The following is a 60,948-nucleotide window of genomic DNA, read 5'->3' as shown; positions in this document are numbered from 1 at the left end:
GAACATATATGTTTCGTTATTTTTTATTACGAACATATCTGTTATTGATTATGAACGCAAATGACATATAGAGTGATAATTTATATTTTGAACTATTATATTAATGATTATATATTATGAACATTCTAAACAATTATTTTGAACATATAATGTGATGATTATGAACATATGTTGTGATGATTATGATTGAAAATTCTGATTATTTGTTATTATTTGTTACATTTTAGTGAGTACAGATTGTATTCGTGGAAGGTAAAGAATCTGAATTAGTGAAGAAACAAGTAAGAAGTGATGAAGAAGCATATGAATTATTATGAACATATGCTGTGATGATTATGAAAATTCTGATTATTTGGTATATTTTAGTGAGTACAAATTAATTGAATTTGTAGAAGACAAAGACTCTGAATTAGTGAAGAAACAAGTAAAAAGTGATGAAGAAGTATATGATATGTACAATGAATTTGCCCTTAAGTTGGAGAATTTCCGATGTATATGATCCCAATTTTATGGTTGTATGATAAAAGTTCATTTTTAATATACTAAATGGTCATTTCTTTTTTTTTTTTTTTTTTTTGACATGTTCATTTTTTATCACTGAATGTTCATTTTTTTACGTGTTCATTTTTATTACTTAATATTCTTTTTTTTTTTTTTTAATTTTATGTGTTCATTTTTAAGGTCGTGGTCTAGCAAATTTATGATTATATGATAATCAGATTCATTTTTAATAAATGATCATTTCCTTATAACATGTTCACTTTTTAGTATTAAATGTTCATTTTTTTAACGTGTTCATTTTTTGTTATTAAATGTTCATTTTTTTTCATGTTCATATTTTTTAATTAAATGTTCATTTTTATTTGGGCCGCGCGTTTTGGGCCTCACTTGTTGTAGCTATCTTGGCTGCACTAGAGTGCAGCCAAGACCAATTGAAATTTAAGGACCTAGCTAGACCCTAAAATATGGATCGGGTCCAACCAAGTCTGGGTTGAGTCCAGGACCTATTGCCATCCGGAGGCGAAGCCACGAGGGGGGGTGGTGGAGGCCAGACCCCCGTGGCCCAAACACCAGCCCTTTTATCTTTCATTGCTAGCCCCCTTTAAAATTAGGTCAAATAATAAATGTTTCTTATATTAATACAAAGAAAAGTATAGAGCGTAACTTGTGATGGTTGCAATACCAGGAGACCCAAGGTGAAATCTTGATACATGTATTTTTTTTTTTTTTTTTTTTGGTTAGTTTTGCACATGTTTTTTTCCCTGTGATTACTACTTGTTTAGTACGTACCTCATACTAATCTTTCTCTTATTAGCTCTCATATATTTTCTTATTTCATTTAATTAATTTTGCGCATTTACTATTTTATTCCAATCTTTTATTCATTTTTCTTGATTTTACTTTTGAATTAGTTATCATTATATTATAAAAATTAAATTTAACTATTGGTAACTTTAATATTACCTCCTTTTCTTATTATTTGCAACAAAAGGGGTATCATTGTGAAATATAAAAATTTCATTTGGAACACGTAATAAGAAATGGATTTAGTAATAATTATTAAAAGTTAAAATAAAAATATGATCAGATAAAGGTTATTGTATTAGCGCACAAATAATAAATTAACAATGAAAAAAACATACAAAATATTATATGAAGTACTATTTTATTTGTATAAGTTTCGGGCTCCTTGAGTTTCAATTCCTGGCTTCGCCCCTGCTGCCATCCCTACACCTGCATGGTGCACCCGGAAGACGGAAAGAACATACGATTGTTTGATAAAGAACATACCGTGTTTGACAAAGAACATACCGTGTTTGACAAAGAACATACCCATATATGTTTGATAATATATATATATTCTTTTATACTTATATTCTTTAACATATGTTAATTAAACATATTTTTTGGGTTTCAATAATATAAATTATGTTCTTTGAATTTGGCTCGTATGTTCATTGAGGTAATGAGTGACACACAATTTTTTTTTTCCAATCATATATCAATTTTTTTTTGTTTTATTATCGTAAATTCTTTGAGTTTGATAAATGTGTTACGTATGAATTATATGTTCTTTACATTATAACTTATGTTCTTTTAAACTATGTTATTTTGAATTTTTAAATTTAATTTGAAAATAAATCTTGAATTTTATTAGTTGAAAATATTTTAGAGAGAGAAAACTAAATTATTACGGAAAGTTGAATTTTTGGAGAGAGAGAAAACTATATTTGGGGAAATGATATCTTTAGTAAAGATTTTTTTCCGTTAATGTGTACTTTTTCATAAAATTTTAATAAAGTTTGTATCACGTTCTTTTTGTAAGGTTTTTATGTTCTTTGATAATACATGTTCATTGTTAAACACAAACAAGTTCTTTTTCAAAAACCTGCATTTTCTTTTTTAAAAACCTGCATGTTCTTTTTCGAACATCCAAACGTTCTTTCCGCCTTTTTTCTTAAAAGAGTGTACCATGAGCATGGTGCACCCGGGTGCACGGATCATGCATTAGATCGTTGAAAAGATCTTGCCCTATGGTACATCTCTCGCACTCATCGCTGGAATATACAACCTTTTCGGAGAGACGGCCTAACGATTTGTTGTAGCCGCGAATTGACAAGAATAATCTCAACTTTGCTCGATTCGCCCAAAATAATTCCAGCTTTCGATTATTTTTTAATAATCCCAACTTTAATATGAATTTGCTTAAAATGGTCCCAACCGGTTGTAAAACTTGTTATAACAAGTCACCTGACACGTGTCATGACGTGATTAGTCAAATATATAAAAAAAAATTTAAAAAATTAACTAGAAAGTAAAAAAAAAAAAAAAAAAAAAAATTAAATTTAATATAAAAAAAACCTGCTCTAGCCTAGCACGGAAGCACCGTACCACCGCCTCCACCACCTGACCCCCACCTCGACAGCCGGCGCCTAGTTGGCAGATACCGCCGGCGCGTTTCCAATTCACCGCCTACCCTGATCATCTCACCAACCATCTCCCCTTCCCACGAACAACCCCTCTCCAAATTCCCCTACCCTGATCCACCACCGTCCTTGCATTTCCTCCACCCCGATACACCATCCTCCCAAACTCCCTCACCCCGACACGCCACCATCTTCCCCAAATCCTCTCACCCCAACGCGCCACCATCTTTTACATATACAAGATGCAAGGTATGAGCTAAAATGTAAAAATTAACAAAAGGGAAAACCCAGAAAATCAAATGGGATGTCGAGAAGAGAAGAGGGGTAGGGTCAGATTCGTCGGCGGGGGAGGGGGGAAATAAACCGGCAGGACGGGCAGTATCCAGGCAGGGAGTGGGCCATCTAGGCGCTAGCGGCAGTTGAGGGTGGGATTAGGCAGGCTGGCGCATGGTGGTAGCAACGGCTGGGTTGGTGTTTTCAATTTTTCCTTTTTTTAATAATATTTTTAAAGTTAATTAGTTACATAATTAAACCAATAATATAATTATAAATTAATTTGTAGCCAATCATGTGATGATACATGTAAATATCATTTTTTTTTTTTAAAAAAAAAAACCTGTTCAACAGGTTATCGTTCAACCAGGACCATTGGAAGCAAATTCATATTAAAGTTGGGATTATTAAAAAGTAATCGAAAATTGAGATTATTTTGGGCGAATCGAACAAAGTTGGGATTATTCCAGGCAGTTTTTACTAAAATATATGTAATATTAGTTTACTGTATATGGAGAATTATTATAGTTAAGAATTCAAATGGAAAGAAGATATTTTTTATTATTATAAAATAATTTCATTTAAGAATTCCGAGGAAAAAAAGGAAACTAAAATGGGCGGGATAATTTTTAATTAAGAGATGACATGTGTTATTCCTGATTTTGCTTTTAGTATATAGTTATTGATTAAAAAATATGCAAAATTGGTCTCAACAACACGATCTTTTACAAGGTGCATGTAGCAGCATGTACTTTGAGCCTTTGACTAGTAGTCGTAAGCTCGTAACATCACCAACTTCTTTACCGGATGCACAAAATATCATAACTGAAACCTAGGACCGGAGATTTTGTTGAAGACACGAAATCTTTAACATTTTATTAACTTTTGCAAACTTTGACATCATACTTAGGGCCTGTTCACATTTACTTAATTTCAATTCAGTTTAGTTCAGCTCCAATCAGTTTAGTTCTGTTCAGTTAAGTTCAACTCAGCTCCAAATTTCCCTCTCTCATAAAATATTCATTTTAGTTCAGTTCAGTTCAGCTCCAATCAGTTCAATTCATTTCAGTAAATGTGAACAGGCCCTTAGTCCTTAAGGTCCAATTATCTTAACTGAGACATTTTCATAGTACGGAATTTGATGCAAATAGAGAGAAATTTTTTGCTAAATTTATCTCAAAATTGACCTATATTTATTAAAATGATCACCAGAACCTTGTCTGATCATTTTACCCGCATGCAAATCAAGGCACACAATCCAAGATGATTTTATATAATAATAAAATATTATGTATACTAACTTCAACAAAATCTCTAATGCCGAGTTTCATTTATGATATTTTATGCACCTGAAGAAAAAGTTTGTGTTGTTATAGTGTTTATAAATTTCAGTCAAAGTTCTTGCTACTATATGTATCTTGTTAAGGGTTTCGTGTCATTAAGACTAATTTTCCCAAACAAAAAAAAAAAAAAGCTTCAAAAGCCCAGCCAAAATTCACTCATAAGGCCCGAAAACCCTGAATGTTTCGAGCTAGTTACTTTAGCACAATGCCTCATTTGGATTTGGCCGAATTTAAATTCTAGCCCAAACATTTAACCTGGTCCAATTACTTGGCCTGAAAAACGCAGAATAAATATCGGCCCAGCCCAACCCAATCTTTGATGAATTCTAGAATAATCAAGCATTAGTTAAAAATTATGAAATTCCTTTATCCTTAGAATTAAATGGACAAGCATGCATTAGGCCCACTAATGATCTCATTTTCCTTTAACATGGTGTCAACAAACCTCAAATTAAAGATAAAAGTAATTTATCCCCCAATTTAAAATACAGAATTTAGATTACACCAATTTTATAACCCTAATGTAGATTTAAAACCACTATTCCCTCAAAAACAAAATTTGATTTTTCGTTACAATTAAAAGAATAAAAACTATTTACAGTACATAAAGAACGTGAATTATTTGCGGTTTCAATTTGCCTAATATATAGCAAATTTATATAACTGATTTAGTATGGCAGTAAATATAAAGCTTATAATTTAGGGGTTTCAATTTGGGGTAAATATGTGGAATTTGAACATGCATAAATTCATTTATGATTTAATTTGCTTATGTTACACCAAATTTATTTGCAATTCTCTCCAAATTTTGTTCTTACTCTTCCATTTGAAATTAAGGTTCTTAATTGGGAGTATATTATAAAAATCGTTGAATGTGGACCTCATACACTGAAAATAGATGCCATTAGCAAACAAAAAGTGTTACAGTAGCAAATTAAAAACAAAGTAACGTAGTTGCTAACAAAGTTTAAAGTATAATAAAATTAAAGTAAATTGTTGAGAAAAAAAATAAATTACTTAATTCAAGTAAAAGTAATAATGTCATAATGATAAAAGGTGTCTACTCCATATTTTAGATCATGTTACAGTCTTACATATAAATGAAAAGAACTTCAAGAAACAAAGATTAGTAACTTGAGTTTTTCATCAATGAACTTGAATTGGTTGTATTAATTGTTAACAATTATGAATGGATAAATTTACAACATGACAACATGAGGGTTGTCTGCCTTGTCTTAGTCTCATTGAATTGTATATTAACTCCGTATATTTGTTTTTTGAACGGGTAATAACGGAAGTTAAGGTGTCAATTACACGTACATAATCATGAACAAAAAAAATGCATTAATATAGTTAGGTAAGTAATTAATTTAGTATGCAAATCTCTCTTAGCTTGTTTTAACTGGTTCTTGCTCCACGTTCTTGTCTTATTTTCTCCTACACACATGTAGTGACAGATATTCTCAATAAGTCAATTGTATGTTGTGGACCATATTTTAGTACTTCCTACGTATTTTTTTAAGTAGTCAATATTAATTTACATGTTTGTCAATCATTAACATATTCAATCATCTAAAAGTAAAATTCCGAGAAGTTTATATAGATATATTTTTTGGTGTTTAGAGAGCCACAAGGGCGAGGTGAGAATCAATTTCAGGATGGATCTTCTAGAATCGGAAGGGAAACTCTAACCACTTGAGCTATTTCTCACTCTCAGAAGTTTATATATATTGAATGCATTTATTGAGACTAATATAAAAAGGTTCTTATGTGATCACTATATATTTTTCCTTGCATTTTAATGAACAAAGTTGGTCAAAACTCAAAAATGTGAATGTAGATAATGTAAAACTTACAAATATATTTATGGAACAACTTGAAAATGGATTGATTAAAGTACAATTTATAGCGCAATCAATTCAAACTTCCACCAGCCCATTTGTCTGATGAGCTTGTCAATTTAAATCATCATTTTAGCAAAATTATGATCTTCAATGTAAGAAAACTTGATTGTAAGTGTAGTGTTTGATGTATTTTACTCCCTTCGTTTCTGTATTATTGACAAAATTAAACTTGATACACATGTCAATGTACGGATTTGGTCTTAAATTTTATATTATTACCTTCATGATAAAATTTGGTTTTTATACGTTACTTAAAAACGATGGTAAAGTTAGTATATGAATAGTGAAAAAAAAGTGAATTGAAGTTTGTCAATTATTTAAGAATGGAGGGAGTATTTTAATAGAATTTATGTTTGTAAAAATTAAATTTATTTGAATTGAACTTTAATTTCAGAAATAATAATTATCTTAGCTTATTTTGTTTGAAATGAGAAGAAAATATTTGAATAGAGTGGAGCCTAATTGTTCAACTTTTAGTTTTCAATTTGCATTTTGACAACATTTTTGTAGGCCTTCCAAAGTTCTAGACAACTCTTTCAGCTAGCTTAGGACAACTTTTACCGGCCCTTTTTGAAACTTTTTACATCAAATTATAAATAAGTAGAAATAGGAGTTTGATGGCTGTAATTTTCTATACATGAAAACAAATTTACGTTATATAAGTATTATAATTTCGTTTTCAAAATGTAACTGATCCTAAAAATCATCTATCTATCTTTCTTAGAGTTAGAAAGCTAAGGCATGAATAACTATGGTCATTGATGAGGATGCCCAATTGCATAGCCGCCCAAGAGCTTTATTTGGAGGGTCTCTAAAGAATATAGGTATATACTTTCATAGTTAAATTCCATATGAATCAAACAAAATTAAACTAGCTAATTAATAATATCACCATAATTGGAGTAATTTTTCTAAGAAAATCGCGCATGCCTGTTATAATATTTTTAAGCTCCAATTAGCATAGGGCCATCCCCTAAGCCTTGGGAAAACATGCACATGATGTGTAATTGTTCAACTTTGATTTTTCAATTTGCACTATTCACATATACCTTATCTTGATCTTGACAACATTGTAGTATAGTAGGCACTATTCAACTTTGATTTTTCAATTTGCATAACCGTCGAGAGCTTTATTTGGATAGTCTCCAAAGAATAGAGGTCTATACTTTTATAGTTAATTTCCATATGAATCAAACAAACTAATTAATTATATCACTCTAGTTAGAGTAGTTTTTAAGGAAATCGCGCATGGTTTACTATTTTGAAGCTCCAATTACTTTTATAGTTAAAATCCATATGAATCAAACAAACTTATTATAATATCACCATAATTGGAGTAACTTTAAGGAAATCGCGCATGATTTACTATTTTGAAGCTCCAATTAGCATAGGGCGGCCGTTGTCCCCTTGGCCTAAGGAGAACATGCACATGATGTGTATTTGTTTCACATGCAAACTTCTTGGTACATTCCTCTTTACATTCTGTGGAACATGTTGATAAGAATTGAAGAATGTTGAATCACTTTCATCCCAAATTATTGAACAACTTATTTGTTGTATATGCACAAACATATATGCATGAAAAGTATTAGTGAAAATACTATCTTGTCATTGAACTGTCATTATTTGTCACCTTCTTGGGCCGACTCTAACTAATCACGTAATTAATCCCTCTATAGTTGTTACACTGTCATAAAGTAATATAACTACTCATTTAATTACAACCTTATTGACGTAAATTATGATTACTTAAAATAATAAGATAACACATGTTAGTTAGTGTAATTTATGAATAGTTACTTAAAATGCAATACTTTATTAGGTCTTAATCATACTGTGCTAGATCAATTCAAACATCACTCTATATATATAGTTCATGTTCCTGTGCTAATTACAACCACAAAATTTGGAGCTTCTTAAGATTACTAATTAGGAAGTTTGGAGAAAAATATAAGAAAATGGGTGTTTCTAGTAAAATGATGGTGATGATATTCCTAGGAGTATTAGGGTTTATAGGCCTTGCTGAGGCACAATTGAAGCTTGGTTACTATGCTCAAAGTTGCCCGAAAGCCGAGGCAATTGTGCAAGATTATGTGCATCAACACATCCCACATGCTCAGTCTATGGCTGCTCCTCTTCTTCGAATGCAATTTCATGATTGCTTCGTTAGGGTTAGTCATAATCTTCTATAACTTGCTTGTTTTAATGTTCTTATTATTTGTGTTCTTACTAATTTTACTTAATAATGTACTAGTATGTCTTACTATGTGGTTCTTATTTACACATTTTTTTTTTTTTTTTTATTATGATATACAGGGTTGTGATGGATCAGTGCTCTTGAATAAAACCGAAGTTGGAAACAATGATACTGAAAAGACCGCGAACCCAAATTTGACACTAAGAGGCTTTGGCTTCATTGATAGTGTTAAGAGCATACTCGAGGAAGAATGTCCCGGTGTTGTGTCTTGTGCAGATATCATTGCTTTGGTTGCTAGAGATTCTGTTTGGACCATTGTAAGTGTAGACATTTAACAATTGCAATAATATACAAGTATATATGTATGATATAATGATATATACTCTCTTTGTTCGAATTTAATTTTTCACCTTGTTTTATATATCAAGGACTAACATTTTTATTTTCGTACGTGTTATGTGTACCCTTTCTGAAACAATTGTACTCCATGCATAGTCCATATCAACTTTGCTAAGTATGTTTGTGAATATTGTAGGGAGGTCCATGGTGGCCGGTAACAACTGGTCGACGAGACGGACGGATTTCAAACGCCAGTGAAGCACTGCAAGATATCCCACCACCATTTAGCAACTTCAGCTCACTCCAGACCAGTTTTGCTAGCAAGGGTCTTGATTTGAAAGACTTGGTCTTGCTTTCTGGTAAGCGTTACTATCAATCTATCATCTTAAACTTTGTCGTAGCTTAGCCTTTGGCTCATAATTTTTAACTTGGAAAATTTTGGCCCACTTTTACAATATAACGTGCAATTAATCACAGAACAAGTCAAGATAGGTTGAAACTGAATTTTCAAAGACTAAATCGCATATACGTTACAGTTATAGTGTGTATCACGATAACTCTATAACAACTGCTAAATCCAATATTATGAATCTTTAGTACTCCTTATAATATATTGATTCAACTATTTAACGGCTATGACTTAACAAGTATCACGAATTGTTCAAATTTAAAGAGTGTTGACAAAAAATAACTTTGAAATAAAAGTCGTCTATCTAAAAGTATACAGTCGGTTTAGAAGATGTAAAATAAATTATGGAAAATGTTTTAATTATTTTTTAAATAATAAAAATTTGAAAATTAAAATATTGCTTTTTTATGCTCGCTCCATATTCCATAATGAATAAATGCACACTTAATTATATGTACGGAACTTATTTTTGAAAAAACTACGCTACGTAACATATTTGCAGGTGCTCACACCATAGGGATAGCACACTGCTCATCATTCAACGAGCGATTGTACAACTTTAGCGGACGAGGGTACGGCCAAGACCCATCACTCGACAGTGAGTACGCGGCAAACCTAAAGGCAAGAAAATGCACAACACCAAGTGACAACACTAGCATCGCTGAAATGGACCCTGGAAGTCACAGGACATTCGACTTGAGCTACTACAAACTTCTCTTAAAAAGGCGAGGCCTATTCCAATCTGACGCCGCCCTCACGAAATCGCTTACGACACTATCGTACGTGAAGGAGCTAGTTAATGGTCCATTGGAGGCTTTCTTTGCTGAGTTTGGTCAAGCCATGGTTAAAATGGGTGAGGTTCAAGTACTCACTGGGTCAGCTGGTGAAATAAGAAAACATTGTGCTTTTGTTAATTAGTGCTAAACAATCTTGTACATCGTACAATTATTGGTTTTTATTAATTATTTGGTTAATTTATATTATTTAAATTGTCGTAAGAATTGTTTAGAGTGGGAGTTATTATGTCATTCCTGTCGGAATAATTGAGGGAGCAGTTGTGCTCTTTCTTATGGTTTCTATGTCAATTTTACAATAGTTTATGGTGATGATTTGGAATTATTAATAAAATGTGAATTACGATTTTGTTTGTGTTAAATTGTTGTGAGTTATATATGTGGTATTTATTTAGTTGAAACAAATTTATTTTGACAGTTGTCAATGTATAACATTTACGGTTAATGGTGCAATTATTAATACTTTATATGTTGATGTATTGAAAATATATATTATGACGAGTTTATAAGATCATACATGAATGACTATTGATGTTTGAAAATCATTATAAATAGCTAATGTTAAATATGTGAATAGGGTAAAACCGTACAAAATCAAAGTGTTACAAAATACAATTACTACATAAATAAAATTGTAGGAAGTACTTGTTAACTTGTATTCTTTGTGATGCTTGTCTTGGAGAAAGCTTAGCTACCTAAGAGCTTATACTCCGTATCTTTTTTTCTTTCAATTTTTTTTTTTTTTTTACTTTTTTTTTTTATTTAGTTGTCATGTTATTAGAGTATAAATTATCCAATGAGATAGATAATTACCCATATATCCAACTTGACTACTTGTGAGATATAAAACAAGGTCTTCATTTGAAGGGCTCCAATCAAAATTAATGAAAAAGGGTAAGTTGGGACTGATAGTTGTTGGACAAAGTAAACCAAGTTGTGTTAGGTAGTTGTGGTCTTGCGTAATCCATTCTCAACTTGAACTCCAACCTTTTTTTTTTTTTTTTTTTTTTTTTTTTATAAATAGTATCCGTTGACTAATTGTGTAAGACTTTTTCTCTAATTTTGGGGCCTTATAATTACCTTCTTGAGTTGGGTATGGTTTGGGCCTTTGGGGTGGAATGCAAGCTACACTAAGGCCCAGGGAAAATTTAGCTCGATCCAGCATAGCGTTGGGGGCACGGAGGGAGTATTGTAAAAAACACAAAGCTTGGGCCCCTTTTACAATAGTTTGACACGAGCCCAACATACACAACTATTTTTTGGTCGTTTCAAGCATGACTAGCTTGAGCACAAGGCTCACTAGCACATGTAACCGATGATGTGGAAGTAGCTAGCATCCCACGTGAACGACCTAAGTTAGACAAGGCCTTCATCCTATATTTGGTTTAAGTTGATCTTATACTTTGATTTAACTAAAAATCAATTCAGGCATGGAATCTATGGTATTAGTCTAGTACTTCATACTCAGTCTGTTGTAGTTAATAATTTTGTTCATTAAGCCCATGTCTAATAAGTGTAACAACAAAATAAAAAATAACATCATGAGTTTAGTATACTTACATTAGCACAATCTATGGCAAATGCATGATCTAGTTTGTTATTATTTATGTATGTAACGTTCCACACGAATAAAACATCACCATCTTCTACAATCACCTTTCAATGTCAAATTAATAACTGTAGATTTAGTCATTTAGATTAATAAAGTTAAAAATTCATCACTCAAATTCTCACAAATTTCCATTTTCCTCGTTCTGTTAGTTTTTGTTTTCAAGGAAATAAAGGAGCCATTTACACCATTAACATACATTTTTCACAAAAACTTATTTTCTCGGATATATTTTAAATAGCCTAATTAATTCTCTTCTAAAAGTCATTATAAATTCGAACAAGAGCACAAAAATTGACAGGAATTAGGGTTATTCATGGACTTATAGTCATACCCATATAATAACCGTGTTGCTTCTAAAAACTAAAAAAATAGTGGTAACTACTTTTTAGTGGTTTCTGTAAACAGAAAACTAGAAATAAAAAACGTGTTCATTTAATAAGGGTGCATTCGTGGCCGCCTTTGCTCAATTTAGGTCAGACCTTGATGCTGCCTATCACAAGCATGCACGTATTTGCTTTAGTCCATCCCCTATCTATAAAAAGGGCTGATCGGATCAATAATGCAAAACCAAATCTCCAAAAGATAAGTAAAGATGATGTTGAAAAAGAGTGTAAGTTTTATATTCATGGTTACCTTTGTTATGGTTTTAGCAACCACACCTCAAACCACCTCGGCTGCTCGCTCCCTTAGTCCCGTATCAAGCATTATGCTTAATGAGATCAGTGTCGACAACGCCACTCCTCAATCCTGCCGAGACGTAGATGATCACTGCGACTTCATTCACTGGTGTTGCGGAAGATGTAATTGTGATATTTTTGTTACTTGGAGATGTCAAGTTCCTCAGGATCCACAGGAACATTGTTGAACCATGTGTAACGTCACATTATTAGTTCAACTTACACTATTAAATAATCTTCGGTCTATAATTAAGTGGTAATATCTATTGTGTTGATTTTAAATTTGAATAAAGTTTAATTAAGTTATAGTTGTATGCTTCAAAGTAAAGATGACATCAAGTCAGACAATTCAGTATACAAAATTTATATATATATATATATATATATATATATATATATATATATATATATATATATATATATATATATATATATATATATATATATTGAACATCGATTTTTCTTGAACATCAATTACTTTGTCAAACAATAATCTCTTCCTTGTTAGCTAGAAGAATCCTCCTTTTTTTTTCAATTTCTAACAATCCTCCTTTTTTTGATCTATACTATTTAATCTTTATTTATGTATCCATATGAAAATGATCACCTATTAATACAAAAATGAACATATATATTTTTTGTTACGAATTGGGTTTTTAACATGTTTTCCCTAAGATTTGATACAACATTCTTGGGATCTATGATTTACGATAAATTTTGTTAATAAAAATTGTTGAGGTGATTGTTTCACAAAGGCGTTTTTTCTTGAACATCAATTACTTTGTCAAACAATAATCTCTTCCTTGTTAGCTAGAAGAATCCTCCTTTTTTTTCAATTTCTAACAATCCTCCTTTTTTTGATCTATACTATTTAATCTTTATTTATGTATCCATATGAAAATGATCACCTATTAATACAAAAATGAACATATATATTTTTTGTTACGAATTGGGTTTTTAACATCTTTTCCCTAAGATTTGATACAACATTCTTGGGATCTATGATTTACGATAAATTTTGTTAATAAAAATTGTTGAGGTGATTGTTTCACAAAGGCGTTTTTTATGTTAGTGTTGATCATTTAATATGACATGGTTATGAACATTTAATGATATGGAAATGAACATATAATATTAAATTAAAAGAGATAGTATATAAGAAATGATTAAGTGTGAGATTAATGTCAAGAATAGAGAGAATAGTGTTTCGTATGTTCTATTAGACTATGCACAATTGTATATATACAACCAAAAGAGAGTAGGGCTCGTAAAATCGGCCCTAAGCTATACAACCTAAAATAGGCTTAACAATTAATTTTTACTGAACTGATTTTCTATTATAATTCTTTTTTAAGAAAACTGAATTTTACTGAACTGAACTTATTTTTACTGAACTGAACTTAATTTTACTGAACTGAACTTATTTTTCCTAAACTGAAATTATTTTTACTTAATATTATTTTTGTAAGGTGAAAAGAACAGGGCCTAAGTGTAATAACAAAATAAAAATTAACATCATGAGTTTAGAATACTTACATTAGCACAATCTTTGGCAAATGCATGATCTGTTAGTTTGTTATTATTCATGTATGTAACTTTCCACACGAATAAAACATCACCATCTTCTACAATCCCTTTTAATGTCAAATTAATTACTGTAGGTTTAGTCATTTAGATTAATAAAGTTATAAATTCATCACTTAAATTCTCACAAATTTCCATTTTCCTCGTTCTATTAATTTTTTTTTTTCAAGGAAATAAAGGAGCCATTTACACCATTAACATACATTTTCCACGAAAACTTATTTTCTCGGATATATTTTAAAGAGCCTAATTAATTCTCTTCTAAAAGTCATTATAAATTCGAACAAGGGCACAAAAATTGACATGAGATGGGTTATTCATGGACTTATAGTCATATACCCATATAATAAGCGTGTTGCTTCTAAAAACTAAAAACAATAGTGGTAACTACTTTTTAGCTTTTAGTGGTTTTTGTAAACAGAAAACTAGAAACAAAAAACGTGTTCATTTAATAAGGGCGCATTTACCTATCACAAGCATGCACGTATTTGCTTTAGTCCATCCACTACCTATAAAAAGGGCTCGCTGATCAATAATGCAAAACCAAATCTCCAAAAGATAAGTAAAGATGATGTTGAAAAAGAGTTCAAGTCTTATACTCATGGTCAGTGGCGGATCTAGCGGGGGTTCAGGGGGTTCAGTTGAACCCCGTTAGATCCGGAAAAAAAATTAAAAGTTATTAAAAAAAAAAAACCTATAAATAAAATATCTTAAACAAATGTTTACTATGTTAGGCGCTAGCTCAGTTGGTTTAGTGACTCTCAATTATACCACAGATCGCGGGTTCGAAACCCAGGACGCGCAACTTTATTTATTTTTTTTCTTTTTTCTTTTCTCCCTTTTTTTCCCTGTAACTTTCGTTCTTTGTTCTATTCAATTGTTCCCTTTCTTTTCTCAATTCTCATACACTGCTGCTTGCTAAAACCCTAACTTTCTTCTCCATTTTTTCTCACTTCTCAAATCTCAAGCCGCCGCACAGAGCCACCGAGGCACGTCACGCGACCACGCCTGTCGCCACTGCTCACCGACGAGGCCACGAGGGTCGAGGAGGCGACGCCGACGATCTACTCGAGGTAACATTCTCTCACTTACTCCCTGTTTTTTCTTTTCAATTTCTGTTTTTGAGTTTTAATTTTGAGTTTTGAGTTTCTTAATTATTAATATCATAATATGTTGATTAATTTGCAGTAGATGTAGTACTAATTAATTTGCAGTAATGCAGTAGATGTAGTACTAATTAATTTGCAGTAGATGTAGTACTGATTAATTTTGAGTTTTGATCTATGAATTATGAATTAATTTGCAGTAGATGTAGTACTAATTAATTGTTTTTTAAATTATTGTAGTGTGACCATGAAAAGTTTGGAGCATTTTTGGAATATGAAAACTCGAAGAATGCTTTTGTAATTTGCATTTTTTTTTTATGTAATGTATTTTGACATTTAATTGATGTTATGTATTGTTGTATCGGATCATTTTATTTTGCAATTTTATTGAAATTTGGACTTATTTTGTTGTTTACTTGTGTATTGATATTTATTTGAACATTCTATTTTATACTTGTACACCCGATTTATATCCGTGCATTTGGATATCGGGTGTTTGATAAAGTTCGAACCCCCTAGGTCCAATTCTTGGATCCGCCACTGCTCATGGTTACCTTTGTTATGGTTTTAGCAACCACACCCCAAACCACCTCGGCTGCTCGCTCCCTTAGTCCTGTATCAAGCATTATGCTGAATGAGATTAGTGTCGACAACGCTACTCCTCAATCCTGCCGAGACGTAGATGATCACTGCAACTTCACTCACTGGTGTTGCGGAAGATGTAATTGCGATTTTTTTGTTACTTGGAGATGTCAAGTTCCTCCAGATCCACAGGAACATTGTTGAACCATGTCTAACGTCACATTATTAATTTAACTTACACTGTTAAATAATCTTCCGTCTATAATTAAATAACATCATCTATTGTGTTGTTTTTAAATTTGAATAATGTTCAATTAAATTACAGTTGTATGCTTTAAAGTAAAGATGACACTTAGTCAGAAATTTTTATGCTACGAAGTACATAGTAAATATGATTACATATATATTGCATTTGTTAATTGTTATCACTCACAAAAACATTAAAGAATAAGGTGTGCAACTATTAAGCATTTTTTAAGTAACACCAATAGTGTGCATATTAAACTCTGCCAAATAAATGTTAGCTGAACCTTTATAATTTTATAATTTATACAGTACATAATTATGTACAATATTAATAATAATATACTCGGAATATTGTTTGCAATCAAAAATAGAAACATCAAACATTCAAACACATTTTAAGGACATTCTTATGGGAAGAAACTCAGAAATTCCAAAATATACAAATATATATAATCAATGAAGAGCTCAACCAAAGCTCTGATTATTACTCAAAGTTATTTGAGGTAGACATCAGAAACATGATGCCGATTGAAAAAAGATAACAAAATGTCGCGTTCATCACTATCGCAAAGTCTGATTTCAGCAGCTGCTGATGCCTTATTAGGATGATTGCGAAGCATGTCACATATACCCTTTTGAATCACCTTGGTCATATTTTCCTTTGATGTTGAACAAGAAACATCATCCTTTGATACCGTTGTTTTTTTGGCATTCATACTTTGAGGCGTAATAAGGAGCATTGATTCCAATACTGGGGCTCTTAGCAAGAAATATTCTGCAAGTTCAATATCTGAACTAGTTCCTCTGAAGTTGCACAATGTAACAGTCCTCAGATTGTTATAAATACAGTCCACAGGTTTGATATAAGGCTTTCGGAACTCCCAGATAAAGTTTTCCTCCTCTGAAACAGTCGAAAGCTACAAAATCGGACCAAATAAGTACTGATACAGCAGATATTATACAGGTGTTAAAAAATATGCAGGGGAGTATCGAAAAATTTAGGCCTTACTTCTATGGTAATCTTTTGTAAAAAAGGGCAACTGCAGTGCTTAAAAAAGCAGTAGACATCAGAGTTGAACAGTCCGAATAATGGGCTGTTAACAAGCTGTAGCTCCTGTAAATTTCTGAATGTCACCTGAAAGTCTTTGATCAAACTCGGCTGCAGATGAACAGGTACTAATTAAATCGAGTTAGGCTAGAATCTAGCAGTGTGTAACGTGTTAGCTGTTTGTATTAGTCTAGCCCAAAATAACGAGGCGATATATGTTAATAAACGAATAAAGAATCAAATGGCAAGGAGTCTAACTGTACCACAAGGTGTCCAAAGTATAAGCTGAGAGATCTGACATGTGCAAGGTCTGACAAAATCTTCATAAACAAATAGAAAACTCTACCAAACTCATCGCCTCGAGTCCCTATAAATACCTCCTCCAAATTCACCATGTCTTCCACTCTACAAGCATCCAAGTGGCCTGCACTAATCAGCAAGGACCGGATGTTGGGGCCAGAAATCTCAAGAACCGAGGCATTATAACACTCGTAAACTGTCAGTCTTTTCAGACGTGTAGCAGACAGAATCCTGATCGAAGTCAGGGATCCACATTCCTTCAGAACCAGAACTTCAAGCAGTCTGCAGTTACAGAGCAGACTTTCAAGCATACTGTCAGTTACATGGACTTCTTTAAGGCAGAGTGTTTGCAGGCCGCCGAAACCAGCATATTCTTCCGGAAGGCCTAAAATGCATCTGCTCAATTTGACAGTTATCAGTGTTTTGCTGTCAAAAAGAAAGTCTGGCAACTCGAAGACCTCTTTCTTATTAATGACATGGGCTCGCGTCAAGAAGTGGATGGATATATGCCTGCAGAAATCAAAGTCAATCTCTTCAACACCTCTTGAAGTTGCAAATCTAATCCAACTTATAGCTATTGACTTGTGTTCTTCATTTCTCGGGCTGAACAAGAGCTTGAACTTGTCGATTTTCTCAGACTTGTTGATGCAGAGGATCCTATTAAGGTTATCAGCAAACTGATTTGGACTCTGATTTTTGGAAAACTCTTCTCCAAAGTCTAAGTTACTGGCATATTCAAGATGATCAGCAGAAATCTGTCTCCATCTTTTGGAAATCGAAGAAGCCGTGATAACGAATTTGGTTGGGATTAAAGAGAAAATCAGGTGAAGAACAGCATCAGGCAAATCACTGATTAAATCCTTTGCTTTCTCCTCCATTTTGGTGGGTTGTGTTTGACTTTTGAGAGAGCAAAACTCAAATTTACTTGCATTTACTTGGCAATTTTTAATGGTTTTCAACAAAGAGATGGTGCTAATTTATAGCACTTGTATAATTTAAAGCACATTGGATTACAAATTATTTTTCAGGAATCTTACAAAGATTGAGTGATTGTTCATGAAGCTATGATTTCATTAGCTGATGAATGATGAATAATATAGAAATTGTTAGGAAAATGTCATGGATTAAGATTATATAATCTGACCAAAAGTTGATTTATTAAAGACAAGGACAAATCTCCATAATTAAAGATGTTTAATGTCAACTAGGCAGGGGGAAGATGAGCTACTCAATAAACTAGCAATATTTTGTCCCATCAAAACAACCTAAAGATAGAGATATCAGATATGTAGGCCAAATGTTTGGTTTGGGACCTTGTGGAGTTGAGGGCTTATAAAAGAAAGAGAACATGCCTTAGGCATGGCTGTGGCCCTATGGGTCCGTGCCATAAATTTATTGATGGAACGGGCCCCAATAGTTGTGGCATATATCATACACTCTACGGCTAGTACTGTACGTCACCTTAAGTGTTTGTCACTTATCTTAAATCTAATACAAAGTACGCACTGCCTATGCAAGACCAATAATGAAGCATCTACATTCCATGTCAAAGTTTACAAACATGGCTTAGGACTCAAGACATAGCCTAAGAGATGAACCTGGTGTCATGTCGTGTTAGGACAATCCACTCAATATTTAAAAAGTGCACATTATTTTATTCACATCACATTTTTTTTTTTTTTAAGTGTTTATTTGGTGCATCTACTTTTGCATTAGTTGCCCTATACACAAAGGTCTCCTACACTTTTTTTTTCTTCGTACTCTATTTCAACAATTCTTTGAAGTAAATCCAGATCTTACATCAAAAATCTAATGATAAATCTATCAAAATATTCTGTGATCAAATTCTTGCCCAAATTGTTCTTCAAGATCTTGACCTATTGTGGAATGACAACATATGGAGTATAACAGATGAGACTATAGAATACCATTTCTAATTATGACTTATTTAAAAGATTATAAAAGTCCTTTCATCTTACATACCATAATATATAGTCCATGAAAATCTAGTAAACCTTAGTGCAAGATCACAAATATAGTATGAACTGCAACACCTCATGAAAATGACCTTGTCCAAAATTTCGCCGATTATCGTGCAACTTATTTTAATTTTTGAGGCCAATTATATCCAACCAACAACCTTTATTGGCTACCAACAGTTACCTTATTTCTTTATTTATATTTTTATTGTTGACTCTATTTCTTTTTCTTTTTAACTAGTAAATAAATAAATGGAGTAAGCTGAATGAACTTAAATAATAAAATGTCAACAGTTCTTCCCAAAAAAAAAATTAAAAACTATTACGCCGTTGCCGGGGATCGAACCTGGGTCACCCGCGTGACAGGCGGGAATACTTACCACTATACTACAACGACTTGTGATGTTTGTAAATTAGGTCTCAGTTTATAGTAATCAAAATCACTACAATTTTTTGCTTTTTATAAGTAAGACCTTGTCCATAAATACATATGAAGGCTTATATATTTTTTTTATTAGCAAGGTTGATTGTTTGTTAGCACGTTTTTTCCCAGGTTGACTTTTAATAGTCATAATGAAGTAGAAAAGGCTTTGAGGTCTGACATAAATATCTGTTTACAGGAGTTAAAAGTTTGGGTTACAAAATGAACGATAACAAGTTATAGGATAGGGCAAAGAGAAACTAGCTATTACCTCTTCCTGTTTAAATTACTTGACATGTTTCCTTTATAAATCGAGGAATCGGAATCCTATCTCTTGTGAGTTGACCACCGTCAGTGATTATTCACTTTAAAGTGGGAGAAGTCGTGATTAGTTGTAAAGAGTGTCAAATGTCAAAGTGTGTAATTTGACACAGGAAATATCTCAATAGTACTAAAAAATAACTTTGCTGTTGCCGGGGATCGAACCGGGTCACCTGCATGACAGGCGGGAATACTTACCACTATACTACAACGACTTTGGTAGACTTTGGTAGTAAGTAATTTTGTTCATTAAGCCCATGCCTAATAACAAAATTAAATAATAACATGATTTTAGAATAATTAGATTTTTTTTTAAAAAAAAAGAAAAGATACAAGAAGTTAGGCTAGTCTTCTCTTAAGACTGTAACTCAACCTATATGAAGTAATTAAAAAAATAAAATTTACCATCTAAAAAAGGATCAATATCTTGGTGCGTTTGCATGAAATGACCTAAAGAAGCAACATAAGTTGCTGCTCTATTGCCCTCTCTATAGATATGCCTGGACTCAACGGAAAAGAAGAGACGAAGGAGCTCCTAATATATTCCAGCAGTAACTGAATCTTCCACGGGCATTGAGCTTTACCCTGCAAAATATTAATTATAAGTAATTATCCCCTTCAATAAAAATATGAGGAAAACTGTGAGACCGGGCAAGAAGAAGGCCATTGCGAAGGGCAGTAGCCTCAGCAATAAGAGGCGTACTTGTGCCAATATTATAAGACTGGCTACAAATATGATTACCAAAGTGGTCTCTGATAACCACACCTGCAGCACCTGAGCCACCACGCACTGAGCCATCAAAATTTATCTTAACAACACCATGATGAGGAGGAGACCAGGAAATCCGAATGGTCTGAGGATTAGCATAAGAAGGAGAAGGAGCTAACTGATTATCCATAGAATCCAAACAAGAGCGCAACTTCCATTCGTGAAAGATTTTTTGGGCACGGGATAGCCATAGAAGAGAAATTCATGTTCCGAAAAACAATTGAGTTTCTAGTTTTCCAAATACTCCACATAGAAGTAATAACTTTAATCACAGAAAAAGTAAAATTCCCACGTAAAATCCTGAAAAGATGATAAAAATCATTATCAAGAGGAACATGGCCTAACCAATTAGTAGTAGGGTTGGTTAATGTCGTACATAAACTAATAGGTCGAAATTGACTAGCCTTAGTCGGATTATCAATTTTCGGAATAAGAGAAATGAGCGTGTGATTAAGTTGGCGTAGCATAATACCATTATAAAAGAACCCCCGTATAGCTTTGCAAACATCAATTCCTATGATAGGCCAGTAATGTTGCAAAAATTCGAGTCCAAACCCATCAGAACCAGGAGCTTTATAAGAGCACATATCAAAGAAAGCATCTCTAATTTCATCATCAGAAAAAGGGTTGGTTAATGCATCATTATTTGAGAGAGAGATAACAGGGTGAACCCATGGTATAAACATAGGTCTTGAGTAATTATAATCTGATTTAAAACGTTTGGAAAATTCATCAAAAAACAGTTGAGTAATTTCTGCAGGAGAATCAACCCAAACATCTACATCATCCTTTTTTAATTAAAAGATTTGAGATCGGTATTTTCAATATTTCATCGTGTCATGGAAATATCGAGAATTTCTATCTCCTTGAGTTAACCAAGATTTACGAGCTAGTTTTCCCCAATATTTCTTGCCAAACAACAGTAATTTTTCCCTTTGCTTTAGGAGACGCAGTAAATGCTGTTTAATGTGCACATTAAAGGGAAAAGCCAGTAGCTGTTCCTCTACATTCTTTAGTTTTTCCTTATTAGTGGCCAATTTTGACTGGATATTACCATATTTTTTAAAAAGGACATTTTGTGAAAAATACCTTATAAAACAATTTGCGAGAAACTACCTAATAAAAAAAATGTTGTAAGAAACTACCTTATAAAGGGGTAAATGTTGTAAGAGACTATATCATGCCACAAGTCATCATTTTTGCCACGTGTCGTCATAAATTGATAAATGATGTGGGGTCATGTGAATCATCATGTCATATTAAAACTAATCATCAATTTTCCCTCACAAAAAATTAATGTTCATAAATGGTAATTTTTTAATCCTCATTCTTTCGCTTGCTCATCTATACTTTGAAGAAATTTATAATGGTAGATAAAAATTATTTAACAGATAAAACAAACTAATATGAAGTATAAAAGTTAGATTACTGCATATTTCATAATGAATTTTGTTAATGTTCAATAAAATTTATAAAAAAAATGATTTTATTTTTAAATTATAAAACCATCAATAGATTTACCTTTAATTAATTAAAGTTATTTTTTAAAACAATTTACTATAGTTTTTTATATAACAAAAAATGACCCGGGGCATCGCCCGGGCCTTGTTGGAGAATTTAGAGTATTTAGTTGATTATTAATCATGTTATGTTAATTGTAAGTCATTTGGTTAAGGTGTCATGACTAGACAACATATGATTAAGGTAGTAGTATACAACTAATCAAGACAAATGAAGAAAGTGGCTAATTCGTCACTATTATTACAACCGTTACTATTTACGGTTTCAGTTTTGATTTCTCTTGATCTAATTGGGCGTTTACATACGTTATGCATTATAACTTAGTGTATTAATGCATTGTTTAATGCATCTCTTAACATTTGGTGTTTGATGCGTTGTTTTTGTATGTCTTGATACATTGTTCAATGCTTCACTTAAAGCATTGTTTAATGCATGACTTAATGCATTGTTACGTTTATTACGTTTGAAAATACAATGACATACTAAGCTACTATCTTATATATATGAGAAACTCCTCATATGATGAAAAAACGCCGTTGCCGGGGATCGAACCCGGGTCACCCGCGTGACAGGCGGGAATACTTACCACTATACTACAACGACTTGGAATGTTAGTTAACCATGAAAGTTTATTACTATCTAATTTCTAAATTCTTTTTTTTGTTTGAAGCATATATCTGTTTTAAATAAGCAGACTAGCAGAGTTTAGACCTTGTGCACGGCATATTTTTCACTCAATTGCTTATAAAACCTTAGCATTCCGCACTCTTTGGACCTAAGCAATTGGCGATGCACGGGACTATTAGATGAAAGTAGAACTGTAGAAATGGGCATTGCTTGGATTGAGTCACTTCAGTTTACAAATCAAATAGTATGTTGATCTTGATCATCTTGGTTAACCAACTGAAAATAGATAGAGCATGGGTTTGCCATCCTAGATTTACCAGTAAGGTTGATCTAACAATGGATATGTGGACAAACTTTTGCCTAATGTGTTTGGATTCTTCAAGTAGATTTTGCCTAAAACTATGAAGTTGAAATGGGCACTATTTGATTTGCAAACCAAAGTGATATGATTTGACCCGTACAAATCCAACTCAATTACTCGCTCACACCATTTTGTAGCATAATGATACTTCGTACTAATTCAGATACTAGACGTGATAATTATTATTTTTTTTTTTAAAAAAAAACAGCCTTTTAGTCTAAATTATTGGGTTGAAATTTGTTGGCCCAAACTTGCTTGCTCTAAATTAGGCCATTACATAATACTTCGTACTATATAGAGTACTTGACAACTATGGGCCTGTTCACATTTACTTAATTTCAGTTCAGTTCAGCTCCAATCAGTTCAGTTCAGTTCAGCTCCAATCAGTTCAGTTCAGTTTAGCTCCAATCAGTTCAGTTCAGTTCAGTTTCAATCAGTTCAGTTCAGCTCTTAATTTCTCTCTCACATAAAATATTCATTTCAGCTCAATTCAGTTCAGTTCAGTTCAGTTTAGTTCAGTTCAGTTCAGTTCAGCTCAGTTCAGTAAATATGAACATGCCCTATATGCTACGGTACGGTCAAATTACATTTCAAATCAAATCAGGTGAAGTTAGGTTACATTTCAAATATCGCACCCAAAATAATTGGCTAGTGTAATACGAATACAACTACAATGCAAAAGATCAAAGTATAATAGAATTCCTTTCCCCTCAAAAGTTGAAATCTTGATTGAATGAGGCATTCAGGATTCAGGCTTAGCTTTTCTCCTTGGAGGATGAAATTAACCCCCAACATCACGGCTTTATGAAAGCATGCTCCAACTATCTTTTAACTACCTTTAACTGATTACTTGACTCTATTAAGTACGAAGCCATTAACTTTTTACTATTCCGCAAAGATTCCAACTAACTTCCAACGACCTTTCCTTGTATGTAAAGAATTCTTCTTTGACTACTGTCCAAAAATATCTTAAAGTGCCAAATCCCAATTTTAATTTGGATAATCAGATTTTGCCATGTGGAAAGTGGAATTATTGGTTAACCGATATGCTAAGGGATTGTTCACATTTACTGAACTAAGCTGAACTGAACTAAATTGATTGGAGCTGAACTGAATTGAAAACTGTACTGAAATGAATATTTTATGAGAGAGGAAAATTAGGAACTGAACTGAATTGATTGGAGCTAAACTGAACTGAAATGAACTGAACTGAGTGGAGCTAAACTGAACTGAACTAAAATTAAGTAAATATGAACAGACCCTAAATGGACTGTAAAAGACCTTGTAAATTGACAAGAATTCAACTTGAATTACACCCAAGGCTTTAAAATTAGAAGTGTCAAAACCACACCCGATCCAAAAAAACATTTGATTTGGATTTGGACTCGTGTGGACAATAATTTAACATGACTGAATTTCAAAATTAACCCGACCTTATCAGACCCGATCCGATTATCCGAATTGACACCTGAAACTATACGACTTAAAATTGGACGGAATGCATAAAAATTATTCAAATTAAAAATTATATAACAAATATTAATGTGATTTTCAGTCTATACAACATAATAATGGATACGAAATTGCCTTTATTTATAAAATCGGAAGAAACATCACACTGCATGTTACTCCAATTGATGAACCCATCATGAAAAAAACAGAAAGAGAGACTATTTGAATGACAAATTTGCAAACTCTAAATTTTGTTATCTTTCTTTTAATTTGTAGAACATAGAGGGTCTTTTGTTCTTCAATTCTATGATGTACCAAAACTCCTTTTTCTTCTTTAATGCACAATTGCTCTTATTACAGAAAAAAAGAACTTGTAGCATGATCACACATTCATCCAAGTGTTCACTAAATTATTAGATCCGAACTGCTGTGCAGAAAGCAATATCAATATATCATCCCACAAAAAAAACCAACAAAAAACAATCGAGTATGTCAACTGTTTGCTTCTTTTAATTTAATTTTTTTTTCTTTTATAAATTTTAATTTAATATAGTGGGGATTTCTTGAGTCTTGAGATAGATTCTTTCAATGATTTATCCGAGTCTCTCCACTTAAAATGATTATGTTATATAGTACGTATTAATGTATTATTATGAAGGTTTGGGTTCAAATCATCAAATGCAACTCAACCATTTTTGTAACAATAGATTTGTATGCTAGTGATGTGTGCTTTAAATTTTTCTGATGTCATACCAACAAGGCAACAAGTACAAGAGTATTATAGGTGGACATTTTGGTAGATTACGAATAGTTATTAGATTGAACTAACATTGCTATGTGTCTATTGCGCGACTTTATATTACTTGAGATTAAACATTTATAATCCAAAATAATTAAGTTAAGTATAATCTTTATTTGTGAAATTAAAATTAGCTAGACATAGTTTGAAATAGGTATTTTATCCAAAGTCATATTATCATTTGAAAAATTAATTTTCAAGCAGAGTAGTAGAAAAAGAAATATATATCGGTTAACCAACATCTAATTAATTGTTGTTGGCTCACTTTGAGGTTGTTTCTTCTTGGCTTCTTGCCATGTGTATCGAGAAGCTAATCGTGCAACTGATTATGTTGCAGCTATAGGTCATCAAATTTCAGGCTATGTAAACATTGACCCTAATGTAGATGCTAACTTTTCTTATTTTATTTCTTTAGATAAGTTAGGGTACAGTCTTGAGAGAAGACTTACCTAACTTTTGTATTTTTCTAAAAAAAAAAAAAAAAAAAAAAAAAAAAAAAACCATCTAATTAATTAACTTGATAGGTAGAAACTTAGATATTTAGCTCTTCAAATATAAAATTTGCATTAATCTAAGCTAGTTGATCAAGACGGATGCTAAGCTACAAACCTATTCAAGATAATGACATAATGTCAATGTTGACAATAGCATAGGGTGGACTATAAAGGAAATCAAGACCATAGCAAAGAATTTTGATTGGTGTATCGATCAAAAGGGGGTGGACATGAATTATCCATGAATCAAGCTTGAACTCGGATATTAAACAACCGAACTCAAACTCATGAGCTTGCTTATTCAAAAAAATTATGTCCAATTGTTTTTTTTTAAGAAAAGAAAAAATGTGTTTAATATAATACAGGAGAATATTCAACATGATTTGTCCAATTGAATAATAATTATAAGATTGATTAACAATATTATAAAATCCCATTGTAATTCAAAGTAGTTTTTATTGTTAAAACATGTTTTATTGAATTGAATTTAAATTCTTTAAATAATTAAATGTACAAATTCTTAAAATTGATTTTGGATTTTGAGATGGGTTTAAGTTAACATGTTATACTCAACTAATAACCAACACTAGTTAGTAGTTACAGTTCGATTCAGCTTGACTCGTGACCAGCTCTATATAATGTATTTTGAGGAACAACTAACCAACACAAGAAACAACACCGTTACAAATCAACCTACATAGTACATGTCCCAAATCATATGAATTAAGTAAGTTTCTGTTGGAGCGTCGCTTTCGTAGGCTACACGAAGGCGGCGCACGTGTTTTGTTTGGTCCTACCGATGTTTCTTTATACTCTAATTCGATTCGAGGAATTGCTCCAAATCCGGATAATTGGACTACGGAATTATGGTTTGGTGATAATGATGAAGGGGACCCTTTTGATTATCCAGCAGACTCTCATCCTTCGGATTGGGATTCTCTTAGTGATATCATCGACAATTTCTCTACAGGTTCAGTGAATTCGCCACCTCCTCCTCCACCTACGGCTTCAATTCCGGGTTTATTTCCCGGACCCCCGTACACCGGATTCCGCAATTGCAGGGATGAGGTTTGGCGAAGAGATTTGGGTGGTAACCGCTGTATCAGGGAGGACATGGTGATTGATGATGCTCCGGTGCCACCTTCTCCCGGTTTCACACGTGGCAATCATGCAAGGAATCCTCGTCAAGGTTGGAATTTTGTTGCAAATTGGCAGCATCCAACACGTGCAACTGCTGAAAATAATGAAGTGGCTTCACCTCAAGTGACAATACAACCACGTGCTCCTTTTAGGCTGCCCCATCAAATATTTCATGACATCTCTTCTCCTCATCTTTCTAATATGGGTCAGGATGGTGTCATTTCGACAGCTGGGCCATCAAGCTCTTTTTTAAATACCCAAGATCCATATGTGGCTGCCTCTTCCTTTCGTGGGCCAAGTATGAATGGGCTTGAAACTCAGCCCAGTTATCGGGGAGTCTTATTTCAGGATTTGGGTAATTCGAGTATGAACCCAATACCAATTTTCTTGCCCCCTCCTTTAGGCCCATCTGGTCCAAACTATCCAGACCCTTTTGGAGCTGGGCCGAGCAATTGGCTACAGGAAACTTCCAACGCAACTCCAACTCCGCAGCAACAGCAACGCTGCTCTCCATCTCCGTCGCTTGGATCATCCTTCCCGACTGATCCTGCTGGCGACTCGGGTTATTTACAGGACTCTTCTTCTGGTGGCTTTCAATTCTCTCAGTCTCCTTCTTCGGTTGGTAATTCCCCGGAGGTCATTGTAATTGATTCAGATGCAACTTCGACCGATCAAACACCAGAGGTTGATGTTACAGGTTCGCCGTTAGTTTCAGATGAGCCAGTACCCATGGATTGGTCACCTCAATTTGCCCCTTCAAGCCCAGTTGCCTCGGACATTTCTTCACCGCCTTCCGCAATTGCAGCTACCAATCTTGATATTCCTTTGCGTCTTAAGATGTCTCGCGGCAAAGGTAAAATATGGCGATGGGTTACGAACTCTTGTCCATCTAAGAGGTCAGCTTCTCCTCTTGAACCGGATACTCCGCCTTCAATTCCATCTCCGGGGTGTCTAGCTTGTCTCAAAAAATTCAAGAAGCGCAAAGGATCAGCAGAACAGTCACTTTCAGGATCTCCTTCGACCTCTCCTTCAGACCACGGTTCGGTGGCTCACCGTCAAGAGTCACCAAGAGACCCATGAATGTGGGTGCTTGGAACTGTAGGGGTATCGGTACTGCGGACTCCCCTAAAGTTCCATACTTGTCATCTATAGTCCGCTCTTTCTCTGTAGATATTATGTTTCTCATGGAAACTCTAGTTGATGTTGATATTGCTGTAAAAAAGTTAGCTCCCCTAAGGTTTGACGGTTTTTGTGGTGTGGATTCTCAAGGTTTAAGTGGCGGGTTAGTAGTGTTTTGGTTCGCCCCGCTTAGAGTTGTACCTATTATAGTATCTTCTAATGTAATTTTGTGTGAAATATGCTCTCAAAGTGAAGGAATAAAACATATTTTGTTTGTGTACGGTTCGCCTTACCCTTCAAGTCGCTCTTCAGTTTGGGCAAAAATTTCTTGTATTTTACACCAATATCATAATGTGGTCTTGATTGGAGATTTTAACCAAGTTGAATATAATTCTGATAAGGTGGGCGGTTCTGCAAACATACTGGGTCAATCCGAGTTTCAGGACTGGAAATTTGATGCTGGTCTTTTAGACATTCCTTTTTCAGGTCCCACCTTCACTTGGACTAATGGCCACCTTAACGGGCATCCTACTTTTGAACGCCTAGATAAGGCATATGCTTCTTATGATTGGTTAAGTGGTCATCCTGATGCTTCTGTTTTACATCAACCAATCCTTTTTTCTGATCATGCTGCTATTATTCTTCGGGAATGTAAAGCTCCAGAAGGTCGGAAGCCTTATAGAATTGATAATTGGTGTCTTCTATCAAAGGAAGTAGCTAGCATTATAGCTCTGTCCTGGAAGTTGGATTCTCCAGGTTCTCCCATGTTTTCTATTTCTCGAAAATTGGAGAGTTTACGTTCAAAATTGCTTAAGTGGTGTGTTACCCATAGGAAACTTTGGGGTATTAACTGGAAAGATTTGCACGATTCACTCTCTCCGCTGGCTCAGAATTTAGAATCTAAGCTTCACCGGCATCTTTTTCTATCTGTACGGGAAGAGAAAATTAATCATTCTCAAGCAGCTTTCCTCTATTGGAAACAACGTGCTAAGGTAAAATGGGATGTGCTTGGTGACTCTCATTCGCATCTTCTCTTCTCCTATGTTCAATCTCGTCGTAGAAGAAATACAATTCAAGGTTTGCAATCTTCTTCGGATAATTGGACTCATGATCAGGCTCAAATTCGAGGTATCATCTTGGATTACTTTTCTTCTCTTTATAGAAGTAATCAACTTCATATGCAAATTCCAGATTTTGATTGGTCTACCTTGAATTTACCTCGGCTTTCGGATGCTGAAAGGGCATCTCTTATGGTTCCTTTTTCGGCCTTAGAAATTAAAAAAGCCATGTTTAGTATTGACGACTCTAAGTCCCCGGGTCATGATGGCTTTACTTCAGCCTTCTTTAAAACACACTGGTCCGTTGTTGGCTCTTTGGTCATTGATGCTATTCAGTATTTTTTCCTTCATGGTCATATGCTTAAGGAATGGAATCTCACTTTCATTGTTCTCATTCCAAAGGTGGATCAGCCTCAACAACCTTCACCATTTCGACCGATTGGTTTATGCAATGTTCTCTACAAATGCATTGCTAAATGCCTTTCCTCTCGGCTTCGGCAGGTTCTGCCTTCTCTCATCTCCAACTGCCAGAATGATTTTGTCCCCGGCCGTCTAATGACGGATAATGGCCTTCTAGCTCATGAGATTATCACCTTCATGAATCGTCAGAGGGGTCGTTCTATGTCTGCAGCTCTTAAGCTTGATATGAATAAAGCCTATGATCGAGTTAATTGGCACTTCTTATGGCAGGTGCTTCAGCAATTTGGCTTTCCCCCCTATTGGATTCATATCATTCAACAGTGTGTTTCTTCGGTTTCTTATCAGATCCTTGTTAATGGTAATCCTACTAAAGTCTTTAGACCCACCTGTGGTCTTCGTCAGGGGGATCCTCTCTCCTCATATTTGTTCGTTCTGTGCATGGAAATCTTCTCCGCAATGATCATCCACGCAGAGAGGATTAGTCTTTTCAAAGGAGTTAAGGTTTCTCGGCATGCTCCTTCAATTACTCATCTGTTCTTTGCAGATGATTCACTTCTTTTCTTCCAGCCTTCCCCTCAGGCCTGTTCAAACATCCTTGGGGTTGTTCGTCAATTCTGTGATATTTCGGGTCAGATGTTAAATTTGCAAAAATCCTTTGTTCGTTTTAGTTCGAATGTTCCAGATGATTATCGGGATTTTTTAGCCTCTTCCTTAAAGCTGAAAGCTCTTCCTTCTCTCAGTTCCTACTTGGGTCTTCCTGTTGATATGGGGCGCAGTAAATGCAAAGCTTTTCAACCTATTATCGATAAGATTACTTCTCGTTTAACTAGCTTTGCTCCTCTGCATCTTTCCTCGGCAGCTAAGTTGGTGGTGATCAACTCTATATTGATCGCTTCCCTTAACCATGTCATTTCTGTTTTTAAGATTCCATCCTCTGTTACTGATAGAATAAACAACTTGTTAGTCAGATTTTGGTGGAAGATAGATAATCATTCTAGAGGTCTTGCCCTCACTCCATCCAAGGTTTTGTTTACTCCAAAAGGATTAGGTGGTATAGGTATTCGGCATCTAGGATTTTTCAACTCAGCTCTTCTCGCTCGGCAGTCTTGGCGCATTATGCATAATCCGCAGCTTTTAGTTTCTCGTGTTCTTCGAGCTCGTTATCCTTCTCTGCTATTTCCTTCTTCTGAAGGTCGTCTTCCCAATCCATCTTGGGGTTGTCGTAGTATTCTTCATGGGTTCCAAACCTTGAAGAATGGTCTAATTTGGAAAATTGGTAATGGTTCGCAGGTTCGCATTCTTCAGGATTCTTGGGTGCCTGATTCTTCCGTGCACTTTAAGGATTCGCTTGCTGGATCGGTTCAGCCGACTCTGGTGTCCTCTCTTTTGGATCCTGTCTCTAATACTTGGGATCCTTCGTTAATCCATGCTCTTTTTCCCCCTGCTTTAGTTTCCAAAATTTTAAGTCTGGAACGTCCTCCAAAGCTTATGGACGATTTTGTGTATTGGAAATACACTAAAGATGGCGTTTTTTCGACCAAAACGGCATATGCTCAGCTTGTTGCATCGGCAGAGTGGCTCCCCCCTGGGTTTCCTTTGATCCATCCTCTTAACTGGAGTAGAATTTGGGCCCTTCCCATTCTGCCCAAGTGGAAGCTCTTTATTTGGAAACTTTTTCACAATGCTATTCCAACAGCTGCAATTTTAAGCGCTAAGGGTCGTCTAGTTGATCCATTATGTTCTTTCTGCCTTCAGGCTCCGGAATCTGTTGAGCACTTATTTCTTCATTGCGGCTGTACTCGTCAGCTTTGGCTTTGCGGTCCTCTGGGTATTCGAGTTCCAAACTCGTATAGCTCCTTTCATCAGTGGTTCAGTTCTTTACTTTTCACTGTTATTTCTGTTAAGGACTGGGAAGGACTAGATTCTATCTTATCGTTTGCTTGGGCCATTTGGATTCACCGTAATCACATTCGATTTAGACAAATGGAGTTTTCCCCACTGGTGGTGTTTCATATTGCTCAAGATTGGGCTCTTCGTAGTCAGGCTGCTAGGGATTTCTCTCCTTTACACAGCTCCACCCCCCCCCCCCCGGCTTTGGTTTTCATTTACGCTCCTTCTATATTGCGGGTGATTCGACTATCTCTCCTACGGTGTCTGTCATTGTGGATGGTGCTTGGAATTCGGCAGATTATCGAGCTGGTTTAGGTTAGTCTTTTTTTTCCCTCGACACAGCTACTTGTCTGGGAGGTGCAGCCCAGGCCTGTTTTGCTTTATCAGCTTTCCAAGCGGAACTTCAAGCTTGTGTTTTTGGTCTTAAGATGGCTCTTCATCGCGGCTATTTGCGTGTCCTTCTTTGTACTAACTGTATTTCAGTAATTTCCACTATTTCCCGGTCTTCGACGGATATAGCTACCATCTGGATCCAGCAACAACTCTGTGAGATCCTTTCCTCGTTTGAAGTTTGTATTATTCAGAAGGTTACTAGAGACGTGGCTCTTCCTGCTCATCGCTTGGCCACTTCAGCTAGAAAACGACATATAACTAGTCTTTTGTTTTAGGTTTCTATTTGTCAAAAAAAAAAAAAAAAAAAAAAAAAAACCTACATAGTACATACTAAAGGAACGACAAAAAGTGAGATATTATTATTATTGATGCATCGAAAAACTAAATCGAAAAGAACCAAAACGATTGGACCCCACGTTTTAACTCGCTTATAAATCTATAGACTCAGTCACTCTCAAAGTCTCAATTCAATGACTCGTTCACTTTTCGAGCAAGGGCAATTTCGTCATTTCACTTCTCCTAAATAATCCAAACAAAAAACGACGCAAATTATAAATACTTTTCCCATAAAAAAAACGTAGACATATAAACCGAGCAACTTATTATGAAGAGAAGAAAATCATATTTTTCCTAAAATGAGAAATAAATTTTCCAAATTTCTCTGATTACAATCCCTTAAAATATGGCGTCAATTATACAAAAAACGTCGAAAATTGCATTGCTTCCCTTTGATTAAATCCTAAAAAAGCGAGGAATTTTCTCTATCCTTTCTGGGTTTTTTCCTCTGAACTTCAAATTACACTGCTGTCAAAGTTTTAGGTACGAATTTCATGCTATTTTCTATGTTTTTAATTTCTTCTGTTATTAATTTCTTCTGTTATTAATTTTATGAATTAATCGAATTATTTTTGTGTTCAATTCATGTACATTGTTATCAAAAACTTTTTTTCCAAGAAAGATTATTTTTGTATGTGCATGTAATTATAAATTCCCCTGTTTTTTCTTTGTGAAATTTAATAATTTTATTTAATTTTATGTTTTCTTAGGAATGGAGGAATTGAATAAAATTCTGTACATAGTGGTAGTCGATAATGATGAAAATAATAAGAAAAATAATGGTAAGAAGAAGGATTCTTTTCATTATACGCGTTCACTTCTTCAAAGCACCCTACAACTTATGGGATGTAAACCTCGTCACGCCAACAAGGTAAACTTTTTAATTATTTTTAATAGAGTATAAAACATATTCGTGGGCCTCGACCACCAGCTTAAGCTTTTGGTTGGTTGAGTGGGTCTTTTTAACAATTTTGTTATTGTTTTTATGTTGTATGTTTGAAATTTTCTTCATTACAATTTGTAATCTTTTAATGTAATGATGTTAAGCGCGATGTTTGTGCAAGTTTTTAATGCAAACTTAATAAGCTTAATTATTTAGGTAACGTTGCAGTTTTGACGTTTATAACTCTCTCTATGCTAGAAAACGAAATAAAAAAATAAAAAAATAAAAAAAATAAAAAAATAAAAAAAATTATAGGAACATTGCACTTTTGAACTTGTGCCTGTTAAATTGGTGTTTTGGTATGTCATGTAAGTTGGGGCAACTAGAATATTAATTGCATGTTTGGTTGTTTGAAATCAAAATACTAAAAAGTGTAATAAAATGAAGGTAGTTGAAGGAGGAAGTAAAGTATATGTAAAGTCTATTTATGTATAGTTTGCTAGAAGAAATTGAAAGTGTTAAATTTGGTGCACTCCAAAGAAGGGGAGTTTTAATGATTACTCTTGTTTTGCCTTATTCCTAGGACAAATAATCAATAAAGCTAAATGAATAGATTGATACTTGAATGATTTGAAAGATGAAAGGCATAGTAAAGATTTATTCTTAAACCTTTTATTTGAGTGAAATTTTGAAACAACATATTTCTAAACATTTTTGTCTTGATTTGAAGGGTGCTTCCCTTGTATTTTATACCCTTCGTTCCAAATCAAATGTTACGTTGTCCTAGCACCTCATAATTAAAGATATGACATGATATTACAAAAAGATTTGTTGTTAAGGCCTCCTTATAACTAAAGATATGACATGATATTACCTAAAAATACGTTGTCATAGTTGTGTTTATGCTAATCTCTCTCTCTCTATTACTTATAAAGTTAAAATCTTTGTTTATTGCTGTATTTTGTTTATAGCAAGTTCACCTGCTATAGAAAGATTCATATTCTGTTTGATAAAGTCTACGCTAATTCCAATATTCTTAGATATTGGTTTACTTTATACCCACTAAACTTTGCACTTACAACCTCTGCTTTCCTTTATCTAGTTTGCTGGTTTTAGAACTAATTTCTTGGAATATTTTATATTCTAAAGTTTTATTTTTTAACTACTCCAACATTGGTTGATACTATGTTACTCGCAGTCCTCATTTCATTTCAATTACCTATGTTGGATCCTCGACATTCCATCATGGGTAGGACACTTGAACGTTTCATTATGGGCCAAAATCATGGAAATTTTTCACAAAATAGCTAATTCGAATACATGGACATGTAGCCATGTCAGACTAGATGACCAATAAATCCACTTTGATTGGTTTGTTACTAAGATGATAATTTCATTTTTACAAATTACAATGTATAGCAAGCAATTGAATCAGAAGAGAGAAAGCAAGAAAATTTTCATTTAATATAAAGCTTGGTAATTTAACAATTCACGATACTTTTTCCTTGTATAAAACGTACTGTATAAATCTAAGAGGTCAGAGATAGATTAAATATTCACTCACTACAATATGGTTCTGAATCTTCTGATTTTAACAAAATTTACTTTCCTGCTAACACATTTTCCGTTTTTCTATAAGAAGATTAGTTAAGTCCTTAATTTTTTACAGTGTATACATAATCTTAGGCAGTATCACAAAAGAACATAGCTAATATAACATTTAATGGAACCTGATATTCTGAATAATAGATCTGTGCATGTATCTTATATTTTATTACTACTGTATTCGATTTTTCATCAATTAAATGCTCTGGTTTTTTAAGATAAACTGATGATTCATTACCCTCCTAAGTGTTTACATTTCTGTTTGATAGATTGTTGTTCAACATCAAACTTTCTATTAAATGGCGCTTTATATGATCTAAAGCTGCTTAAGTTTTAGACCTTTTGGTACAGTTACATGACTACTTTCATTTGCTACAAATTCCCTTGAATTTAAGTTCCTTTGTTCTCTTTGTTTAGATTAGTAAGAGGGTCTTTGAAAGCGTGCAAAGTCAAAGCTTTAAGGATGACAAAGACATTGTGGAAAGATATAATTCTAATGCTTCAAATACTCTGCTGGTCAAGTCTGAAGAAAAAGAAGAAAGTAACAAGAATGTACCTTCTGAGTTGTACAAAAGGCGTACAACTGTGTCCATCAGCAGGGAGAAGTTCTTAGATGTTGTATGTGATGCTCTTGCTGAATATAAATACATCGGTCCCAATCAAAGAGCAGATCTGATTTTGGCTTGCAGGTAGATTTCTGCCTTTAAATTTTATCATCTACGAAGTATATGGTAGCTCTTTGTATGCAGGGTGAAGTATCTAAATTTTTTCTTTGTTTGGTTCATGAGAATATGATGCATCAAGAGAGAAGTCTTGTCTTCTTTATTGCTTATTTTACAAAACAGTGCAACCTTTTATTAATAGCATTAGATTTCCAAGGATTTAGTTTCCTTGTAAGGTCTAAAACATTCAGTATATTTTGCTTCATGATATTCTGATAATTTATACTTAAAAGACATTTTTTTGTTGTCGGTCAGTCAAGGTATTGTGCTCATTCTCTGATTTAATCTTTGTATTGCAAAAACTTTATGCAGTCTTTGTGAATTTGGATGGGATATCTTTTTCCTAGCTATGTATATTAGTTAGGTAGTATCTGCATATACTTGTTTCACATGCTCAGGAACTTCTTTATGGTTACAGGATTCGTGAAAGGAAGGGATCTCTAACTGTCCTGTTGTGTGGCACTAGTGGCTGCGGAAAGTCCACATTGTCTTCAATACTGGTATTCATAGATTCTTCACGTCAGTGTTAACTGTCAACATTAGGTAGCATCTTTATGTTCTTATTCTGGTGAATTTATCTGGTCTGTCGCTCTCCCTTAGTCTGAACTGTGTGAAGTCTATCTCCCTGAGAATACTTGAGAGAGTATAGATACTTTATATGCTGATTGGATGTCTTTTATTTATATAGTGTCGTCTTTGATCTTTAATCCAACAAAATTATTGTTATATTAAAATTGTACAATTTGTTTTCAGGCTAGCAGATTGGGAATCACAACTGTCATATCTACTGATTCTATCCGGCACATGATGAGGAGTTTTGTGGATGAGAAAAGTAACCCATTGCTGTGGGCTTCAACCTATCATGCAGGGGAGTGTTTAGATCCTGTTTCTGTGGCAGAAGCAAAATCTAGAAGGAAGGCTCGAAAGATGGCTGGAATGTCATATTCCGTGTCTAAAAGTCAATCATGTGATTCAACTCAAGACGAGAAACCTGTTAACCTGCATCCAGAGGCAGTTGGTAACAACACTGAACAGTTCATAAGTCCAAAACAAATGGCTGTTGAAGGATTCAAAGCCCAAAGTGAAATGGTCATTGAGAGTCTTGAACGCCTTATTACTTCATGGGAAGAAAGGAAAGAATCAGTAATCATTGAAGGGGTGCATTTGAGTCTCAATTTTGTGGTGAGTATTGCATAACTTCAGGCTGATAAGTTACTTCTTTGTCCTATAGTAATCTACACACTTGAGATTTGCACGAAGAGTAGAGAGAATAAAGCTTGCAACTTTAGAGAAAAAGTATAGGATCAAAAAAAAGATTTTCAAGAGAATATGGATTAATATGGGAAGTCTAGAAAAGTAATATACATCGTTATATGTAGATTAATGTGCAAAAGAGGTAGTAATACATTTCACTCAGTAGACTTCTTTTTGTATGTTTGCAGATGGGACTCATGAAGAAACATCCTTCAATAGTACCTTTCATGATATACATATCAAACGAAGATAAGCATTTAGAAAGATTTGCTGTTCGTGCTAAGTACATGACACTGGACCCTTCGAAAAACAAATATGTGAAATACATCCGAAATATTAGGAGAATACAAGAATATCTCTGCAACCGAGCAGACAAGCATCTAGTGCCAAAAGTTAATAACACGAATGTTGATAAAAGTGTGGCAGCTATCCATGCCACACTCTTTAGCTGCCTAAAGAGGCGTGAAGCAGGGGAGCAGCTTTATGATCCTGCTACCAACACTGTGAGTATCATTTCTGAGGAATATAAGAATCAATGTGCAGCACATTCTTGGAACTCGAAGGGGATTTTTCAGTTGATTCAAAGGAAGGGGTCATCAAGGCATCTGATGGCTTTTGTCAACAACGATGGCTCTATTGCAAAGGCTTGGCCAGTTGATTCAACTGACAATACTGGATCACCAATGTATGCGTCTTTGCAAATTGGTAAGGCAGAGCCTGTGAACATTCAGTTTGGTCATTTTGGCATAAGTGCCTGGCCAAAGGATACTGGGGGAACTAGTCATGCTAGCAGTTTCGATGAATCTAGAACTGATTGGCTTTGTACTGAGACTAGCAGCAGATGCTACTCTTCTTGCTGCAGCTCTCCTCGGCTGCCTAGTGGACCAGCTAAGAGGGTAATTCTCTATTTTCATTTGAAACTTCTACCAAAACATCTCATATTTCTAGGATTACATTACATGAACTGAGTGAACAATGACTTTAGAAGAGTACTGTGTTCCGGACTTTAGTAAAACTAATTGTCTATACAGGTCAAGGAGGAACAATCAGTTTCCGGCAGTGATGAAGAGGTTGATGACCTCCCTGAGCTAGACAGTGATGAAGATCTCAGTGATGGTGACAAACATACTCATGATGAAGAGGTATACATCTATACTTCAAACTGAATTTTCCTTTTAATCAATTGAATTCTAATGTTCTGAATAGGCACGTGTAATCGATAATCTTGGCAATAGTCACCACATCAGTATACACAGTCTTCTTTTCCTAGATACAAATAAATCCTCTTCTAGGAACAAGGTTAGGCTATACATTAATTGATAGATGGTATACTAGTATTATACATATACAAGGCTTGGTACTTCTTCAGTTATGTTCAGTTATCCGAGAACTGAATGGGAGCTGCTCTCTTGACAGTTTACTGCAGAGTTTTTTTAAACTGTATTAAAAAGTTGTGTTTAAGGTGTACATGTTTTATTGTTTTAGCATCTCTATTGCAAACCGAAAGAAAACTCATGCATATGGTGATCCTGCTGTGTTTGTTGTAAAGCTCGAAAAGATTGACTTTGTTTCAAAGAATTATATGATTGTAGCCTTATAATAATGTTCAACTTTAAGCAGATTGAAGGATCTGTTGATGAGGAATCAACTAAATCAGATGAGGAGTATGACGAACAAGAGAACACTTGCAATGACGAGGAGTACACAAATAACTTATCTAACTTTCTGAAGAACAATAACAATAAATGTGACAAATTTCCTCTGACTCTTAACATGTTTTTGAGAGCTCGGGGTGAGCCTTTGTCTGAGCAGAATGGCTCTAACTCTACCCTGCTTGAAGAACGGATGAGAATCAGATCATGTCGTATATAGCCACTATTTAGGCGAAAAAACACTCCTACAGCATATCTGCTACTAGTTAGTAAGCATGATGCTGCTACTGATCCTGTTATCTCTGAAGCTCGTAAAAGATAAACTACAGTTTTGTTTACATTGTACCTCTTTTCTTAGCTCAGTAGCGAAAATTAGAGCTATGTTTGTATAGTTAAAGGCTGGTTTTGTTGTAACTCTAATCTTGTAGTTTTCGTTATCATCATCGTTGTATTTCTTGCTGTTACGATGTTAAGTGAACATGAATGTCTGTTGGTGATGTTAAGTTTGTCTGTAATACACAGATGCAGTGCTGTATGCTGTCATATTGATACAAGTTGGGTAATACGTCAAATTGGCAAATTAAATTTGCTATTTGAAATCCTTGTGTGATTCACAAATATGTTTTGTGACTCAGATTTAATGGCTGAAATATCTCAAAATAAAAGTGACATTACATCACATTAGTTTGGTTTTCTAATTTAATGAGTAGACTCATCAAAAATTACTGGATCTAGATCATCAAATGTGAAACGACTTAATTTAATTAAAAAAATAAAATAAAATAAAGCCCAATTACTTGTATCTTTATAATTTAACCAACTAAAGATTGGCCTATTAAAGCGGCTTGATTTGAATATCAATGCGTTTAGAACTAATTGTGTAAAAATGGCAAACTGATTGACAATAGACCTGAATACGACCTAATCTTGATTTGACACCAAATTTCAAATTGAGAACAAAACCAACGTGTTTGCCACTTGGCTAGTTCTAGTTGATGACAAAATATGGTAGTTGATTTGGATTTTGGATTGATAATGTGGCTAGTATGAGCCATGAGGTATGGCCTAATAAAACAGCTAATAAAAATGAGATAATCACCCTACCAAAGTGGCAATATGGGTCCAATTCCAGTAATGAGGGATGACTAGTTGTGCTTTAAGCCTTTAACAGATAATTAGCCTCATTAGAGTGGTGGAGGCTGCTAAAGCTATTCTACATTATTTTATTTATTTATTAATTTATTTTGAATAGAACCATTCTATAGTTTATAGGGCCGTAAAGAGAAGAATACGCATAAGAAAAATCTGCTCCATTTCTTTGACCAAATCTAACATGAATAAACCATGCACAACAAGTATACTTATCCTAATTATATAAACTCAATCTCATACAAAATTGACTATTATGGAGTTTTTTTTAATTATTATATAATATATAAATTAACAAAAACATGCCCCTCGTGTGCAACAAAAAAATTAAAAAAAATATAAAATAACAAAAACAATATCATGTTTTGGATTACACTCTAGTAACTTTTACCCACTATAACTTTACATCTACATTGTTTCAAAAAAAAAAAAAAAAAAAATAATAAATAAATACCTTTACATGAATTACATCTATTATCAGGAGGTCATTGTCAAACGTGGAATTCATAATGTGAATTAACTTATATTTGATTGGTGATGTTTGATTATGTTGTATCTTGTATTCAATGAAAAATATACTCCGTAATAAGCTTTGTTGAAATTACGTATTGGATTTGAATTGATAATTTTCTTAAATTGTATTGAAGGAAGAAAATCTTAGCAATACAATACAAACTAATTTTAAAAATATCTATTTAATTTGTATGATATGTTGAGCCCTTAATGTGTGTTTGCTGAGATTGTGAGACATTAGAGTATACCCAAAGAATAAATAATTATCATTGAAAAAGAAAGAGCGCTATAAGTCATTAAGCTAAAGGTTTGGTTGAATTAACTCGATTCATAGTATGTTTAGGTGTTACTCTTTCAATTCGTTATTTTAAATTACTTTAATTTATTTAGATCTGCATATATAAAAATTCAATTTTCGGATAAGCACACGGGCAATAGATAAATGTTAAACATGTTAATTTAGATTAAATTAAAGTAGTAATCGTATTTTAATAATTTAACGCCAAATCTAAGGTAGTGCTAGAACTAGGCCATGTATTTTTAGGTGAGATCGGAAATCGGAATCATTGGACCCGACAATTTGGACGTAATTAATAATGCGGTTCAATAAATTTAATTTTGCGGCTCACTTCTCAACAAATCAAAAAAAGTCCACACAACTAGAACACAACATTTGACTAAACTCTTTGGCAAGTTTTATATTGATGTAATCTCTTTTGACTTATAAATTTATAAAAAAAAACCCCGATGTTTGAACACCAACATTAGAGGAATAATATGTCATAAGTTCAACCAATCAATATTTTTGAACTTTCTCCATAATCATAATACTACTCTAATTATATACTTACTCCTAATTTAGTCATTGATTTGGTAACTGCTTCATAAGCTCATAAATTATGTTGCTAGGTTAATAGTTGTAAAGCGCCTAATTAGCCATTTCTAATCTACTTAAGAATTTAAAAGAGATATCAATATTATTGTTGTGTAATATATATGTATCGTCTTATTAGAACTTATTACTAGCTCTATAGTCTATACTACACTCTTTACAATTTTATAGCTTTATTATCTAACCTTTTCTCTACTAAAAAGTTTTATTGATCGGAACAAATACACTCTCATCAAATTATAAGTAGCTCATATCGGAATAATTATATAAAGCTCATATCACATACAAGTAAATTTATAATTACTCTCTCCGTTTTTAAATATTTGTTTCACTTTTCTTCTGCGGCTGTTTTTAAATACTTGCTCCATTTCTTTATTTGAAAATCTTTTATAATATTTAATTCATTTTTCTCAACTAGCAGGACCAAATTTTATTACTTTTAGATTTTCTCTCCTCCAATTTACCTTCCACTAACCCCACTATCTCCATATTATAATACTTTCTCCAAATTCTCCTAAAACTCCGCACATGGAGAAATGAAGCAAAAAAAAAAAAACGGAGGGAGTATTACCTAAGAAAATGACTTTATATAATTATTCCGATATGAGCTACATATCACATACAAGTAAATTTATAATTATTAACACGCACATTTATTGTTAAGTAGTGGTTTGACCAAGTCAAACCACTAAAAGCTACTCAAACACTAGCGTCAAACATGCCTTTCGCGTGTGAATAGTGTAAAAGTAATATCCAAACATTTATTATTGAACAAACGAAATGTTGGGGATTTTGAAGTGATAAAAAAGGTAACCTCTTTTCTATATATGTATCACAGAATAAACTAAATTATACTCTATATACATACTTGTAGATATTTTTAATCTATACTAGTCAAACTAAATGACTTTAATTACCACTATTCACACACATTTCTCTTTGAATGTGTTTTGTGATTTATACATAATGAAAAATATAGTAATCTTATTAGATTTAATTTGTTACAATATTCATTTCAAAATATCAACTTTCATTTTTTTGCTTATTAGTAATTAAACATATTAATAAATAAATCTGTGCATTGAAGATGTGATTAAATAGAGAGTGAGAGACAGTTCAAGTGGTAAAAACTTGTTTTTTCGTTTAGGATCCTGAGATCAATTCTCATCATCTGCCCTTATAACTCCGGCTCCCTAAACACCAAAAAAAAAAAAAAAACACGCCTTCAAAACGTGTCAACTCATTAGAAAGGATTTATATAAACAGTCCGTAACATAAGTACTCCGTTGAAGGAGAGTGGAGTAGAGGCTAAATAAGAAACGGTTGCCAAACCGACCATCAAAGAAAGAGTATTTGCAGTTGCCAAACTTCCTAAATTCCCTCCTTTTACTCGTCTTTCTTGTTATTCTTCTTCTTCTTCTTCTTTTCCCACTTTCTTCTCTGTTTATTCTTTCATCATTAGATTCTCCCACCATTATTAACCCACCACTTTAATTTCTTCTTTTTTTTTCTTCAAAATTCTCTTTTTTTTCCTCTGTTAAACCTCCCTTTTTTCCCAGTTGTTTTCTTGTGTTTTTTTTGGCTATGTTTTGGAGTCGAAAGCGTTCTACAATGAACCCAAAATCTGCTGTTTCTAATTCATCTAAGCACATGAAGGTTAATTTCCTCTTTCTCTTTTTTATTTGTTTTGATATATTAGTTAATAATTCTGGATTTGCTCTCTTTTTTAGTATAATTGCTGTTATCTGAAGTAATTGTGATTCAACTCAAGATTTTTTTTTTTTAAGGATTTTCTTGTTTAATCTCTGCAGAATTATGTTATTTGATAGAAAGACAAAATCTTGATGGCCCATTTGTAAAATTCAGATTCTTAAATGAAATCTCAACTTATAAATTCATTTTTTTCATTTGTTGATTTGGTGGAATCAATACATTTTTTAATGCTAATTAAGTAATTAATATGTTTATGCAATTCCTTGATGTGAATCATGTGATAGTTTACATTAATTAGCACTCAATTTTTGACATTTATGTGATTAGCATTTTAAAATAATATAAAGTCAAAAGAAATAATGGTATATTGGTGTTGTTTGCAGATATTGGAGGGGCTTCTTAAGTTACCAGAAAACAAGAAGTGTGCAGATTGCAGAAGCAAGTATGCATATACTGTACTAGCTTAAGCTTATGTGATGAATTTAAGTATTGTAGGACTGTCTCTAATTGTTTACTTTTGTGTTCATTGTAGGGCTCCTAGATGGGCCAGCATCAATCTTGGGATATTTATATGCCTGCAATGTTCTGGAATTCACCGGAGTCTTGGAGTACATATATCTAAGGTGTTTATTACTCCGAATTTCCGTGTTTGTTGATTGTAATGTGTTGTTTGTCTAAATGGTGCAAGTTTTGCTATGGGTGTACACTCATAGTACTTGTGGTGAAACAATTTCTTAAAATGTTGTGATTCATTGGTCTTAAACTCGAACATGCTATGTTGGGTGATTCAGTACTTTACGTAGTTTACGATGGTTGTGTATGTAGTTTAGGGATGGAATGAACTAATGAAGTTGATGATATATAGTATATAGTTCTCTTGAGCTATTGCACTCCTAGAGACATGTTTCTGAAGCATAATGTTTGTTACTTTTGGTTATCAACTTATCATCTATGTCAAACGACTCAAACTTTTGTATTCTGTGGACAACTAGTAGCTTTAATTCATTAAAAACATGGATTTTAAATATTGAGTGGAAGGACTGGAAGCTGTTTGGCAGGCAGTTGTCGGTTTTGACAATTTCATAAAGTTGAAGGCTAGCAAGTTGGTCGTATCAACAGGTTTCACTCTAGAAACTTATAATTTAATATGTTAACCTAATAAAGTAATATTCAATCTTCCTTATCCCTCTTCCCTATCCCTTGTTATATTTTTCTTACTAGCTAATAGCAATCTCATGAACTAGGCTACAACCACCTACAAGTATCAAACGTGGTATGTGTTTAGGTCTTGCTAGTTTGGAGTCTGTACCAATGTAGAGTGGGACAATTTTTCTTGTAAGATTGCTGATTTGTAGATCATATTCATCTACATTTTAGTTTTATATAGGAAAGGCCTAGGAATGTCATTACCTAATAAGCCAATTTTCAGAAGTAAAACTCACCAACTGAGTATCAATTCAATCATCTACTACTTTGATGTATTTCATTAGAATACGATGTTACCTTTCATGAAAAGGTCATTTGCATCAATGCTGCTACACTGGATGGGGTCTAGGATTAAGTAACTTATAATTGCATGGATTTGTGCTGGGGAAGATCAGTCATAATAAAAGAAGTGGCTTTTTGTAATTTTTAATGGTGCCCTTCTCCATATTTTTTTCTCCTTGTAATTTTATAAGGTGTTCATTTAGTTCCAGAATCCTACATGTTTTTATCCTTGCATATAATAGGCATCTTCAAAGTTATGTTGCTATTACACGGTGTTCTTAAAAGCATTGATCTTACTGCAGGTGCGATCTGCCACTCTAGACACATGGCTCCCGGAGCAGGTTGCCTTAATGCAAGGTAAGTGTACTTCCTTTACATCAAATGTACAAGTAAAAATTTTCCCTTGATGTATGGTCTTCTTTGGATTTCAATTCTGTCATTCTGTGACACGGAGTAATGGTTTTGACATACTGTTTTGCAGCCATGGGAAATGACAAATCCAATGCATACTGGGAAGCGGAGTTGCCTCAGCACTATGATCATAATCAAATTGAAAATTTCATACATGCAAAGTACGGACTCATAGAAAAATTGGTATTGCATGGTGTTGTTTTGCTTGAACATGTCCAAATATTTCTTGTTTATTTGTTCCGGCCCTTAAATCTTCTTATACAAACTTATTTGTTAGGTATGTTGAAAAACGATGGATTCCGAGGGATTGCAAACCCAAGCCAATTTCAAGTTCTAGTTGTAAAGAACAGCTAACTTCTAGTCGTTCAACAAGGCGTTTTGGTGCCATTGCAGAATGGACTAACAATCAACATATGTGCAAGGAGAGAAGAGATTGTTCAATGGCTGAAAGAGACAAGGGAAACTCAAGTCCTAGCAATGGTGAAGATCTTACGAGCAATAAAAATGAACATCAACAGCAGGAGAAGGACAAAAATTGTCAACCATCTATGAAACAGATTACTCTGAAATCGAAAAGTGTTCATGTCAAACCTAAAGAACCAGCACAAGTACTTATTCTTTCTTCTTTTTGTGTCCTCTACCTTACCAGTACATGTAGCTTTCTTTAGGTGGTTGTTATGTTCTCTTTTTATTCTCCCATCATGATAGTCATCGCTTGACATACAATACAAATATTCTAATTTCTACCCGTCGTACTATCATATAGCATCCTAACTCTCAGTTTTCATATCATCTTCTGCATTTGACTACACGGTTGATCTTCGGTTTGATGGGATTCAATGTTGTTAGAAATTTACTTTAATGTTCAAGTTAGGTTTACTTGAATGTATTGTGTGTGCTAGTATTGTATGCCCCTAATTCTCTAAAGAGACGGCTGGAAGAAATCTAAGTAAGACACTGCACATAAACTTTGACTGGTGAACATGAAGATTAATAATCTGTGTTTGGAACCTAAAATATCCAGGAAAAAACTGTTTTTAGCTCTTAATTCTATTTCTTTCTTGCATATTGCTGCTGTTGTTCCTCCAAATACAACTTACTAAAAGCTTTGTGGTATTATATAATGTTATATAGCAGCACATTGTCTATGAACGTAGTACAACATGTTGATTTCAGCTAATAGATTTGCTTACATGACTGATGTATTGAAACAGGTCATCCCTAGAATACTCCCGAATGCAAGTTTGTGGAAGTCAGAACAAGAACTCGTGAAAATCAAATCGCCAAATACTAATGTCATGACTGCAGTCCCTTCTCCGGAAGTTGAATCAGATCATTTCGTAACACTATGCATGGATGACTCTTCCGACAATGACTCAAGTTTAGATACAAGCTCATGGGTTCATTTTGATTGTAAACTCCTTACTCTTAAGTATCTTTTTCTTTTTTCTTCTTTTTTTTTTTACTCTATCATCAATCTATGTTTCTCTTATGCCTTTATACAGTGTTCTACTCCCTTAAATTTTGCTTCTCAATTTAATTTGCGATTATGTGCAGCTGACCAAGAATCATCAACGTCAGAAGCAAAGGTTGTTCCAAAACCAGCTGTAGAAAAAGCCTCAATTCACGAGGAAAAGTTGACTCTAAAATCTTCAGCAAGTAAGGTCAACCCTGGACCAACAACAGATGATGACGAAATGAGCACAGCTCCATTTTTAAATGGACATTCCGGTGAAATTCAGAAATATGATGCCAATGATACTCAAAGCCTTTCAGAGAAGGTACATTTTACTTGTATGCATATGCTCTATAGTTCTAAAAAGAAAGATAGGTACTCTTTATTTAAATAGACTGCAAGTAGGAATCATTATTCTTAACCTATGATGATATTGTCAGTCGTAAATTTAAATCATTAAAATGCTGGTCTGGCATAGTTAATCGGGTTCATTTTCCTAATTGTTTAAGTACTGAAGTATAATTCTAGGTGGCTCCACCCATTGCTGGATCCTTAGTTTGAGGAAGGCGCTCTATTACTCTATATCATTATAATAATTTCCTTTGAATCTCTTTAAGCACTAAAGAATTCTTTGTTTATCACTTAATCGAACAGACAGAGAGCCCGCTCATGAGTTAATCCTTTCTGTAGAATCCTCCTGTTCTGCTTTTCTTTTTCCTGCCATTTAAGGCTTATTGATAGATGGTTTATGTCCTACTGTACTTCAGTTGTAGGAAGCGTAGTTTTGAAAGGAAGTTTCTTGTGAAATAATTCCTCCACTTTACGTGCTTGCTTAATGCTGCCAAGTTCAAATTAAAAGCATACAAAGCCAACTTCCTTGGAACCCAGAACTCATAATTTATAATGAGAACTCAGAACTGTTTAAGTTTAGTTATAGAGATAACGTAAAATTTTACTTCTGTTTAAATTGATTTGAAATTTTACTCCTGTTCAAATCCAACAGCATACAAAAGCACTATAAAATTTGTAGTCAGAACTCAGAACTGTTTAAATTTAGACCACATGGTTATTGGTTGTTGTCCTTTGAACTAGAGATCAATGTGTGTGTATCTAATCAGAATTGAACTAGTTATAGAAATAACGTGAAATTTTACTCCTGCAGCCCAATATGCTGTCCTCCTCACCTTCTGTCCATCTTCAACGGCTTGCAATGCTCGCTGAAGGTGTATCTTTAACAAATGCCCCTACTTCTGCTGGTAACATCCATCATCAGATGAATGTAAATGGAAATGGTGCTGTACACACAAGAGGAACTCAGATGCCGGTAATTGAGACATTTCACATTATACTATCTTACACATTTAAACAATATGTCAACTGCCAAGTGCTTTGCGGTGTTAACTTCAATGTACTTGTATTATTTGTCGTAGGTGCAAAATTCCCAAACTGTGAAATCGGCCATGAATTCTGCTCCATACGCGATGTCCAGGTAAGAAATGATGCAGCTTCTTTTGTTCTCAAGTGTTGTGCAATATGTGCCTTGTTTTTGTTTGTAACTGTGCATAAACTAAAACATGGATTCCTGCAGCTTGTATACTCCTGAAATTTCATTAAGAAGGGTGTCGACTACCCCATCAAGGAGGCCTCCTGCAGCATTGCCAGTATCAGGATACGATTATGACTTCTCGTTCTTAACCCAAGGAATGTTCACAAAGCGATAGAACTGCTCCGAGCTCCATATTTGTCTTCAAGTAGAGATGATGTACAGGAAAATATATTGCTAGCTTGATTGATTCAATAATTTAGGTCATTTACTTGTAAAAAAATTTTTTGTTATTTGTTTGAATATACTGGCTATGCACATATTAATAGCATTCTCCTTGAATTAGTTGATTCATAGGTGAAAATTTTGTCAGTAGATTAGGCGAAAAAGCTACACATACATTCACTGTATGTGGGCTCCACATACATTGTGACATGGCAGCTTTTCATTGGGTGTTTGTTTGGGGCCCAAGTTCCACTAATATTCAGATTTCATTCAAATTTGAATGAAAATTCAAAGGTTTGAAATTCAAATTCATTTGTCATTTCCAATGCAATTAATTTATTATTTTAAAAAAAAAAAAAAATTAAAAAAAAAATTCATTTCTGCAACATCGATGAACAACTTTTAGAGAGAGGAAGACATGGGCGACAATGGAAGAAGAACAATAAAACCTTGAAGTTGCTTCATTATACATGCAGAAGCTTAAATTTACATCATCCGCAAAGATTATTTTGTTTAATTGAACAAAATAATCGTTGTTTACCTGAGAATATTGAGAAATTTGAGTTAATTAGGTTTCTGAAATTTTCGATTTGGGGGTTTTCGAATTGGATTTATTCCAGTTAATTGTTTAAACGTTTATATATTATTTGTAGAATCTATTGTGTTATATATTTTGCAGTTTAATTGACTTATTCTTCCTCCATTAATCGTCCCCTATTTGTAAATGAGTATGTTTGCAGAATATACTAATTTCCAATTGAAACAGTGAAATGGGTATGTTCTTTGTCCTATTGATTTCAAATAAAATTGGATATTTTGTTGGAATACTATATTTGTTATAGGCACACAAGTAACCGAGGGCCAAATTGATTAATAAGTAATTAGGAGATTTGAAACTCGACAACAGCAATGGTTGAGAATGGTGTTAGGTCGTCGACAATGGTGGAAAACCCCCAAAATACTCGAACAATGTTATTAGAAATTTTTTTAGTAACTCAGGAAACTATACATGGTACACACAAGTCTGAAAACGACACAAACAAAACATACTATAAATCTTAGTAACATAGGGAACTATATTTGGTAAGCACATATCGATTCCGAGTAACGTGAATGTTTTAAAACAATGTTTCTTCCTTTTATTATATTTTTTTGTTACATTTATAGTGATCTTGTGTAATTAAGCAATGATGTTTTTTTAGCAATTGTAATGATTATTTAGTGTGAAAATTGTCATATGTCACAATCAAAATAATGAAGTAAATGTTATCAATTTGTTGACGGATCACTTTCAAACAATTAAAAAGTGTATACTTGTCAAAGGAATTTTCTATGTTACAGAATATGAAATTGTAATAAATGTATTGTTTCTTCTCAAATCCTTAATAATCTAGCATCACGATTTGATAAGGTCCCCTGAAATATAATCATTGACTTGTATTTCATTCTATATAAAACATTTAAATGAAAAGTCTTCATTTGTAAATAGTCGTTATTGATATGCGACATATCTTATATAAAATACTAAAAGACGGTAAAGAGCTTGTCAATATTATAATCTCTTTCACTTGGAAATAGTGTTTAACTTGAGCCCTTATTAAACGACTTATATCAAAGTCAGTTTTAATTTTTGTATGAAGTCATAAACCAAAGGCAGGTCATAAACTCTTGCTTTTTCATATTTTTTCATTTGGTTAGTACATTAGTTAGTAACCTTATATATGTTTCATAAAAACTGTAGAATATAACTTCCTTAATTAGTAACAGATAATTCTGATTCATGAAATTAGGTATAGCCATTAAAAAGAGCATTTAGTGTAAGATTTCATAGTGTCATACATGAACAACAATAAGGACGTAAACATTATAAATTTTGTTGATGGATCACCTTCAAAGAGTTAAAAGAGTCAGTTTACTTGTCAAAGCAACTTTCTATGTTACGGGGTATTAAATTATATTAAGTGTATTATTTATTCACAAGTCCTTACTAGACTAGGATCACGTTTTCATGATTTCCTTTACAAAAATAATCGTGACCTGCATTTCATACTATGTAAAAAAAAGTCAACTAAAAGTCTTAGATTGTATATAGTCCTTATTGATATGCGACATATCACATCTTATAACAATGTATATATATGTGACTGAAAAACTGTAGAATATATAACTTTGTTAATTAGTAACAGATAAGCTGATTTATGAAATTATTTATAAACACAATGAATAATTCAGCAATGATAATTCTTTAGCAATTGAAAAGATCATTTAGTGCAAGATTTCATAGTGTCATACATGAGCAACCCTTATTTTGGTTGACACTAATAGATTTGTTGACGGATCACCTTAAAACAGTTAAAAGAGTTAGTTTACCTGTCCAAGGAACTTTCTATGTGACGGAGTATTAAATTGTAAATAGTGTTTTATTTCTTCAAAATTCCTTACAAAAATAGCATCACGATTTGACACATTCCTTTGAAAAATTAATCATCGGCTTGAATTTAATTCTATGTAAATAATGTAACTGAAAAACTTAATTCTCACTATACTTGTTATTGTGATGATATTTCTTCTTCTTCTTCATCTATTATTATTATAAGATTATTATTATGACCATTATTAGTATGTTTATTATTACTATAATTATTAGTATTATTATTATTATTATTATTATTATTATTATTATTATTATTATTATTATTATTATTATTATTAATACCACCCCACCCCATCTTTGTTCAATTGGTTAGTACATTAATTAGTAACAATATACATGTTACTGTAAAACTGTAGAATATAAAACTTTGTTAATTAGTAACATGGAATGCTGGTTCGTGAAATTAGTTATAGAGAAAAAAGGATGAATTAGCAATGAAAAGTCTTTAGCTATTGAAAAGATCATTTAGTGTAAGATTTCAAAATGTCAAACATCAGCAACAGTAATGAAGTAAAATTATTACTATTATTATTATTATTGTTGTTGTTGTTGTTGTTGTTGTTGTTGTTGTTGTTGTTGTTGCTGTTGTTGTTGTTGTTGTTGTTGTTATTATTATTTAACTTTGTTAGTACATTAATTAGTAGCAATGTACATGTGATTGAAAAACTGTACAATATATAACTGTCTTAATTAGTAACAGAGAATCTGATTCATTAAATTAGTTATAAACACAATGGATAATTTAGCAATGTTAACTCTTTAGCTATTGAAAAGATCATTTAGTGTTAGATTTCATAGTGTCATACACGACACTAATGAAATTGACCCTAAAAAATTTGCTGACGAATCACCTTCAAATAGTTGAAAGAGTTAGTTTACCTGTCCAAGGAATTTTCTATGTTACGGAGTATTAAATTGTAACAAGTGATTTATTTCTTCACAATTCCTTACAAGACTAACATCACGATTTTACATATTCCTTTGAAAAATTAAGCATCACATTGAATTTAATTCAATGTAAAAAATGTACTTGAAAAGTCTTATTTTGTATGTAGTCTTATTGATATGCGACATATAATCAAATATATATATATATAAATATATATATATATATATATATATATATATATATATATATATATATATATATATATATATATATATATATATATATATATATATATATATATATATATATATATATATATATATATATATATATATGTATGTATGTATGTATAACAATAAACGACGGCATAATTCTTTTTCTCTCGGAAACAGTGTTTAACTTAAGCGCTTATTAATAAAATTAGATCAAAGTTGTAATAAGCTAATCATGAGCTCATAAATCGGCATTATTTTTTATTGCCTTTCTCACAATACTTGTTAATGTGATTATGTTAATTCTTCTTCTTATTCATCTATTATTATTATTGTTATTATTATTATTATTATTATTATTATTATTATTATTATTGTCAATACCCCCTCCCACCCCATCTTGTTCAATTGATCAGGACATTAAATAGGAGCCACACCCCATTGATATCTTATATCAACCAAAAATTGTTGATGTAATGGCAAACTTGTAATATTTGTGAACTTTTTCAGAATCTGTAGTGGAAGTATGACGTGGCACCCGTTTTGAAATTTTTTTAATATATGTCTCTTTTCCAGAAGTACCCTTACTTTAATGAGTGAGTTGACGATACGGCCCCTATATCAACGTTTTTGGTTGATATAGGATATCAATTTGTATTTGCTCATTAAATAGTAACAACATGCATGTGACTGACATACTGTAGAATATATAACATTCTTTATTAGTAACATGAAATATTGATTTGTGAAATTAGTTATAACATAAAAAGATAATTTAGCAATGATAAATATGTAGCTTTTGAAAAGAGCATTTAATATAAGATTTCATTGTGTCATACAAGAGCAACAATAATGACCTAAACATTATAAATCTTGATGATGGATCACCTTCAAACACTTAAGAGATTTAGTTTACCTGTCCAAAGAACTTTCTATGTTACGGAGTATGAAATTGTAATTAGTGTTTTATTCATTCAGAATTCTTTACAAGACTAGCATCACGATTTGACATATTCCTTTGAAAAATAAATCATTGGTTTGAATTTAATTCCATGTACAAAATTTAACTTTAAAAGTCTTTATATTATTTTATTTATCATTTATTATTATTATTATTATTATTATTATTATTATTATTATTTTACTACCCCCCACCTCGTCTTTGTTCATCTGGTTAGTACTTTAATTAGTAACAATACACATGCGACTAAAATTCGTAGCAAATATAAGTTCTTTAATTAGTAACAGATATTTCTGATTCTTGAAATTAGTTATAAATAAAATGGATAATTTAGCAATGATAAGTCTTTAGCAATTGTTATATTCATTTGAAATATATTTTGTTGACGGATCAAGTTCAAAGCGTTAAAACCCGTTAGTTTACATGTCATAGCAACTTTCTATGTCACGGATATTTAATTTGAAATAAATTTATTATCTATACTTATATATTAAAAAACGTATAATTAAAACGTTTATGTGCCACGTGGCACCCTCGCCATGTCATCTTTTAACTATGAGCATATTCTAATAAAAATGTCTCTTATGAGATTTGAATTCACAACCACAAAAATATGCATTAGATGTCTTACCATCTTATCCATATATTAATCATGGTTTTACACTCGACTCATAAATATATAAGTATATGGATGGGATGGAGATCTGAACATTTAATTTAATAAATGAAATTCTTTAAAAAAAAAAAATCGATCCTATGATTCACTAATTATGATCATCGAGATAATAGATACAAGCAAGAACATTTAACAATTGTTACTAATTTTAGTTACTTAATTATTTTTATAATAATTATGTCTTTATTTTCATTATGTTATACGAAGTAAATTATATACAAAGGATATGTTTATATAACTTTTTTACAAGAAAAACATGTTTACATAATTAGTCAATAGTTGTTCCATATATAATTAGTTTATTCAAAGGTTTATTGAGAAACTATTATAATTATGAACAAATAATGAATAAATAAATAAATAAATAAAAATGAACCTACCTATTCAATTACAAGTGTTTAAAAAAATAACTCGGAGCATCGCCAAGGCAACACACTAGAGTATTCTCAAATCCTTCCTACACTAGCATTACGATTCCATGAATTCCTTTGAAAAATTAATCATTGGTTTGAATTTAATTCTATGTACAAAATTTAACTGAAAAGTCTTTATTTTATTTTATTTATTAGTTATTATTATTATTATTATTATTATTATTATTATTATTATTATTATTATTACTATTATTACTATTATTATTATTTTACTACACCTGCCTAGTCTTTGTTCATCTGGTTAGTACTTTAATTAGTAACAATACACATGCGACTAAAATTCGTAGCAAATATAAGTTCTTTAATTAGTAACAGATATTTCTGATTCTTGAAATTAGTTATAAATAAAATGGATAATTTAGCAATGATAAGTCTTTATCAATTGTTATATTCATTTGAAATATATTTTGTTGACGGATCAACTTCAAAGCGTTAAAACCCGTTAGTTTACATGTCAGAGCAACTTTCTATGTCACGGATTTTTAATTTGAAATAAACCTATTATTTTTCTCAAATCCTTCCTACACTAGCATTACGATTCCATGAATTCCTTTGAAAAATTAATCATTGGTTTGAATTTAATTCTATGTACAAAATTTAACTGAAAAGTCTTTATTTTATTTTATTTATTATTATTATTATTATTATTTTTATTATAATTATTGTGATTATTACTATTATTATTATTTTACTACCCCCCAGCTCTTCTTTGTTCATTTGGTTAGTACTTTAATTAGTAACAATATACATGGGATTAAAATTCGTAGCAAATATAAGTTCTTTAATTAGTAACAGATGATTCTGATTCTTGACATTAGTTATAAACAAAATGGATAATTTATCAATGATAAGTCTTTAGCAATTGTAATATTCAGTTGAAATATATTTTGTTGACGTATCAACTTCAAAGCGTTTAAACCCGTTAGTTTACATGTCAGAGCAACTTTCTATGTCACAGATTTTTAATTTGAAATAAATCTATTATTTCTTCTCAAATCCTTCCTACACTAGCATTACGATTCCGTGATTTCCTTTGAAAAATTAATCATTGGTTTGAATATAATTCTAAGTACAAAATGAAACTGAAAAGTCTTTATTTTATTTATTATTTGTTATTATTATTATTATTAAAGTCTTTATTTAAGTATTTATTATTATTATTATTATTATTATTATTATTATTATTATTATTATTATTATTATTATTATTATTATTATTATTATTATTATTATTATTATTATTATTATTATTATTATTATTATTATTATTATTATTATTATTATTATTATTACCCCCCACCCCGTCCTTATTCATTTGGTTAGTACTATAATTAGTAACAATATACATGCGACTTAAATTCGTAGAAAATATAAGTTGTTCAATTAGTAACAGATAATTCTAATTCTTGACGTTAGTTATAAACAAAATGGATAATTTAGCAATGATAAGTCTTTAGCAATTGTAATATTCATTTGAAATATATTTTGTTGACGGATCAACTTCAAAGCGTTAAAACCCGTTAGTTTACATCTCAGAGCAACTTTCTATGTCACGGATTTTTAGTTTGAAATAAACCTATTATTTCTTCTCAAATCCTTCCTACACTAGCATTACGATTCCATGAATTCCTTTGAAAAATTAATCATTGGTTTGAATTAAATTCTATGTACAAAATTTAACTGAAAAGTCTTTATTTTATTTTATTTATTAGTTTTATTATTATTATTATTATTACTATTATTATTATTTTACTACCCCCACCTCGTCTTTGTTCATCTGGTTAGTACTTTAATTAGTAACAATACACATGCGACTAAAATTCGTAGCAAATATAAGTTCTTTAATTAGTAACAGATATTTCTGATTCTTGAAATTAGTTATAAATAAAATGGATAATTTAGCAATGATAAGTCTTTATCAATTGTTATATTCATTTGAAATATATTTTGTTGACGGATCAACTTCAAAGCGTTAAAACCCGTTAGTTTACATGTCATAGCAACTTTCTATGTCACGGATATTTAATTTGAAATAAACCTATTATTTCTTCTCAAATCCTTCCTACACTAAAATCCTTCTTACACTAGATCCATGAATTCCTTTAATTTGACAAATTAATCGTCGTATTCAATTTCGTTTTATGTAAATAAGTCAAGTGAATAGTCTTCATTTGTATACAATCCTTATTGATATGCGATGCTAATCATATCTTATATGTGTATAATGAAGAACGGTATAAACCCATTATTAATAAACGTATAACAAAGTGTTAGAGGTCATTAAGAAAAGGTATTTCATTTTTAACTTGTTTTTGTTACAATACTTGTTATTGTGATGATTGTTTACCTTCTTATTCTCCGAATATTATTACTCTTACAACACCCCCCCCCCCATACACACTCCATCGTTGTTCATTTTGCTTGAACATTAACTGGTAACATTATATACGTGACTGAATAACTGTAGAATATATAACGTTCTTAATTAGTAACCTGCAATGCTGATTTGTTAAATTAGTTATATACAAAATGGATAATTTAGCAATGACAAGTCTTCTCAATTTTTTTTTATTTTGACACAATGATAAGTCTTTAGCAATTAGGGGGTCATATATTTAAAATATTAGGGTCATATATATATATTTAATATAAAATATAAAAATAAAAATAGGATAATCCGAAGTAGTCTCTTAGGAATATCAGATATAATACAAATAGTTAGCCAATGGCAATTCAAAAGTTCAAATAACTCAAATTCAAAAATAGGTAGCAATTGAATGCAACACCAGGTGCAATGAATTATTTCAAAATTTAAATACATTAGCCAACATTTAATTAACAGAATACGGATAGGTTTACTTTGTCCAATTATTTTATTTTAACAAGGTTATTTACCAATACTAATTGAATACGAAAGGTTGCAGATTTTTGCTATATAAGCGAATAGTGAAGTGTATAAATTATGTTATTTTTCACCAGTGTTATTTTCTCTGGTTAAATAAGTACACACAACCCCATGGAGCCGAATCATGTAGCATACATTCCAGATCATGATGCATTTGCAGGCTGGGATGTTATATTTGAAGAAGAGATCTATCCTAAAATCAATGGAATCTTTGACCTTCTGAAGATCCAAGGCCTCAATAAGCATTGGGAGGAAAAGGCAGGGTCTAGAATCAATAGGAACGAAGACATTGACTGGAGCGAACTTGAGAAATACTGCTGTAGACCTCTCTTCCAATGTCAGGCAATCCACTCAAACATTGCGGAAGTACGTCACTGCAACGGCTGCTGGTTTACAGCAAACTGGAGGGCCAAAGTTTTCAATCGAGCGGTTCAATTTTTTGTTAATTCCCATGGTGGTACTATCAAAAACGATCGTTATTTATCATGGGCAGGAAGAATGCTAATGTGCGGAGGAATGATATAAACTACAATTCTATAGTTTGTGGAAGGAACCTTAACTAATGGGTAGATGATGAATGTTATGTTTAATTTTTCGTTTACTTTTCTCTATGTCATGTGTTTGAATTGGTGAATTATAAAGGAATGATTATATTTACGTTGAAATGATCTATATGGATTTTGTTACATTACGAGATACGCGAGAAATGAATTTGAATTTATCATTAAATTCGATTTGGTAAATAAACTAGTATGAAACAATATTACTCATGCGTCTTTATTTTATTCAACCATAAACCAAAATTTGATTCAGGCATTTTTTTTATTCCACCATGAAATACAGGATACATACAATTTTTTTATCAAAATGTTAAGTTTAATTGTTTTACAGTAACAATAAAGGTATAATTGGTAACCATAGTAAAATGACTAAAGCAAATATTACAGTCGGATGGAAGTAATTGTTTTGTTTTGTAACATGTTTTGTTTAATTGGTATCCTTACATAAATAATTAGTAGGTGAACAATGTCTTAATGAAGAAAGAGTTTGAAACATGTCCTCTAAATATTATTCAATACGTAATACTTTTATTTTAGTTGTTATAAGCAAATTATTCATGTAATTATTTAACCGATATGTATGTGGTTGATCATCGGTTTATAAACACAAGTAAAAAAAATAAAATAAAATGATTAGACGATAAAACACTAAAACAAAAATAATAGGATTAATCAAATTGGAACAATCTATTAAAATATAGTATTAAAAGTAACCCTAACGTTGCATAATATGAAAAATTCATGGTGATAACAAAATCATTACAACGGTTTATTCGGCATCTCAAATTGTTTAGAGTCTCACACAAGATAGCTAAGGAAAAGAAATCAAAGTTGATGCAGAAAATAGAAACACAAATAGATTATTAACTTAACACATAGAGAATATGACACTTCAAAATGCAAGAATCCTTATTTTCGATTTCTTCCTCAACTGGATTTCGAGAAGAAGCTCCCAATAAAAACTCATTTGACCCTTTGTTTTTTTCAAGCCCCCGTGAGTGATGGTGTAGTACTTAACCCCTTCATTGAAAGCGAACGTCTTCCCCACTGTCGACCACGAACTAGCCCAACAGTCGTTAACCTCCGTAGGGGTGTTGTGCTTATCTGAACATGCCGGCTTGATATTGTCTATTATCTTCCTTAGGTCGGTCCAATCAACGTCCTTGTTGGAGTTGATTCTCATACCTGCCTTGTGCATCCAATATTTGTTCAGTTGTTGAATTCTCATGATGTCAAAACTTGCAGTAATTTTTGGAAAGATCTCGTTTTCGAATATCTCTTCCCACTTACCATAAGCTTCATGGTCTGGGTAGTATGCATCTTCCTCAACCTTGTCTTCCACGATCGACATTATTTATGAAATTATTTTGCTGTGAGTATAAGTGAATATTAGTAAGGTGAATTGAAATTGTACTGTCTTCTCATCTTTTATTTATGTCTGTTTGGTACATGAAAAGACCTATACATTGTTGGAATACGTAATGGTATATTGGTACTAATGCAAATTACCTTTTTTAGTGAATAGATATCTCGGTATTGGTGGTTTCAAAAAAATAAAAATTAATTTGGTAGATTTTTTTTATATTTTTTATTTTATTATTATTTTTTTCTTTAAAATAAAGTTAATTATGCAACATTAAAGGTACGGAGCCTTAATTTTCCTTATTTTTTTATATATATATATATATAAATTATATATATATATATATATATATATATATATATATATATATATATATATATATATATATATATATATATATATATATATATATATATATATATATATATATATATATATATATATATATATATATATATATATACATGCCAACGCTTATTAATTACATAGTAACATTAGTAGAGAATCTAATTGTCAAATACTAAATAAATTACATACTTTACTAATTTAATAATATAGGTTACTAATTTAATATTGTTTTTGTCATTTTCGTACGTATTAATATTTTTTTTTTTTTTGGCATTTTTTATTAACCTGGTTTTTTCATCCCATGCATACCAAAATGATGAGATGTACATAAATTATTATTATTTGTAATATTAATATTATGTCCACTTATTAATATTATTGTTTTGAAATGACTGTTGTTGAGCTATGTCCTTAATTTCTTATGTTTGAACTATACTGTCCTTAGGGATATGCAAGTGCTAATGACAAAGGGTTGCAGCTTTACTTTCAATTCTGTTCCGAGGCAAGCTAATAGAGTGGCTCATTATCTAGCAAAGCTTGCAAAGGAAGTTGATGGAGGGGCCAAGTTCTTTGAAAATGCTCCGGATTGCGCCAAGGATGCTTATGAGGATGACCTTCTTAGCAGCATTTGAAGCACAGCAGGCAGCAAAGTCTTGGATTCCTGCTGTTCTAGTTGGTTTGATTAACATCTATGCTTATGGAATGAGGCTTAAAACTCTCATTTAAATGTTTTTGTTTCGTTTGCTTTGATTTGGTTATCAGCAGTATGCCAGTACCTTTGTTTTCCTACTGCCTGGGCTTTTGTTGTAATGTTACTCTTATTAATTAATTAAGTTTCCCTTTTCCCTTAAAAAAAAAAGAACTATACCATATTAGAATCTATTTTGTTAAACAATAAAATAAAAATCCAACTCAATTAATCCATTAATATAACATCATATATTTAATTCCAACATAGAAACATAATTTCATTAAACACTCTATCTCTGACCCAACTAGCAAACTTAAATCAGAGGCTAGAATCTTTAATAATCATAAACATAACTTAGAGGACTAGCAATCTTAGATTATATTGTAATACGGCCCTATTCTTTTTAGTCTTCGTTTGATAGGTCAATGAACTTAATCTTCTTGAACTTCTTGGGACAAATTTGATCCTTATCCCCACTATCATATGGTTCAGTTTTGACTAGTCGATCGTCTACTTCTGGCACGAACTGTATAATTTCACCTCTTGCGTTTTTCGGCATGGTGCGGAAGGAGAATTGGTTTAGTACATAGTGTTGTCTTTCCTCCTCAAATAGCTTCTCAACATAAGGAGATTCGCCAACTCGGCTCACTAGCACACCAGCCGCTTGTGGACCAATGGTTGAAATTACTTCTCGCAAAAATATACGATTGTAAATTTTCTCCCTTGTGCGCTCTAGCTCTTCTTTCACCTTCTTGGGCATTCGTGGAGCTACAAGTAAGAATTTAATTAGTCATACAAGTTACAGAAGAATAATATAATAATTCTATATTTCATAAAAGATAAGAGTTTACCCAAACATCTCTTGCTGCGCCTAACCATTGTGGGAGCTACTTGTCGATGTAGTAGAACGGATTAGATTACGTATGCAATATGCAAACAAGGAACCGTTAGAGAGTTTGTTTTAGTTTTGAGTTGATATGTTTTCTTCATCTTATAAGACTTATTTATAAGTGAAGAATATAACTTATTGCCTTCTTTTTTTCCCGCCATTTCGATATTTCCCGCCATTATTTTATAAATCAACCCCATTATTCCAGTAACTAGGATAACTTATGTTGTTTAGAAAAAAAAATGTACCACTAACGTTAGAGAGGTCAATACAAAAAAAACATATGTAATTGGTAACAGCTAACTACTCATAGCTAAGTATTTCGATACTCACTGATTCCCGCCAGATTTATGGAAAGTTTACCGTAGTAAGTAGGTGGAGTTACTGTTAACGCATGCCAGCTTTAACTTCTGCATTGGGACTATAAACAGCTTTTATTCACATTTTTGATATACAAATTTGATGTTTCCAACTACTTTAATTTTTTGATACACGCGACAAAAATAATATTATTTCCCTTTCAATAATTATAATTTTTTCGCTTCAAAAAAAAAAATAAATAATTATAATTTTTCATAATATAATAGAAGCTGAAGAAAATAATGGGTATGCAAAAAGACTATAATCATAAGTTCTACT

The 60,948-nt window shown here is 32.4% G+C and overlaps 4 protein-coding genes, 1 long non-coding RNA gene and 2 other non-coding genes across 7 annotated transcripts; 4 read left to right on the top strand and 3 right to left on the bottom strand.

The window, feature by feature from the left end:
* Positions 1-8,257: 8,257 nt before the first annotated feature.
* LOC145610342 (peroxidase 3-like) lies at positions 8,258-10,520 on the top strand. Its single transcript, XM_081665672.1, has 4 exons — positions 8,258-8,618; positions 8,764-8,961; positions 9,180-9,342; positions 9,895-10,520. Exons 1-4 carry the CDS (start codon positions 8,406-8,408, stop codon positions 10,308-10,310), a joined length of 990 nt encoding a protein of 329 aa, XP_081521798.1. The 5' UTR covers positions 8,258-8,405; the 3' UTR covers positions 10,311-10,520.
* Positions 10,521-14,851: 4,331 nt separating this feature from the next.
* LOC145610043 (uncharacterized) lies at positions 14,852-15,580 on the top strand. Its single transcript, XR_014106208.1, has 2 exons — positions 14,852-15,132; positions 15,406-15,580. It is a non-coding gene; the product is annotated as an uncharacterized LOC145610043 (long non-coding RNA).
* An 801-nt stretch (positions 15,581-16,381) lies between these two features.
* LOC145612389 (F-box/LRR-repeat protein At3g26922-like) lies at positions 16,382-18,495 on the bottom strand. The gene is made up of 3 exons (XM_081667766.1): positions 17,305-18,495; positions 17,003-17,152; positions 16,382-16,910 (listed from the first exon to the last, which is right to left on the bottom strand). Exons 1-3 carry the CDS (start codon positions 18,217-18,219, stop codon positions 16,488-16,490), a joined length of 1,488 nt encoding a protein of 495 aa, XP_081523892.1. The 5' UTR covers positions 18,220-18,495; the 3' UTR covers positions 16,382-16,487.
* Positions 18,496-19,645: 1,150 nt separating this feature from the next.
* On the bottom strand, positions 19,646-19,717 carry TRNAD-GUC (transfer RNA aspartic acid (anticodon GUC)). The gene has a single exon. It is a non-coding gene; the product is annotated as a tRNA-Asp (tRNA).
* A 3,166-nt stretch (positions 19,718-22,883) lies between these two features.
* TRNAD-GUC (transfer RNA aspartic acid (anticodon GUC)) lies at positions 22,884-22,955 on the bottom strand. Its single transcript has one exon. It is a non-coding gene; the product is annotated as a tRNA-Asp (tRNA).
* Positions 22,956-35,511: 12,556 nt separating this feature from the next.
* Positions 35,512-39,047, top strand: LOC145611656 (P-loop NTPase domain-containing protein LPA1 homolog 1-like). The gene is made up of 6 exons (XM_081667006.1): positions 35,512-35,618; positions 36,070-36,151; positions 36,405-36,833; positions 37,094-37,801; positions 37,937-38,047; positions 38,526-39,047. The coding sequence occupies exons 3-6, from the start codon at positions 36,456-36,458 to the stop codon at positions 38,775-38,777; spliced, it is 1,449 nt and encodes a 482-aa protein (XP_081523132.1). The 5' UTR covers positions 35,512-35,618; positions 36,070-36,151; positions 36,405-36,455; the 3' UTR covers positions 38,778-39,047.
* A 3,341-nt stretch (positions 39,048-42,388) lies between these two features.
* Positions 42,389-48,373, top strand: LOC145611808 (ADP-ribosylation factor GTPase-activating protein AGD5-like). Its single transcript, XM_081667174.1, has 11 exons — positions 42,389-42,767; positions 43,208-43,266; positions 43,357-43,447; positions 44,615-44,669; positions 44,794-44,884; positions 45,001-45,331; positions 45,938-46,136; positions 46,281-46,504; positions 47,342-47,503; positions 47,610-47,668; positions 47,768-48,373. Exons 1-11 carry the CDS (start codon positions 42,696-42,698, stop codon positions 47,898-47,900), a joined length of 1,476 nt encoding a protein of 491 aa, XP_081523300.1. The 5' UTR covers positions 42,389-42,695; the 3' UTR covers positions 47,901-48,373.
* Positions 48,374-60,948: the final 12,575 nt, after the last annotated feature.

Source organism: Chenopodium album, chromosome 24 (genome assembly GCF_948465745.1).
Source record: "Chenopodium album chromosome 24, dcCheAlbu1.1, whole genome shotgun sequence".
Classification (NCBI taxonomy): Eukaryota; Viridiplantae; Streptophyta; class Magnoliopsida; order Caryophyllales; family Amaranthaceae; genus Chenopodium; species Chenopodium album.
The sequence above is the reverse complement of the archived record's forward strand: the minus strand, read 5'-3'. Positions and strand labels throughout refer to the sequence as shown.

Coding starts and splice junctions, on each gene's coding strand:
- LOC145612389 (XM_081667766.1), bottom strand. CDS start 18,219: ATGGAGGAGAAAGCAAAGGATTTAATCAGTGATTTGCCTGATGCTGTT. Junction 17,153..17,304: donor TATACTTTGGACACCTTGTG/GTACAGTTAGAC, acceptor GTTCATCTGCAG/CCGAGTTTGATCAAAGACTT. Junction 16,911..17,002: donor TACAAAAGATTACCATAGAA/GTAAGGCCTAAA, acceptor CCGATTTTGTAG/CTTTCGACTGTTTCAGAGGA.
- LOC145610342 (XM_081665672.1), top strand. CDS start 8,406: ATGGGTGTTTCTAGTAAAATGATGGTGATGATATTCCTAGGAGTATTA. Junction 8,619..8,763: donor TTCATGATTGCTTCGTTAGG/GTTAGTCATAAT, acceptor TATGATATACAG/GGTTGTGATGGATCAGTGCT. Junction 8,962..9,179: donor GAGATTCTGTTTGGACCATT/GTAAGTGTAGAC, acceptor TGAATATTGTAG/GGAGGTCCATGGTGGCCGGT.
- LOC145611656 (XM_081667006.1), top strand. CDS start 36,456: ATGATGAGGAGTTTTGTGGATGAGAAAAGTAACCCATTGCTGTGGGCT. Junction 36,834..37,093: donor ATTTGAGTCTCAATTTTGTG/GTGAGTATTGCA, acceptor GTATGTTTGCAG/ATGGGACTCATGAAGAAACA. Junction 38,048..38,525: donor AACATACTCATGATGAAGAG/GTATACATCTAT, acceptor AACTTTAAGCAG/ATTGAAGGATCTGTTGATGA.
- LOC145611808 (XM_081667174.1), top strand. CDS start 42,696: ATGTTTTGGAGTCGAAAGCGTTCTACAATGAACCCAAAATCTGCTGTT. Junction 43,448..44,614: donor TTGGAGTACATATATCTAAG/GTGTTTATTACT, acceptor ATCTTACTGCAG/GTGCGATCTGCCACTCTAGA. Junction 47,504..47,609: donor CAAGAGGAACTCAGATGCCG/GTAATTGAGACA, acceptor TATTTGTCGTAG/GTGCAAAATTCCCAAACTGT.